Source organism: Periplaneta americana, unplaced genomic scaffold, assembly GCF_040183065.1.
Source record: "Periplaneta americana isolate PAMFEO1 unplaced genomic scaffold, P.americana_PAMFEO1_priV1 scaffold_84, whole genome shotgun sequence".
Taxonomy (NCBI): Eukaryota; Metazoa; Arthropoda; class Insecta; order Blattodea; family Blattidae; genus Periplaneta; species Periplaneta americana.
The window spans coordinates 1255910-1327998 of NW_027185565.1; positions in this window are offsets into that span (position 1 = coordinate 1255910).

Genomic DNA, 72089 nt, shown 5'->3' on the forward strand with positions numbered 1-72089 from the left:
GACCTACGAACTACTCACTACGAAATTTGCTGAGTAGAAAGTGGTGAAAAGTTTAATTTGGAAATGGAACACCGCGAGAAATAAATTGTTGACAATAAAAAATTCTCATTGTTTCTTGTTCACATTAACACCTGCTTATACCTGAAACTATATTAGTTGAAGTGTTATAATTTAAAAAGTTTATATACCTTAGACTAATGGGTCTCCGTCTTTACACATACAAGAATTGACCTACAGAGTATTTCACAAACTTTCACTCCACATACTGTCATTTCGTATACCACCTAATCGCCTACACATTTGGTGTACTCTTTTTCATATAACACTTTGGTAGAATTCACTTCACATACATTTCGTGAACTCTTTTGCATCTTTTTTCACATAAAGTATTATTATTTCTTCACACTGTTTGTTGCAACTCAAATTAAAACAAATGAAGAGCTTGAGGGGAAAAAAACTATGAATGTCACATTTCTATTAAGGATTACATAATGATCTAATTGAGTCTATAACTGCAAGATGTAGTACTGTTTCTAAAGAAAATAAAGGAAAGGATTACTGTATTCGTGGTGATAATTTTCCTTTTTACCATTTTTCATGAGAACACCATTAAATTTCGCAGTGATCCATTGAATTAGATAATGACATCAACCTTAAGAAAACTGTGACACTCATCGTTTTTCCCGTAAACTCGTCGAATGGATACATGAGTTTTCATTTCCATGGTATTGCCGTTCAAATTTCAAATTTTCAGCACTGAAATAAATTTTTCGTGTTGAAAATCTAAACTGTAAAAATGGAAGGAGAATCGCGCGAGAGGAAATGTCTTGCGTACCGAGGACAGTTTTATCATAAGCAAAGCTACAATTGGAATACTGGAAAGACGTAGGCCTAGTAGTTCTATGTCCGCAAGGAAACATGTAGAGGTCGAGCAGTCACGGATGGCTACACGGCAAGAGGATACAAACATCAGAGCATACACATGCAGCTACCCCAAATGAGATGAGTGCAAGGAAGATCACCGCTACAAACGAGTAACTGCATATTCAGAGGAACCAACATTCACAATCCTCACAGAGTAGCTTGCGGAGGTGTCGTCTCTTAGCTCATTTACCGGAAATGTTTGTTTCTATGCGAGCTATGAGTAGAAAGAGGGAAATGATCTTTCTGCAAACCCTAAATCTTTGGATAACCTCGTAAAAATAGGAGAATAATATTCATTTCCCAGTCGAAGAAATAGGTTCGTGCTGTTCTGCAGCTTTGATAACGAAGAGGAAGAAAATGAGATAGTCATTTTAGTACTACCATGAATATAAGATACCTTGCGGCTTCGATACGTGAATGATATGAGGGTCACTCCAAAATAATACACAGTATTTATTTAAAAATTACATTTTTATCCTACAGCTTTGCTATTTTCACAGCTTGTAGACACATTCTTTAGAAATAAAATGTCAATTTTCCACATAATCACCTTTCAACTGCCTTACGCCACCTTTGAACGAAAGCCTGTATACCTGCACGGTAAAAGTTTGGACCTACACATGTGAGCTACTCTTTAGGAGCGTGCACGAAGGAGTCGTCATATTCAATCCTCGTTCCGGGAAGGGATTCCTTCAGTTTACCAAATGGATGATAATCATATGGTGCCAGATCAGGACTGTAAGGCGTTTGTTTCAGTGTTGTCCGTCCAAGTTTTCTGATCTGGTCTGTGGTCTTGTGACTGACATGTGGCCGTGCATTATCGTGTAATATCAGAACATCCTGCTTCTCCCGATGGAGTCCAACACGACTCAGTCGAGCTTGAAATTTGAGAGTTTTAACATACGCGTCATAATTAATGGTGGTTCCGTGTGGCATGATGTCCACAAGCAAGAGTACTTCTGAATCGAAAAACAGAAACCGTAATTTTTCTTGTAGAAGGCGCAGTTTTCTTTGGTGAATTTGCGTGATGCCACTTCATTGTCTGCCTCTTTGTCGCCGGTTCAAAATGGTGGAGCCTTGTTTCATCTCCTGTCACAATTTTTGCAAGAAAGTCATCTACACCATTCTCATACTGGTCCAAAATTTCGCTGCACACTGTTTTTCGGATTTCTTTGTGGGCTTCTGTCAACATCCTCGGAACCACCTGGCACAAATCTCTTTTAACCCTATTTTTTTGAATATTTTGTACGCACTTGCTTATCCTATTCCAACTTGGAGTGACAATTCTTTCACTGTTAGGCGTTTGTCAGCCACAACTATGTTTTTAACGTGCTGCACATTGTCAGGACTTCGTGCAGTGGAGGGTCTGCCGCTGCGAGGAATATCCCGAATATTGGCGTGCCCTCTTTCACCAGATAATCTGCTTGACAAACAAGTAATAGTACTGCGATCGACAGCTGCATCTCCAAACACGTTTTTCAACGTATTGTGAATATTTGCCACTGTCTCGTTCTCATACCACAGGAACCCTATAACAGCACGTTGCTTCTGATAAATGTCAAGTACAGTAGCCAACTTGAAGGAGTTCTATCATGGCAAAATCAAAACTAAAAGGGAATACTCCCCATCGAATAACACTGGAATCGCAATAGGAATATTTGTAAAATATCAATGTTAACAGCCTATACCACTGAAAAATATGTTTTAATATCGTCGTTATTGTAAAACGCATTTTAATTTTCATGAAAAAGGACGAATATCATGACAGGAAATTAATTTTAGGATATATGCTAAAGAACGCAGTTTTTTTTTTTTTTTTTGAGACTGGAAAATGAAACAAAATATCGAAAACAAAAGTCACACTTTCTTTACCAAATACAACAAAAGAAGACGAATATCACATTTCTACTGCAAGTGTCTCTCCATTTGCATCTCCTGCAATTGACATTAAAACAACTTGTTGTGGATGTGTAAAGTTTAATCTGAAAGGTTGTAAGCAAATACTCTATAACAATAATACTGGAAAGCTTGCCTGTTTAGCATTGCAAGCGGCGGCGAGAAGTGACTGTGCTGCTATCTAGCGGTTTGGATTGTTTATACACTCCTTGCGGCGTGCTAGGTTACGTGAGGAAAAACGGAGAGGTGTGCATTTGATATCAATAAAAATGAAAATAAATAGTTTCATTTAGAGTCACAAGGTTCACAACATTTTAAATTAATAAGAAGTTACAAAGTTATTGGAATAGAAATGAAATGAGACAATTCTCGTATTTTCAAGTCATTTAGTTGTGAATGACTTTAGAAACTTTCATACTTCGCGTATTTCGTTCCTTGGCTAATGTTATCCATTTTATTTTTGATGTAACAATTTATTAGCACATTGAAATGTTTGTCAGTGAAGATACTGGCACAGTCGCTGCTTTAGGGATGAAGCCTGTATTTTGTATTTTATTTTTTTACATCAAGCCAGGGGCGGCTTTTTGGGTAGTGCCAGTGTGCCATGGCACCGCCAATGAAACAAACAAAAAATAATATCCTAAAAAGTCGTTGTAATAATTTATTTATACACATTTTATTCGTATTTCATCTGAACGAGCGCGCGCACAGATCGGGACGCACTCTTGCAGCGTTTTTCCGAACTTTGGAGCCACTTCTGTGTGGCACTACCTACGTCCATATAACACTGTACAAAAGGCTACTGATTCTAGTTTATATACGTTTCTTATGGCAGACTTTGAGCCGAATTCAGTTTGACTCAGTAGTTAATATTCCGCCCGCTAGAGCACAGGAATGCAGAAATTTCGCTAGATGGCAGGGTTGTTGGTGACGTAAGGCCTGTAACACACTTGCAGACAGCGTATTCCGAATATCACCGGTCCGGTGGCATCAATGGCGTCACGTTGCAACGAAATAAGGAACTAAACTGCTGGAAGGATCGATGCTGTCATGGCGACTGTGTAAATGGTTATCTGTGCTACGCTAGCAAAATTTTGCGAAATTTCCGTACTGCCATCTCTTTCAGAGGAAAGAGATCATAAACAACTTATTTCTCCAACCGCTAGTAATAACGGGTCCGTTGACATGTTCGCTTATAAGCCATTAACATATTGTTTTTACGTTGTGCTCATTACAAACAATACAGCAGAACACACTGCCATGACACAACAGTGCACGAAGTTATTCGTCTGCTAATTCCCGCCCTATACAAGAACCAATCAGATTCACTGATGGCGGCAGATGGAGACTGCCACCACCTCTGCAAGTTGATGGCACCGGTGCGACACCGGTGGATGATCAATGACGTCATCGGTGGAATTCGGAACACCGTGATGCCATCGGATTGCTCACCGGTGAGATTCGGAATACGCTCAGAGTTTTCGTCAGCGAGAAATGTGTTGCGAGAAAATTAAAAAATTGATAACATGGATTGAAATGGACATCCACACACTGGAAGAGATTCTCGCTCAAGGCAAAAACCTCGCGCGAGTTTCTCGCTGGAATCGGTAGCTCAGCGAATTTTCTTGACACATTTATCAAAGATGTTTGACATTTATACTCTTTATGACGATTGAATGTAGAAAAATATATAACAGGTGGCGATGAATTGTATTGTTTTATTTGAAAATGAGGAAAGATGGCTGATAATAGAAGTCAGAAACTTATCGAACTTGTACGATGTCACCCGTAGGCCTATTTATATGATACACGGGATGATAACTATAAAAAGACGAAACTTAAAGAAGAAACCTGGAGACAAATATTATATTATCTGAAAATAAATAGGGCTACATTTTATTTTGATGAGATTTAATAGTATTGATTAAACATTTGAAATAATGTATCTATATATCTTAACAATTTACGTAATTTTAATCAGAATATAGCAAAGAATTCTCTATCATACCAGAATGGCAAAAAAAATCTGTGGTCCATTGAACATGAAATAACGCCTAAACGTATCAACATTCAAATCGAAACCAGTGTCAAAACTCGCCCTTAATTTCGTAAGATACAATGTGATTTTCGGATATTTCTGGCTTTAATTGTAGGCCTACTTCTTCTTTTCATGAACAAAATATTTTCATGTAAATCCATTTCCTCATCATCTGAATACTCAGATTCAACAACCGCAGACTTGCACGAAAACACAAGTTAAAGTTCCGCGCCAAATGTTAATGTAATGTTGCCAATTCAAAACTAATGCACATAACTTCGATTTGAATGTGTAAAGTATTATCCGTTTAATTATATTGAATGCAGAGATAGTCATGGTTCTTTTTAGAAAGATACCGTAAATATCTTTTTTCATATTATGTAACACTGTTTGTTAACCCTTAACCACTATTGTCCTTTTTTGGAACACAAGTACTATCATCGGGTCAAATCTGACCCGAAAACATTTTTCTATATATTTCGAGACTGAGGAATGTTGTGAACTTTTTATTAACGCACACAGTATTTTGAAGGTTTTGAAGACCATATTCATAACATTTATTGAAATTATCCAATTTACCTTCTCTAATTACATCATGTTTAAATGTTAGTCAAATTTTCATCATACATTTTCAATGATTTGTAAATACATACAAAACATGTATTATTAATAATTTAATCACTCTACATATGCATTATTACTGTTATTGAAGCATTAAACAATAAAACTGTCAAGGAAATTGGTGAAAATTTGATTTCTTTAAACAAAATTGCAAGTAACTAATATACTCGTATAACGAAAACTGTGAATGGAAAAGAAAGAAAATCAGAATTATCATCTTCATTATTTGGCCATTAAACATCAAATGAAAAATGTTCCTACGATAAAAAAATTCACTGAATACATGAAAGGATAGCTAAAAGACATATGAATAATCCATGACCAGTGTCACCAGGTACAATAATATTCATCTTCATTGACACTTTCACTCATCACTGTCAGTGCTATGTATCTCTTCACTGCAAGGATTACAGATGATCTTAACAGTGCAATACTTCTTGCAAAAGTTCTATTGCGTTCACTGCAGACTGGATTGCTTGTTGTCCACAGAAGATGGGCAAACATAACGCGTCTTCTTTTCGTAGGTGGCTCCTCTCTTCTCTCAGGTTTATCATTCTCTCCAAAAATTTTCTTCATGGTTGCTCGTAATGTTCTAGGAAGTCTAGATTCAAGCATCCTTCGTTGAATATGTGGGCTAACTAAAGCTTTCCCTGAATTTACACCGAAGTCCCTACGACTTATGTTTGCATGTAGGTCTTTTGATGTGAAAAGCGTATGAGCATTGACAGAAGAAATATCCAGTAATGCCATGAAAATTGCAAGTGGTCATCTTCTCTTTCTTCTCTGAACAGAGTAGTATGCACACTTTTGGTCCAATGGACCTACCCCTCCTTTAGTTCTGTAATCTTGAATAATTTCTGGCTTTCCATTTTCGGCAATGCTGCTGTCGTGATGCATTGAAGAAGTAAAACAAACAAATTTTCCTTTCTTTGGTACATAGCTTACTAAGGTTTTATCCGTGGTAAAAAAAATTCTTAGTTCGTTCTCCATCCTTTTTCGTTGGGATAATGTTCTCGGGTATCTCTTTTTTTATTGGGTTATTTTACGACGCTGTATCAACATCTAGGTTATTTAGCGTCTGAATGATATGGTGATAATACCGGTGAAATGAATCCGGGGTCCAGCACCGAAAGTTACCCAGTATTTGCTCGTATTGGGTTGAGGGAAAACCCCGGAAAAAACCTCAACCAGGGCCACCTGATTTCGCAGCCGGACGCGCTGACCGTTACTCCACAGGTGTGGACTCGGGTATCTCCCGTTTGTTCTTCCTTACGGTTCCTATGTACGTCAGTCCAACTTTCAATAGTTTGTCGACTAGCTCAACAGAACTAAACCAGTTGTCACCAGTTATGTTTCTGTTTGAGTCTGTATATGGGATGATTAACGAGAGTTCATTTTGTGTTGGAATACTCAACTTTCTTGGATTTGGAAAATTCCATTTGCCATTGTATATGAAAGCATTTACCAGATAGTGCCTTTTAAAATCACACAAACGCATAATCTTCAAACCATATTTCTGTGGCTTGCTCTTTATGTACATACAAAACAGATACAGTCCACGAAATCCAAACAACATTTCATCAACAGTTAAAAATTCAGATGGTGTATAGTTGGCTTTGCAGTTGGCAATACATCATTCAAATATTTCTGAAATAGCGGCTGTTCTATCTCCATTTTCTTTCCTTAGTTCTCTCTCGGCAGGATCATCAAACCTTATTGTAATCAATAGAAACCGAAACTGATCTAAACTCATTGTGACTCTGAAAATATCCCTGTCGGTACCGTCAGCATTCCACAAACCCTTTGCGTCCTCATTGCCAGACTTCAAAACTCCATTCAAGTACAGTAGCCCCAGAAAAGCATTCAGTTCCACAGTATCGACGTGATTAGTGAATGAAGCTGTTTTACCGTAGTTTGTAGAAAGTTGTGTTATTTTTACATCTGTATTAGTAACAATCAAATTCAGAATTTTATCATCAAAAAGTAACTTCCAAAAATCAAATTGGTTCATTAGAATGAATTTTTCTTGCTGTACCTCTGAGTTGACTCAATTTTACCCTAAGTATATTATGTTGTCTGGTCCTCGAAGTGTGGAAAGGTGCAGTAAACTACATGTATCTATTTTATCCATAAACACTTTCTCTATGTCCTGTATATGTTTGAAATATCTCTGGTTCACGACCTCCCACTGCACATACCTCTAGTTCACGTTCTGCCAATATAGATGCCTCTGGTTCTTTAGCTGGTCCTATAGTTATAACTGGTTCCTGTTGTAGAAATGCAGATGAAACCTCTTCACGAGCCACAACTAATCCTGCTTCACGAGACGCCACTGTTAATGTGTATGATTTTTCCTCCCGGCACAGCAAATATCTCTGGTTGATGATCTAGTTCACTTGAATTATCTGTTGAGAATTGTAATATTTCCCTGAGATCATCATCTGAAATTTCTTCCTCACTCTGTGTATCGTGATCACTTACTATAGTTTCTGGATCACTTAAATCATTGTCAGAGACTTAATCTAACAAGCAGTAATTTTCTTCTCATTCACGGTGCAATTATTCGGAAAATAAAATACAATATATAAAAACACTTATCGCAAAGAAAGTTGCGTTAACTACTATTGTCGGGTCACTGCTGACCCGACTTCCTCCTTGTGAGCAAGATACAACTTTTTCTGACTATCAAGCTTTAACTGATACAGAAAACCGCCGTGGAAGAATACAGAAAGCCACAACAATGAATTATTAAAACTCGCACAAATATCTAAGAAATTAAAGTAACTGGGTCATTATTGACCCGACGATAGTAGTTAAGGGTGTTGTGTAATATTTGTTTCATTTTGCGGCAACTAAATATCGCTACACTGTTGCTATAGTATTGATGCTTTTGTTAACGATACATGAGATCTATGCAGGACATGAACATGTGTTATTCAGGCCGCTGCCTTGGATTCATCGGCCTGTTAAATAAAATGGAAACGTGTTCGTTCATTATTTATATCACTGTTTATCTCGTGTGTTTTTGCCAGTAATTTTATTAGTTATAAAATTTATTTGTATTTGACTAACAATACTGTGAAAGTTTTGCATTATCTGTATCTGTAAATTTCGATTAGTTTCGGAAATGTTATTGTAACTGTTACTAGATGCATTATTAACTATACACCTGGTAAAATAGCTGGTTTAATTAATGTCTTTATTTAACATAATGTAAACGTGAGCTGCGATTATCAGTTTCAATAGGGTAATTTGCGTAAAACCTTTTTTCATTTTTGGCACCACCACCAGAATGCCTCACCGGTCGCCACTGCATCAAGCAGATGTGATTTTAAAATCTCTGCAGGCATGGTACCTTTTGATAGAAAATAAATTATACGTAGTTTGCTTTAAAAGTTCGCACATTCCTCGAATAATGAAAACCAGTGCTTGATTTGCAAATGGTACTTCTGAAATTTTTACGTCTGTTGAAGTTTGTTGATTAGGCCTATATATACCTAATTCAACGAGTATCTGAAAGTGTCTGTTTTAGCATTATAAGTTGTTTTCCTTCAAAGACCTTTTATCTTCAACTGTAATAGTTACAACTTTTTCACTCAGTGGTAGAATATCGGATTTTATTTTTAATAATTAATTGTAGAATGGTACGATTTATACCGGGCCTATACCAAAATCCTGAAGTCAATTTTTGAGAGATCTAACTGTTGGTAAACATAATTTCATTCTTAGAAATCTTTAGCCTTGAGGTGAACATTAATGGAATGTTGCGGCAAAACTTTTATCGTAACTGGAATATCGTTTCCCCACTTCCTTTTTTTAAGTACACTTGTGACTAATGAATTCATCATCTTGAACAATTTTAATTAAATCGGCATTTGGACATGCTGAGTTCAGAACTGTCATTTCCACTTCAGCCATTTTTTATTTTTTTTTTTTACGATTTCTTGCATTGTAAAAATGATCTTAATTTAGTGAAATATTAATAATGCCTTTAAAATATAGGACTAGGCAAATTATTTGTCGGAATAACTACCTGAAACACTTATTATGAAAAACCATGGGTCCACTTTCTTTACAAAATCAACAATACACATTTTTGTTACGCATCTCAAGACACTATTTGGTTAAAAAAGTAAAGACTTTCAATTTTTTATACGGAGCAACTATAAAGAAATTGTGTTCTATATGAACAATTTAAAGTAGATTTATGAAGTTTAGTAACTGTTTCAGTTAACACAGAGAATATGCCATTGCTAATGCACTAACTATTTATATGATGGAGGAGTATGGTCTGTCGTTTCTGTCCAATATAAGAAAATCCGTAGCTTCCTCGATGCAAGATCTAATATGTTTATTTGGGACATTCGTGATTCTTTCATTGTGCTTTGATTTTGACTCAATTTTCGGAAGAAGGAGCTGTAAAATTCAGTGAAGGAAAATCTATTATTTTCAGTCACTTATTAAAAATAGAGTATTAAAAATTAACAGCCCTAAGACTGATTTGAAACTTCGGTATACTTTTCCAATTTATTACACTCTATTTTTACTTACTCCTAATGTTTCGAATTATGGTTATTGAAGTCCGATAATCAAAAGTGATCTGAAAATATTTTGTGATTTTTGTACATAATGTATTCTATCTCCTAATTTTAAACGTTTCTTCTAGAACCGTTGACAGCGTTTTTAGTTAGTGCTTGCATTTTGCTTATGATATTGTTTGTGTTTTGTTTTTTAAAGTGTTTTAGATAAGGACACAAATAGCGATAGTAGCTGACGCGCCCTATTAAACCTCATTAAATACCGTCTGTATATACGAGCTTGGCACACCTAAAAGACAAAAGCAGATAACTGTAGTACCGGTAGTAGAAACAGTAATAATAATAATAATAATAATAATAATAATAATAATAATAATAATAATAATAATAATAATAATAATAATATAATCATTATCATCATCTTACAACAGAAAAGTAATATTCTACTGGTGTTTACATGAATATTTCCGATCTCTATCTTTTGGAAATCTGAAGAAAGATCTAACATATTTTGCTAGGCATAGTTTTTACCAAATATAGAACAAACATTTCCACATTTAACTGACATTGGATAGGCTAGAACTATAATGAGAATAATCCTTAGGACATTATGTGTTTGTTGAAGAATAAAGCTCATATCACAGTTCAGCGCGCCATTCGTCACGTCATGCTCGCTGTCTGCAATCCCTGCCCCTAGATAGCACTGGTGAGTCATTCGCCACTTTTACCGTGAACTTTCCGGTATTATCTTCGTAGAGTATTTGTTGTAAGTTGGAAAATAAACAGTTTGCAGTAGTTGATGTATTACCTTCGTTGTATGTTGCTCATAATGTACTGTAGGTTGAGCCGTTATGTTGAAACAGAAGATAGAATATTTGAGTGTGTCAGCAGTTCCTGGCTTAAATCTAGGGAACATCCCCATCACAAACACTGCCGTTTTTAGAAACAGTTCTGATTATTAAAAATCCTGTTTTATCAATATTTCTATTTAATCCTGTGGGATTATTTGAAACCAACTTGACCCTGTTACTGTTTTCAGTTTTTGGTTCAGCATAAAATCCATTTAATGGTCTACCAGGCCGAAATGTAATGGCTTTCTTGAGCATTAATACATCATTCACTTTAGTGATCCCACAATTGACTCTACTGACCAGATACTACAATCCGGCTTAATATTGCCAATAATACATAACGTAACTTAGAGTAAAACAGGTTGCATATTAAACAATTTCAAATTCTGCTAACATTTTAGAGCAGCAACAAGATTCACACCTGCATTCTACATTAAAACCACACAAAATCCTTCAACTGCATTTGGAAATTCAGGTGCCTCAACAAGTGCCTCAACTGTGCGTCAAATTTGTTCAGGCACAGGAAGCACAGGCTGGCATGAGAAAAGTTTTCAGCTTCTGACGAATTTTCTGTTTCTTCGTAGCTGCAAATCCAAAGGGCAAATGAGACTCAATGTTGTAACAAGCAGATGAAAAGAGAAAGATTCGAGAAATGATCTAAAAGTTTTCATCATGGAAAGGAATATCTCAATTCAATACTTACGTGAAAATTAATGGAAGACAGAATGGAATCTGGCCAAAAATTTCACAGGCGACAGACTATTAATAACATAATGTTATTTGACTACATAAAATGGAAATGAAATGATGCATCAGAATTCAAAATTGAAGTGTTATTTTTAATGGACCGTTTGCAATGTATTATAACCAAACAGTATGGAAAAATTTGTTTCAGTTCTCTGTTTCATTTTCAGCCTACAAACCTTAAGGATTTGTTCAACATATGGTGGTTGGAGTTACGTATTCTGCGAGAATGAATTGTATGCCTGTTGGTTGGAGGAACAGCAGATCTCCACTTTCATGTCCCACAAATCAAAGTTTTTGCTTAAAGGCCTCCCCACACCAACGCGAAATATTCGCAGGCGTGGCGGCGACGAATATTTCGCGTATACAGCGGCAACGAAATTCGCACGTTACCCCACACCGACGCGAAATATTCGCAGCGCTGACGGAGACCAAATTTCACGTATGCAGAGGAATATCATATCGTAGCTCCTATGATAGTCAATCAATGGCACTGTTATTTTTATGATTGGCAGGTCAATGTCTGAGGAAAGCATGGAACAAATTTTGAAATCATGATTGTTTTTAATACGCGGGGGGGGGGAAGATACTAATTTGGAAGTGATCTGTTCAAAATAGACATTTAGACCTTCAGAAGTGTTTAGCGGTAAACTTTTTTATTTTTCACGTTAGATGGGGGGTCAATGCGAATGAAATGTTGACATAGAATGGATATTACTTTTAAAAGTTGCCGCTATGCAAAACCTTTACTGGTTTTCAAGTTACGGCGAGATAAAGAAAAGAGTATTTTTTACTTGGCTAAGAACTCAAGACAACCTCTTGTCTGCTAATACAGAAATCGTTGCTTCGATTTCAAATCCGCTTACAACATACTTCCATCGCTTAAAATGGTTTAATTACTCGTATGTGCTTTGAAAAATAATAATAAATATTAAAATAACTGTAATTAAAATATAAATAATGAAATTAAAATAAATGTAATCACAATATTAAAATAAATGTAGTAACAATATTAAAATAAATGTAACTGAAATATTAGAATACATTTAATTAAATTATTAAAAGAAAATAATCAAAATGGCGAACGATGATACCTAGTATTTAGCCTTAGATGTTGTGCTTGCGGTTGCAAACTTTGTCAAAGAACTTAAAGCTCTGGAGGAGAGAACACATAGGAAAAATAAAGAAGTGTGGGTGAGAAAGTGAAGTCCACGTAGAAAAATACAAAAGTGCATTAGAAACAAGAAGTTAAAGATATCTGAAAAAATAAATTACCTATGAAACGAATATTCAGAGAATCCCTCATAACATGAATTACCATCCCAGCACATATAAATAACTGAAAATAGTAAATGAAATGAAAGATCCTTTACTGGTAATATATTTTTTATTCCTACTGAGAGAGATGACATTGGAAGATTCTCGGTCATTTAGCAATTTTCTGGGAATTGATGAGAGTACGTTCAACAAACTCCTAACTCGATATAAATCATTTTAGTGCCGTAAAATGAATACATTCACATTTGGAAACAATTATTATACATTAATTGTCCGCGTTTCTATTATAATGTAATATAATACCTCTAAACCCCGTCAATAACTTACTTTTTATGTTTTTTTTTTCATCATTGGATACAAAAAGAAAACCATACTGACTTTTATTAAACTTTTTAGCAAACTAATACTCCCTACATTCACTAAAATGCGCTCTCAACGCAGAAAGTATAGTACAGTATTTGTAGTTCTAAACATATGATCATGCAAAAATAGTATACAATACACGTGTGTTAAGTGCGTAACAAAATCTCGAAAACAGAAGAGACTGTACTTCGTCTCGTCTTCTCTAACTTTTCTTTGATTCTGTTATAACGCGTCCTTCAAGAGAAGGAAGACAAGAGATGATGCCAAGTCTAAAATCTGGAAGAGGTTTGTCCCACAAGTAGTGATATTCGCGTATAATTAATAAAATTATCCTGTTTATGTAAGTGTAAGTGTGAAGCAGTATCTGCTAGGTGTAGATTTTTGCTAATTTTTTCGGCGATGTATGAAATGGAGGGGGAAAGGAACTGGCCACCCTACTTCATTATCTCCTGGCCTAGTTGCCTGATAAGTGGTGCCTTCTTGGTATCATTTGTGAGGTTCAGACATTTCTTCGGAAAATTGACTAAACAAAAATCCTGTAATATTGTATTTAATATTTAAAAATTAATTGCAAGTCGGTTATTTTAACATTATGTAGACAAATATCGCATAATAAAAAAAATATTAGCTTAAGTCCAAAACATTGATTATTATTGATTGAGCTGTAGTGACACCAAAACGAGTACTAATGTTAGGAGATACAGCGCGAATCCGTAAGGTTTAATGAAAACAATTAATAGGCCTATTTATGTTTATTGAAACAACTCTTCTGTACTATGTAATACAAAAGTTCCTAGAGTATTTCATAGGAATAAAATATGAATGACATTAGTTTTGACAAAACATTGCTATTAAATATAGGCTTATATGTTTGCTTTTAAGAATGAAACCTTTCCTAAACTAAGAAAATTATTAACTTTGAACTATTAAATCTTAGTAAGATGTTAAATGACGCAAAGTTCATAAGTAGGTTCTCTGGAAATATATCTGTACTGAGCAATGCTTTGATATTCTGAAGGACTGATAAAAGTCAACAAAGATGCGAATATGAAATTATTCATTATAGGCTAGAATTTTTCTCCTAAGATATGTTGACGATATGAATAACTTACCACTTTCATTAAATTCCAATTGGATTGCATCTCATATTGCCCTTTTTCCTTACTTACTTGTAATCCTCTAGAATAAATCGTATAATACTGGATATTTCCTTACAATTTCTCACAGTACGTCATCATAAAATTCGCGGCGGAAACGAAAAAAACCGCGCAGGCGGCGAATCTAAATTTCAACGCTGCAGATTCGCAGACGTCCGGCGAGACATTCGCGTCGGTGTGGGCACACTCATATACCGCAATGTACAGTCACGGAAGAAAAAACTGGCCGATGAGCAGCAAAACTCGTAATGTTACTTATGCCGGTTTTGTTCAGAATGTCTAATAGGGGCAATACTGCCTTCCCCTCGTAGCGTTGCGCTACGAGAGACTGTTGTTCGGAACGGTTTTATTTACATCCTACAGTAGCCTATGCAGGGCCGGAGTTAGGTATAGTGCCGCCCCTAGGCAGTGCTAGAATTTGCCGACCCCATCTTCCACAAACAGTTAATGGGCAGTTATTATGCAGGTGACGTTCAGTTAAAGTTATTTTTAAATGAAATGTTACAATTCAGAAAACAATAAATTACTGCAATCAAAATACATGCTTCTTATTTGTGAATTATAAAGATTTCCTCCGGACTTTCTTCACAGAGAAAGCAATGATGGTATTATCACATTCGATCTGAAGGAGCATATCAGACTAGATGCAAAGAAACATAATATTCAAACTTATTCATTATTGAAACAAAATTGATTTTTGAAAGGTAGGCTGTGGTTTATTTGTAAGCATTGCTTTTGTTGGTGGTATAATTATTACGAGTATTTCTTACTTCGATAGCAGTATAAAGTAAATTGAAAAACAAACTCCAACTCTTTGCGGAATAAACCTTTCAAATCAAATTATATAGTGCACATGCTGGAAGTGATTAAATAGTATTTTGATGATATAGGCTATTATATTGTGAATGTAACTGAGAGTTGTGGTTACTATTCATAGCGATAACTAGCTAATAAACACACATGCAATTTGATTTTCAACACTGCATTCTTGTTCATACAAGCAGTTAAATTTAAACTGTTTCATAGTATAATAACGTGATACCGGCATTACAGCAACTATTATACCTATATTACTATGCAGCTGCACACTTTCCTTTCACTCTTGCCACGACCGCGACAACGCGATAACAAAACAATATCTGATTTCCACAAGGTGTTCAAGAAGGAACTTCAGAAAAGATTTACCAACAAGTGTTTTAAAAATAAATTTCATTGTAAAATGAAAATGAAAAAGGAAGAGAAAGAGAGAGAAAATGCCGCCCCTCTGGAAATTGCCGCCCTAGCCAACTGCCTAAATTGCCTAGGCCTAAATCCGACACTGAGGCTATGTATATAATTGCAGCGTTTGTTGTGTTTTAGTCGACATACAGAAAATTGCTTTGCCATTGGTTTTACCATTGCGGGTATGAGGAATGTTGTTAATGTTATTTTCATCCCCCTCTGTTCGTCTCTCTTCACTCTACATGCATACAATTTTATGGTTTATGACTACTGTATATTTCGTGTTCTTTCTAGAATCCTAGGCACGTGACCCTTCCAGTCCGACTAATAGATTTTGTCTATAAATAGCCACAACTACTTCGAAAATCATTATTAGTATTTCAGTTCCATAGATATGGACGTCAAAGCCAAAGTAATTGCACTGATCGAGGGCGGATTTAGCGCGACGCAAGCTGGAGAACGTTATGTATTTGCGACTAGAACAGCGTCCAGGTGGTGGGCGCACATTAAGGGCGGGGATACATAACTCGTAAACCTGGTAGCGGAAGATCCAAGGCATTAACACCACAACAAGATCTTATGTTAATAGAACGTTCGAGGCGTTTTCATTTCATAGTTCTAAAATGCTTGTGGCCGGCACGAAATTTCCTGCTTCCAACAGAACGGCTATGTAAAAGGTTCAATAGTGCCAATATTGTGCCGAGAAGAACAGCGGTGAAGGAATTTCTGAATTGATCGTGTTGCATTTTTCCAAATCCATTACAACTATCCATGGAAAGAGGTCATCTTTTCGGACGACGTGTTTATAAACTACAGCACAGGTCCAGTGCAAGTATATCGACCGAAACAATCCAAGAGATTTGACCCTGAATATGTAGTCCAAAGACAACGCAGTGTTTGTTTGTCCATGTCGGTGTGGTATGGATTTCTGGTTATGGTGGCGGTGCGCTATGGAAGATTCATGGGCATATGAATGAGCATCAGTAGCCTACACCAATATAGTGTACTGGAAAATGTGATGCTACATAGTGTTCGTGTGTTTAAGCCCGAAAAAAATAAAATTCCAATATGACTTGTCTTCGGTACACACATGCGTCGCAGTGCAGCAGTGATTCAACATTCACAGGGACGATGTCGAGAGGTTTAAAGGGTGCCAAAAGTCCTGACTTAAATTCCATAGAAAATGTGTGTACGGAAGTGTAACGCGGTGTTAATGTGTAACTACAGAGTCGGTGTCCTAGAAATGCAGACGAATTGTGGGATATCGTTGCAGATGTTTGGGATGATGTTGCATTGTCAGATAGATACAGTAGGCCTATACCTAAAGCCTTGTTATTTCTGTAAGTAGAAGAATGGATGAAGTGATAAATGCCAATGGTTTATGGACAGGTTATTAAATCCAGAAGAAAACTGTTGTATATCACTGAAGCTACCTAGGTAGAAGAATATTTTAATTTGTGATAAAAATAACATTCAGTATTAATTATTTTACTTCAGGAATGTATATATTTCTTTCCTCTTTTTTAGAACAAAAAGAAACACTGTAGGTTTAAAGATAGCATAAATAAGTTCTACTAATCACTAGAACCACTTATATAATCAAATGTTTTCCTAAATTGCACAAAAATTATTTCTAGCTAACAAATCTATTTGTGTTTCTCTTCCCTCATTATTACTAATTGTTTACCGAAATTAATTTATAGGTATTTATTTATTCCAATTTATCTGAATGTTCACTTATATAATTTGTATTGGATTATCTTAATCAATTTATATTTATTCTACTTCATCTGACTGTTCATTTCTATATCACCTTAGCGCTAAGTTCCTATGTATTGTATCTACCTCAATTTTGTTTACTCTTCGTCGTCGTTTTGCCAGGAAGATATTAAAGTAAAAATAAACTATAAATAAATTAAGTATGTCTGCAGAGTAAAGAGAGGCGAACAGAGGAGTTAATAATGAAATCAGTAACATTCCACATACCCGCAATGGTAAAAACAATAATATAACAAATTTCTGTGTACCGACAAAACACGAGAGTTTCAACCTTATAGAATGTGAACAGAAACAGTACGAAAGCCTTTCTCTCCTAGCCCAGTAACTTCGAGGGGAAGTAAACAGTATCCCTCTTAGACACTCTGTACTGTGATAATCACAACAAAACCGGCATAAGTAACCTTACGAGTTTTGCTGTTCATCGTCCAGTTTTTTCTTCCGTGACTGTACACTGAGACAGTGGCAACTTTGCGAAGCGAAACATTCGCCACCGCTGCGAATATTTCGCGTCGGTGTGGGGAGGCCTTAAACCGGAAACAAAATCGTTATGATGGCAGTTTGCCCATCTCATTTTAGAGTGGAATTCATATCTTGGAGATCTTCACACGAAACTTTCAGGTGTAGTAAATGGTTCCAGCAATGTTTGTATAGCTTTAGCTACATATCTTGAAGATGACTGAGAAATTGTTCCGGAACTATAAAATTCGTCTTCTGAAATGGGGTACACATATCATACTAAATCATTAAATACGCCAGTAATTCAAGGACATTAAGTAGCAGTTTCGACAGATTTTCTAAAGTATTCTCTGCAGTTAACAGAATTTTGAGCGGATAGTTGCAATATAATTATTTGCCGAAGTAACCGAAAAATATTGGCACAACTGTGTGTATGTACATCAAGCAATATTTTAATACCTCGTAAGTGGAGGTTCTATTTATCCAAGAAAACATTTTCTTCGTCATGGTCTAACGAGTCATTAACCTGTCGCTTTTTAAGAAAATAGGATGTTTAGACCTTTAATTTATTGTAAGCAAAGACGTCAACACTGCGGTGGCTGTTGGTCAGATCTCCAGTTAGTCACGTAGGTGCGCTGGTTCGAATCCCGTTCAGGTTTGGGATTATTCATTAATAGATCTATAATGACACTTGTGGCGGACGAGGTCGCAGTAGATGTTTTCTGGGGATTCGCCTGTTCTTTCCCTATAGTAGGCAACTAAATCATTCCATCACCATTTGTCAGTTTCATCATCAATCCATAGCATTCCCTTATCGCCGGTTGGTGACGCACGGATCGAGCTGACGGCCTAGGGACTAGGGGGGGTTCTCTGCTGGAAACCTGTGTATAGAATAAAATAGAATGTTTTATTTTCGCTGGCAGAGTTAAGGCCATAAGGCCTTCTCTTCCAATTAACCAGCCTTAATCAATACATTAGTTACATACATATTTAAATTATGAATATTAACAATATATTTACGGAGCGAACTCCGTTGTATTCAGATGGTGTTGGTTTGGGAATGCGCCTAGATTGAGGATTAGCGCCATACATCATAACAGATCGCAATGCTAGGCCATAGTGTCCTCCTAACGAAAATTCCATTCCAATTCCAAGAAAAGAGGTCGGCCTCATTGAGAAATCAAGTGTTACTGCGGAAAATTGTTCAGAGGAAATTATACATAAAATAGCCGACGGAATATATTTACACAACGATACTGTAAATGTCTGTTCTCAAAGCAAACGCAAACACTTATTCTCTGATTGAGAATGCCTCAAAAAATGTATTTTCTGACAAGATGAAAATGTCTAGTGTCAGGGCTGTTGGAGCAGATTCGAGACGCCATTGTTAGGAACTGCAAAGAGAAAAATATGTGTTCCTTAAAAATGTTACTAATTCAAAAAATCTATCTAGGAATGCAGAATATAAAGAAAAGAAGTGTCAAAAGTGAAGGAGTTACACAGTTAGGGACTGTGAAATTATGTAAGAACGCCTGTATAGAAGATAACATTTAGCCAGTTAAAATAAGTTGCATTAAGAATGTAATACAGATTCGTGTACAGGATTGGAAAATGAACACTCAACTTACCTCGAAAAAGATTGGAAGGCCATATATTTAACAGACAAACGTTTAATCAGCAGATTCCGAAGTTGGAAAGTACACAGTCTGAAACAGCTGATGCATTATATTCCTTCTGATTTTTGATAACGTACAGTAGGTTCAGCCGTTATGTTGAAACTACAGATAAGAACATAAGTGTGTCAGCTATTTCTATCTTAAAGTTAAAAAATAGTTCCTGTCACAAACATCCCGTTCTAGGAACAATGCTCATTAATACAAATTCTGGAAACCAGGTGGACCCTATTATTGTTTTCAGTTTTTGATTCAGCATTGAATAAAGTTAATGGTCTACCTGTCCAGTATGTAATGGCTTCCTCGAGCATTAATATATCAATTCTTTAATGACGGAACACATATCTTCACCGATCAGACGGTACAATCCGGCTTAATAGTGTCAATAGCACACGTCATTTACAATAACACAGGTTACAATTTCAACAGTTTCAACTACTGCTAACATTTTAGAGAAGCAAGATTCACTCCTGCTTTCATTATTAAAACCACACAAAACCCACCAACTGCTTTTGGAGATTCAAGTGCCCAGAAAATGTGTTGAGAGACAGGCTGGCATGAAGAAACAGTTTTCAGTTGCTGATGAAGTTTCTGTTCCTTGGGTAGCTACAAAACCCACAGGGCATGTAAGCCCCTATTTTGTAATTAGCTGTGGAAGACAGAAAGTTTCGAGAAATATCCTTAAATTCGTAGCATGGAAAGAAATATCGTAATGCAATAGTTGCATGAAGATTGATGAGAGAAAATTGAATTTCGTCAGAAGTTTGAGGGGACTGGCCGTTAAAAACATAATATTATGACATAATATGTGAATGGAATGACGCAACAGAATGCAAATCTCTAGTATTTGTTTTAATGCAACGTTTGCAATAAACTATATTAAAACAGAATGAAACAATTTGTTTTTTGTTGTCGGTTTCAGATTCAGCGCACAAGACTTACGGATTTGTTCAACATAATTATGACAGTTGGATTTATGTATTCTTTGAATCTGCATTGTGTACTTTATAGTTGGAGGAACAGGAAATCTCCACTTTGTCGGCCTGTAGATCATTGTTTTAGCTCACTATATGTTCATGATGGCAGTCTCCCTTTCTCATTTTATAGTGAAATTCATATTTTAGAGATATTCACAGGAAACTTTCGAGTTTTGCAGATAGTTCCAGAAATGTTTCCATACCTTATCCCCACTACATGAAGGTGATTGGGAAATTGTGCCAGAATTTTTAAATTCATCTTCTGAAGTGGGGTCCTTATGTAATACTAAATCATGACGTTCAACTGCTGTAATTCACGAACATTAGTTAACAGCTTCGACGGATGTTCCCAAGTATTATATGCAGTTAACAGAATTATGACCAGGCAGTGACAAAATAGTTACTTGCAGAAGATCTCGAAAAGTATTGGTACCACTATAACAGTGGTCGTCAGCCCTCCCAGAAATGTGTAAAGGGTATTCGGTGCAACATCATATGCCCCGTCGTGCAGCAAACAGAAAGGGAGAGAGCCTACCCGCCAGCAGCTCGGATGCAACACATTGCAGTCTCTTATCCACAGGTAAGAGACGCTAGCCCAAGGGTGCTCTGTGCTGATGACCGCTGCACTATAATATGTAGAGTAAGCTATATTCCAAAATCTCCTATGAGGGAGTTCAATTTATCCATTGCCCTCAGTTCGGAATAAAGAGCACAAAAAATCTGTTCGTTTATAGGAATTTAGAATGTGCACAACTTACGATTACTGTAAGGAAATACGTCAAACCTGGGGTGGCGGAGTGGTCAGACCTCCAGCTTGTCACGCAGGCGTACTGGTTCGAGCCTCGTTGAGATTTGGTAATTTTTTATTGAAAAATTTATAGTGATAATTGTACCGGAGATGTACGCAGTAGATGTTTTCTCGGAGTTTACTGTGTTTCATTTCCATATTAGGTATCTGCATCATTCCGTCACCATTTCTCAATTTCGTCAATCCATAGCTATCCCCGATAGCCGGCTCGTGACGCACGGAGGAGACTATCCTAGGGACGATGGAAGTTGCATTCTCGAAACCAGTGTACGTAGCGAACACTAAGTGTATCGAGGCGGTGTGGGTTTGTTAACTCGCCTAGCTTGGACGTTAGCGCAATAAATCGTAACAGATGCCGGTTGTGGGCCACAGTGCTTTCCTCCCGTATATTCCATTCCAATTCCAAGAAGAGGCATCGGCCTCGTTGAGAAATATAGTGTTATTGCGGAAAAATCTGGTGATGAAGTTGTAAATAAAAAAGTCGACAAAATATATTTGCACAACGATACTTTAATCCCTGTCGAAAGAGAACCCGCAAACACTTAACCCTCTGACAGTAATGCATTTTCTGTCATGATAAAAATTCCTACTTTCCGGGAAATTAGAGCAGATAACAGACGCCGTTCTTAAGAATTGTAGGAAAATAATCCTGTGTACCTTGAGAATGTTTCCAATTAAAAAAAATAATCCGCCATTGGAGAATATAAAGATGAGAGAAGCCAAAATTGAAGCAGTTACACAGGTAGAGACTCTGAAATTATCTAACAACGTCTGTACAAATGACAACACTTAGCCAGTTAAAAGTCTGTCTCATTTATGTACAGGCTTAGAAAATGAACACCCATCTGACCTTAGAATAGATTGCAAGACCGTATATTTAACAGACAAACGTTTAACCAGCATGTTCCTAAGTTGGAAAATACACCGCCTGCAGCAATCGATGCTAAATTTTGCTGTATGTTGCTGAAAATGTATTGTAGGTTCAACCGTTATGTTGAACTAGAACATAGCAACTGCGAGTGTGTTACCATTTCCTGGCTTAGATCTAGGAAATGTTCCCGTCACAAACATCAATTCAATTGAATTCAATTCAATTTATTTGGCCATTAGACATACAGTTTTAGGCTTCGTCAGAATACATTGAAAAAACATATAAATACAGTACATCCCCGTTTCTAGACAAGGTTCTGATTATTAGAAATTGTGGAAAACCAGGTGGACCTTACTATTGTTTTCAGTGTTTGATTCAGTATTGAATGCATTTAATGGTGTACATGGCCAGTATGTAATGGTTTCCTCGAATATTAATACATCGGTCCCCTTAGTTTTCAACTGTGGATGAAGTTTCTTTTCCTTCGGTACCTGCAAAGCCCACAGGGTTAGTAAGACCCAATCGTCCAACTAGCTGTGGAAGAGAGAAAGATTCGAGAAATTTCTTAACCTTCGCATTAAATGGGGTCCAGAAATATTATTGAAATCTTGAACCCATAGCTTCTGTTATTTTTCTATGCCTTAATTGCACTAAGTTAAATATATATTGAAAATAATTCGCACTTTCCGCTTACGCAAACACTATTACAAAAAAATGTGAACCAAAATGGACCCAACAACGTAATAACTGTGACGAGACTAGTATTAAAAAATTGACTTTACGCAACTGCAGAACACATTGTTGATAGATCCCAAGCTGTTTATTGCACTTTACAGTTATATTGGCGGCAGTTTTCCCTCTTGACTTACGAGGTTCATCCAGGAAGTAAGATCCAATGGCCGATAAAGAAAACAAAAACGTCAATAAGTAAGAAATATTCATTGCACTGTTTACAGAGATTAACTGCCTACTTTTCAACATAGTCACTATCGTTACTGAGGCATTTATCGTACGGGTGCACCAACGTTTATATGACCGTGTCATAGGAATCTGCCACCAACGTCTAGAGCCATGAAGTCATTGTCGTCTGTACATCAGATTCGTTGTGGAAACGTTTTCCTGCCAGAAAGCGCCTCATGAGACGGAAGGAATGAAAGTCACATGGCGCGAGGTCGGGGCTGTAGGGTGGATGCTGGAAGATCTCCCATCCAAACTGAAGCACATATTCCGTGTGGCGTTTGCTGTATGAAGTCGTGCATTGTCGTGCTAAAGCATAATGCTTTTTGTCAGCATTCCACGTTTCTTGTTCTGGATCGCCCTCAGATTCCGCAATGTCCGACAATACCGCTCAGCATTAACTGTCTCCCCTCGCGATAAAAACTCGCACATGAGGACACCATGTCAATCCCAGAAGACAGTGCATGTGAACTTGTTTGACAGGGATTGTCTGGTTGAATTTGTTCAACACAGTTAAACCACTATGCAGCCAATGCATGGATTGTTATTTTGTTTCTAGTATGGCATGCGACACCCTTGTTTCATCCCCAGTGACAACATTATCGAGAAACTCGTCATATTTCTCTGCGTACCGCTGGAGGAATGTCAATGCTGTGGCGAGAAGTCTCGTTTTATTTTCATCTGTCAGCTACTTTGGCACCCATCTTGCACACACTTTTCGAAAACCAAGCCACCGGGAGACGATTAGGTGTAACATTGAGTGAAACATCTGGGGGAATTGAACAGAGATTTCCGAAAATATAAATGGCCGGTTCTGCAAAACTGCTTGCCGCACACTTTCCATCAGTACTAGCGTCACCAGGGACGGTCGGCCACTACGGTCTTCGTTGTACACATTGGTTCTGCCATCAGTGAATTTCCTGCACCATCGTCTGACCATACTGTCGCTCATAATGTCGGGTCCATACACGTTGCACAATTGGCGGTGGATCTCTGCTGGAGATTGCTTCTGAGCATGAAGAAATCGGATAACTGCACGAATCTCGCAGTTATTGAGAGACAATATCTGTGCAGCCATTTTATATTAGCGCTGTGCAATAACTACTGCCGTCACAAGACTGAAACTGCACTGCATTATTCCCATGTACCAGTTCGTTAATCCTACTTAAATGCATTCCTGTCCAACTTGTAATGCCATCTCTGGACGCGATTGGAATATACTTCCTGAATGAGCTTACTCGTAGATGTTGTCGACAAACTGGCAAGAGAGTAGGCCTACACGATGTATGGAAGAACGTGACTCTGTCCTTCAGACTCTTTTTCAATATGGTGGTCATAAATTGCAAAAATGCACTCATACTTTGGCTCTTGAAGTATCCAGATTAGAAGGATGAGGTGTCCACACCTGTGGACTAATGGTTAGCGCATCTGACCGCGAAAACAGGTGGCTCGGGTTCGAATCCTGGTTGGGGCCAGTTACCTGGGTAATTTTTTTTCGGGGTTTTTCCTCAACACAATATGAGAAAATGCTGGACCCTGGACTCATTTCATTGGCATTATCACTTTCATTTCATTCAGACACTAAATAACCTGAGATGTTAATACAGAGTGGTAAAATAACCCACTAAAAGAAAATTAAAAAAAGATAAGGGTGTTACATCATCGACGGAATTACTTGTTGGAACTTGGAGACCAAGTGGTGCGACCATGTGTTATAGAAAGGGCTTCGAATTCTAGCCTCAAGAAGCCAATTCGTGTAGCAATGGAAGCTATTGAAGTGAAATCAAACACTTTTACAGTAAGCATACCACCCCATCAAGGGGAGAAGTAAATGGGATAGTTGTGTCCCAGAATACCAGACACGAAAACAGAATTTATGTGTGGAATGTCAAATGTGGTCATGCAAAAGTCATTCCATAAATAGAATTCTAATCCTATGAGCTAAGTGCAATGAAGATATGATATGAAATGTCAAATTTGGTAGCACTGAAAAATATTGTATTGCTCATAACGGACCGAAAATTGATATCGTTTAATATAAATAAACCATGTAATGTAAACTGAGTAAATGACTCTCATATAAAATAAATAATCACGGGGACCAAAATAGACCCCAGGCAGTAAATTTGTAAATAATTTTGTTCAGTAATGCGAAGTTTAAGAGGAGATTGAACACCGAATTTGGTCGAAGAATCGGAAATTTTTTTTCTCGTGATTTTTATATTTCATATATCTATAATATGACCATTAAATTTGTTTTGTGTTTACTGTTGTTTTAGTCTTGATTATCACACACTTTCTATCTCCATGGTTACAGTGCCATGCCCCCTTTGTCGTAGAACTTCAGTCATTCCCTTATAACTGTGGAAGAAATAAAACGACATTTGTGAACGACAACTTATGTTTCTCGAGACAGTTCATTTAATTGTTCCTCATACTGCTATACTCCTGAATTTCCTGTTTTTTTTTTTTTGTTTCAATTGCCCTGCAAAGTTGTGATTTTTACATTATTCTCACATTTTCAACAATCAAAATAGGACGAAATATCTTACATTTTGTTGTTTGTGTTCATTTATAGTTCAGTATGTCTAGAATATGGTTATGAAATTAATTTTTGTGTTTACTGTTGTGTGTGCCTTGATTTTCACACATTTTCTATGTCCATGCATAAAATTCCACGCCCCTTTTTACCGTAGAACTTCAGTCATTCCTCGTAACTCAGACAAACAGGCAATAAAATTCAAGAAGACACTCAAACAGGAAGAGAGAAGTTGATGAAGACGAAGAATATGAGACTGGAGCATTTTAGGGCGATTGAACTACCTGCATTCATATGGGTTCACAGATATTTTTCTTCACAAAAATCTTAATTGCATATTGCGTGATAGGGCTAGTGCCATGCTTGGTAGCAACTCGCGTGTTGCGAAACTGGTTAAGGACAGATTGCACCAAGCAAAAATTATTTTAGGATACTGTCTTAATCATCGGTTCGAACCGGCTATTCACGATTATATTGCAAGAAGTGATGTGACGAAAATAAAGACATAGACGGTCGAGTCGGCCTGGTTGGAGAAGTTGGTATAGTGCTGGCCTTCTGTGTTCTAGTTTACGGGTTCGATCCCGGCCCAGGTCGATGGCATTTAAGTGTGCTGAAGTGCGACAGGCTCCTGTCAGTAGATATTCTAGAACGTAAAAGCACTACTTCGGGACAAAATTCCGGCAAACCAGCGACGCTGACATAACCACGACAGTTGCGAGAGTCGTTAAATAAAAGATAACATTTAACATTTAGACTGTTGAATACATGTAGTGGATAAACCGTGTTAAAATAAATCTTCAATTCATCAATGTAGGATGGCAATTTATGTACTGCTTGGTTTTAAAGTGAATGTCAGTTCCCGGTATTGATACCAAAATGGATAGAGAAAGTGTGAACACAAGTGAAGTTCGTGTACCAATGCATTCCGTTGATGATTTCATGTGAGTCACTCAAGTCTTTCCCTGACGAGCATGGAAGATGTTATGATACAGATATCATTCTCTGAACTTAATTCAGTATGATCAGATATCCGAAAGAACTGCAACATAAAGGTAGAATTAATACTTGAAGAACAGTATGCTGATCAGGGAAGTATACTAATTCACAACATCCTCTTCTTAGCAGAGCAATTCAAAAACATTTCGAGACCTTTTGTTTGTGATGATCTAGTTCGTATTATGTTGGCTGTCCAATATTTCTTGTTGAATGACGACATATCTATGAGGATTCAGAAGAAGATAGCATATATTTTGACATTGTGGTGCACAAAGGGCATGTTATCGACATATGTGCTATGTATGAAGATGTTCCACTTTTTACTTAGTGCAGCTGTGCGAAAAAAGACAGTGTTATGAGACATCAAACAACAATGGAAATATTTCTCTTCTATGTGGGAAAAGAACAATTGTTGTAGGAGATGGTACATAGTGAAATTATTTTGAATGTGAAATATGGCTGCAGATTGGTAGCATTCTTTCTTTGTTACGAAGAGAATTTCATTGTGATGTTACAACAGCAAATAAAAACGGCACTCAAGAGTTGGTCCAAGAAGCAAGCTACTGTATATGCTTAGCCATAAGAAGTGCTTCTGCCCAAATAAGACTAGTCATTGGAGATGTCTGTCTGAAAGATCTGATTTTTGATCATCATATAACTCGCGCTGACAAATTAATCAGAGAACGCTTCGACTTGTTGAATAATTGAAAGAAAATCTACAGAAAAAGAAGCGAAAAGGGTTTCGGAGAGCATGACATATGTATTTAGTGCTCTGTTTAATAAAATGATAACAAAATAACTAGTATAAACAGATTGCAGGTCATTACAAGTGTTATCAATAAAAAGTGCTCGTTGCTTCACCACATCGAAGCCAAATTGTGGCGGGTGAGAAAGAAAGTAAAGTGTATAATAATTTATTGACAATCTATTGACAGACTTTGAAGTGTTAAATCCCCAAACATGGCCTCAAGACAAAAATAATGTAAGATATTGTGAAGAATGTAGGGGAGATTGGTCCACTTTGACACAGGAAAATTTGTTAATTTGTTTCACTTTAATTTTTGCAGTGGATATCGACATTTATCGGTGAACATTGTTCGAGCATTATTACATTTTATAATTTATCTTAAAAATTTGTGCTAATGACAATGATTTTCAGATTACAAGCTGATTTGTACAAAGTGGCAAAATGTCTCGTAGTGGACCATGGTGTTCCACCTCGACACAGTGACAGTTCCACAATGAGACACTTTATTTTCTGATGGATTAATATAATTATGACATCAAAGAAGTGACATACATGACTTCTACAAACATCAGATGAGTATATATAGGCTATGTAGTCAGGTTATGTGTCAGGGAGTCAATGAATGTTACCAGCAACTCGATGCTGCCTTTTTGTCTGACCACAAGTTGGTGGCTTTGGCAAAATCACTGTAATTTCAGTTTTATTAACCAATGCTTCGTCTGGAATTTCTGGAAAATTGAAACTGATTCCTATATTGTCAGTTCTCCTTGGAAATGAAACATTTTTATTGTTAGTGCTACGAGAGAGTACTTTTCCAATATGAAATAATTTTTTCTCATTAACTTGAAATTTTACAAGAACAAAGTCATTCGCATCTGCTTCTTCGAGTGATGGTCCATTGGTGACAGAGAATGTTCAACTTCGAAGTCACTTGCAGAAGATGAATGGTCAGAATTTGCTACATCTATCTCTTCAGAGGGATCAGATATCTTCTGTGTAACTTTTTTCCTTCATCATTACATTTTTCTGTTTCTGTTTTAATTCTTTCTCTGCCTCCTTTCCAGCTCTTGTTTTTATGTAAGTCTTCTTAAGATAGCATGCCTGTGTCTGGAATGACAATCACATTTATCTGCTGCCCTATGAATCCTGATGTTTTTTTCTAGAACAAGTTTTATGGCATATTTCATACTGTCAAGGACCCTTTATTTAATTTTAAGATTTTTAGCCATTTCTGAAACATCAAATACGTAATTATACACAATTTATCGTCCACAATGAGACAGCAATTTAGTAGTGTCTCATTCTGCCCCACAATACTTCTTACAATGTAACAAGTCGTAGTTAGGTGATTTTGATTACGGTAATTTGTAGAAAATAAATATGTACTTGACCTGGAATAAATCACATTTTCTTACCTGACTGAACAGACAACTAGACACTTCAACTGCTGAGGCAAAAAATTCATATACACACTGGAAAATGGCGAAATGTTTACTAAGACGAGAATGTCGAAGGTGATCGATTCGATATCTTGAAAACTTACTGCCCAGTAGTTCATGTAGGCTGCCACAATGGTGAGAACATTGTCAGCTAAACCATTCTGACTTTAGAGGGAATGTCTCATTGTGGAACATGTCTCGTTCTCGATCACTCTCCCCTATCGTTAAAATGTGCTCACAATTTCGACTTAAAAATAATAATAGTACTAAACTGTTTCAGTGAGTACTTAGATGAAGGAGGCAAGAAACTTCCTAACACATTAATGCCCTTAATAAATGCAATTAGGTCGATACCGTGTACTAAAGCCAAGTGCGAACGAGGATTCAGTGCTATGAAGATAATCGTTAATAAACTCAGAACAAAATTTTGATAGGTAATGTTTCGTCTATGATGTTTATAAAACTCAATGGATCACCACTTCCTAAATAGAACGCCGCACCATATGTAAGATCATGGTTAAGGGGATCTTGTAGGTAAAAATTCATGAATTTTTTTTCGTTTCTTTTTGCTATGAATTTCTAAATACTTTTCTGTTTAATTTGATATGTACCTATCATTATTCTATCTTCCCTCTAGCCATTTCCAAAACAAGGGTGAATAAGGTCCTGGAATGCAATAATAAGTCTAATGTATATTTTAAAGCTCATTTTTTTAATTCATTGAAATTAATATGGAATTATTACTATTTATGTAATTGTGCATATAACTACATATTAATTTGTTTCAGATTTTAATGTTTTACACATATCATTAAAATGATCACATCAGATTCAAAATTATATTTTGGACTTAAAAGACTAATATAAAAAAAGTGATGAGCAGGTTTTTTTAAATTTAAATAAGTTTTGTAGAAAAATATTTTTTATTGTTATTTCAATATATTTTCATGATATGAATTGATAATTCAACACATTCACATTTAGTAGAGAAACATAAATTAGGTGTCAATATGTAAGAAATACTGCACATATAACAAAACATTTGCAACATTTATGTAACTTTTATCACCTGCGCATACAGCATGTTTCCAATATGATATATATATATATATCGTATTGGAAGCTAGGGCAAAACAGGTATATGGCCACACCTTGCTAGCATACTTGTGGCTGTATTGGACAAGCCCGTGCAAGGCTATAGTTCGAGCTTGAAAGGTTAGCTTCTAACCAGTGACATGGAGTGGATTTGAAACCCCCATTGATTGGTAAGTATGACTAAACGTGCCTGAAATGGACTACATTCGAGATGGGACCTGTACCTTGAAATGCCTTAGTCTATGGATTAGGAATGTGTTCGTCTCTATAGCCACAGGGAGAGGATTTTGAAATAATAATTTGCAACTTCTTTTTTTGTCTACTATTCTCTATTGTTATATGAGGAAATTTTCTGGACTTGCTCCATAAAACATCTTGGAAATGTATTAATTATCACTGATTACTATGCCTATCGAATTAGTTCCGTGGTGAAATTATACAGAGACCTCAGCACTTAAGTATGGTCAGATATCCTAAAGAGCAGCATCATAATTGTTGAATTATTTCTTGGAAAACAGTATCCTGTTCAATTAAGGATTCTCATTCACAACGTCCTCTTCTTAGCAGAGCAATCCATAAACATTTCGAGACCTTTTTTGTGATGATCTAGTTCGTATTATGTTGACTCTCCATAATTTCTTGTTGAATGACGACGAACTTGTGAGAATTATAAAGAAGATAGCACATATTTTGACACTGTTGTGCATAAAGTGCTTGTTACCAACATATGTGCTAATTACTCAGTGCAGCACTGCGAAAATAGACACTGTTACCAAACAACTATGGAAATTTTGGTCTTCTATATGGGACAAGAACTTCTATGTGGGAAAAGAACCATAGCTACTGCAGACGGTAAACGGTGAAAGAATTTTGAATGAGAAATATGGGCGTATATTGGTAGCATTCTTTCTATGTTACGAGGAGTATTTCGTTGTGATGTTACACCAGCAAATCGAAACGGAACTCGCGTTCATGTACCAATGCATTCCGTTGATGTTTTAATGTGAATCACCGAAGTCTTTCCCTGATGAGAAAGGAAGATGATATGATACAAATATCATTGTCTGATCTCAATTCAGTATGGTCAGATATCCGAAAGAACTGCAGCATGAATGTTGAATTAATTCTCGAAGAATAGTATGCTGATCAGGGAAGTACACTAACTCACAACTTCCTCTTCTTAGCAGAACAATCCATAAACTTTTCGAGACCTGTTGTTTTGTGATGATCTAGTTCGTATTATGATGGGTCTCCAGGATTTCTTATAGAATGACGACGTATGTAAGAGGATTCAGAAGGCTGATAGCACATATTTTTACATTGTGGTGCATAAAGAGCTTGTTATCGACATGTGTGCTATGTGTGAAGGTGTTCCACTATTTACTCAGTGCATCCATGTAATGAGACATCCAACAACTATGGAAATTTTGCTCTTGTGTATGTCTAAACAACTTGTTTGTGGAAAAAGATCCATTGTTGTTGAAAATAATACACAGTGGAAGAATTATGAATGTAAATATGACTTCAGTTTTGTAGCATTTTTTTTTTGTTACGAAGAGAATTTCTCTGTGATGTTACACCAGCAAAGAGACAGGGCACTTAAGAGTTGCTTCAAGAAGCAAGCAACTACATATTGAAACGACCTATGCCTCTGTTTAATTTGAATAATTTGTATAAATAATACTTTTACCCTGCCGTCAAACGTACGATAGGGTCGATAGTCTCATGGGTGAGGTGGAACAAGTGAAACGCTCAGCATAAGTAATAAATTATCTATATGCATTTATTAGATAACACTACCGGCAATAAGAAAATAAACAAAATGGATGCAGGGGGAATAAAGTCAACTACGTATAACTCTACTAATCCTTCGTCACTGGCTTGCCAATTACTCGTCACTCAACTGACATTCCCCTTTACACACAATAGTGGCACAATCTGTAATAACAGATTATAAGTATAAGTTAATTGGTTGACAATATTATACTTCTTGAATGCGGTAGGAAGTACCAATATGAAGGTGAACACAACTAATATAAAGTATACAATTGACGAAATGCCAGTGGATACTTTAAACAAAAGTGAATTAAATAATCCCCTGTATGAGGGCAAATATACTTATATTACTTAAAAGAAACATACAATTACTGATGTTGAAAAACCTGTTATGATCGTAGGCAGACCAGCCTCGAAACCAATCAACAATGGTCTCTCTCCAACTATCATACCACCATCATCACACAACTCTAACACTCCACAGCCCGACCACGCTTCCACACGTAGTTAGAGACTACCCCAGATCGAGTCTAGACTACAGCAGATCTTTCATCACAGATCACCGCCAAACAAAAGCCCCAGCTCTCAATGGCTGTCCCACAACCATCCTCTTCGAGCGTCGACCCAAGACTCTACGCGTCCACCGCTCTTCACAGGAAAACGACGCTAATTAATAAATAATGAGAACAGAGCCCATGAAATTCAAAAGCCCATATCACGTGATAACTTAAATTCGCTCCTTATACGTGAGAAGTATCAGACCATGAATGGCAGAAAGAAGAAAAAGCTATCTATAAAAAGGAAGAATGGGACCTAAAATGGCGGATAAGACGCCCTCTATGAGAAATAAGGGTAACTAACAACAGAAAAATGACATGAATAAGGAAGAAAAAAGAAAAGATTGAAATACACACAGAGTGCCGAAAATAGAACAGCACAATATGCTTAGCCATATGAAGTGCCTGTGCCGAAATGAGAGAATTCTTAAGAGATATCTTTCTGGAGAATGTCATATATCATCATGATATAACTCACGCTGGGAAACTAATCAGAAGAACGCTTCGACTTGTTTAACCGTTGAAAGAAAACCCTACAGAAAAAAGCGAGAAAGCCTTCTAAGTTCATGGCATACTTATTGCTCTGTTTATTAAAATAATGACAGTACAACTAGTATAAACAGATTAAAGGTTATTACTAGTGTTATCAATAACAAGTTCAAGTTGCTTCACCATATCGAATCCAAATTGAGGCGGGTGAAGAATAATGTAAAGTGTATAACAATCTCTTATCAATCTATTGACAGACTTTGAAGTGTTAAATCCCGAAATATTGCCTGAAGACAGAAATAATTTGAGATATGGCAAAGAAAGTATACTTATAATTTGCTCACAATTTCGACTTACAGTTCTATGAAAATAATTGTTAATAATCTCAAAACAAAAGTTTTTAGGTAATGTTTCGCCTCTGATATTCATAAAACTCAACGGACCACCACTTTCTATCTAACACGCAACACCATATGTTAGATCATGGTTAAGAGGATCTGGTAGGCAAAAGTTCTTGAGTCTTTTCTTTCGTTTATTTTTTGCTATGAATTCTACATTCATTTAAGTTTAACTTATATAAATAGGCCTATATATATATATATATATATATATATATACATCCCTACTAAACATTTGAAAAAAAGTGTGAATAAGGTATTGAAATGCACAATTAATTTCAGTGTATATTCTAAATCTTGTTATTACAAAGTTATTGCTGTTTTTATAATTATGAATATAATTAGATATTAATTAATTTAAGATTTTATGGTTTTTAATATATATCTTTAAAATTGTCACGTCAGATTTAAAATTTTACTTTGGACTTAAAATACTAATATTAACAAAATGATGAGCAGGTTTTTGTTTATTTTAAATTAGTTCTGTAGAAAAAAATATATTCTACTCTTGTTATTTCACTATATTTTCATCACAAGAATTCATAATTTAACACAGTCCCATTTAGTTCAGACATATATAAATTAGGTGTCAATATGTAACAAATTACTGAACATATAAAAATTTGCAACATTTGTGCAACATTTATCACCTGTGTATACAACTTGTAGGCTAACATTGACTATACATATACACAATTTGCGCGTAATAGAAGCTAGGGCAAAACCGGGAATGGCCAGAATTGGATAACCTACTTGTGGCTGTATTAGACAAGACTGTGCGGAGCTGCAGTTTGCTATTGAAGAATTTGTTTCTAACCAGTGATATGTATTGTGCTTGAAACCCCCCATTGATCGGCAAGCATGATTAGTCGCGCCTGGAGCGGACTACGTTCGAGATCGGACAGACACCTGAAAACGGTTTAGGCTCTGGATTAGGACGCGGTTCGCGTGTATAGCCACAGGGAGCATTTTGAAACAAATTGCAACTACATTTTTCTATATTATTCTAAACGTATTATCAAGAATTTTTCTGGACTTACTTTATAAAATATGTTAGACTTCCACAACTGTGGAAATTTTGGTTTACTGTCTGGGAAAAACTTCTATTTGGGAAAATAATCAGGGATGTGCAAGACGGTACACAATGAAAGAGATTTAATGTGAAATATGGTTGCAGATTGGTAGAATTATTTTTATGTTACGAACAGAATTTAGTTGTGATGAAAAACCAGCAAATCAAAACGCAAACGTGAACATATACCAATGCATTCTGTAGATGTGTTAATGTGAATCACCGAAATCTTTCCCTGATGATCAGGGAAGATGATATGATAGAGATATCATTGTCGGAACTTCATTCAGTATAGTGATGTATCCAAAATAACTGCAAAATGAATGTTGAATTAATTCTTGAAGAATAGTATGCTGATCAAGTAAGTACACTAATTCACAACGTCCTCTTCTTAGCAGAGCAATCCATAAACATTTCGAGACCTTTTTTGTGATGATCTAGTTCGTATTATGTTGACTCTCCATAATTTCTTGTTGAATGACGACGAACTTGTGAGAATTATAAAGAAGATAGCACATATTTTGACACTGTTGTGCATAAAGTGCTTGTTTCCAACATATGTGCTAATTACTCAGTGCAGCACTGCGAAAATAGACACTGTTACCAAACAACTATGGAAATTTTGGTCTTCTATATGGGACAAGAACTTCTATGTGGGAAAAGAACCATAGCTACTGCAGACGGTAAACGGTGAAAGAATTTTGAATGAGAAATATGGGTGTATATTGGTAGCATTCTTTCTATGTTACGAGGAGTATTTCGTTGTGATGTTACACCAGCAAATCGAAACGGAACTCGCGTTCATGTACCAATGCATTCCGTTGATGTTTTAATGTGAATCACCGAAGTCTTCCCCTGATGAGAAAGGAAGATGATATGATACAAATATCATTGTCTGATCTCAATTCAGTATGGTCAGATATCCGAAAGAACTGCAACATGAATGTTGAATTAATTCTCGAAGAATAGTATGCTGATCAGGGAAGTACACTAACTCACAACTTCCTCTTATTAGCAGAACAATCCATAAACTTTTCGAGACCTGTTGTTTTGTGATGATCTAGTTCGTATTATGATGGGTCTCCAGGATTTCTTATAGAATGACGACGTATGTAAGAGGATTCAGAAGGCTGATAGCACATATTTTTACATTGTGGTGCATAAAGAGCTTGTTATCGACATGGGTGCTATGTGTGAAGGTGTTCCACTATTTACTCAGTGCATCCATGTAATGAGACATCCAACAACTATGGAAATTTTGCTCTTGTGTATGTCTAAACAACTTGTTTGTGGAAAAAGATCCATTGTTGAAAATAATACACAGTGGAAGAATTATGAATGTAAATATGACTTCAGTTTTGTAGCATTTTTTTTGTTACGAAGAGAATTTCTCTGTGATGTTACACCAGCAAAGAGACAGGGCACTTAAGAGTTGCTCCAAGAAGCAAGCAACTACATATTGAAACGACCTATGCCTCTGTTTAATTTGAATAATTTGTACATACTCATATTTAACACAATTCTCATATATATATATTCATAGCATCATATTTAAAGATACTTAAAATACTCACTAATCATTTGATATATAAATCATAAATTCATAACATCCATTTTCCACGCAATTTTGTAATAATATACTTCGCATTTCATACACAACATAAATCGCCATATTGTAAACAGTTAACCTCAAATCAACACTTTGGTCACTATTCCCGACCTTTTCTTCTTTTAACTTGAGTAATTCTTAACTCATAAGTTGACTAATTTTAAGGCTCTTTGTTATTTGTAAAGTTGAAATATTTAATTGATACATAAGTAGGCTTAATTGTAACACTAATATAGAACGTGTTTACATATTTTAACAAGGACTAGGCTAAATTATTAATAGCACATTTCAATATAAATACTATTGTTGGTTAAGAAATTGCGTGTGTTAAATAACATAAATAGTGAAGTTGCATCAAGACTGAAATATAAGTGCAGTGAAGTGACGTATCGTGTAGATTAACGTCGACAAGTGTTGTACCGGATAGTGAAGTGATAAAGTGTAGTGTTGGTCCATTGAAATATTGTAGTGTGGTGATACTTCAAAGTAGAAATAATTTAAAACATAAATAGTGAAGTTTCATCTAGACCGAAATATAAGTGCAGTGACGTGTCGTGTAGTTTCAACGTCGAAAAGTGTGGTATAGTGAAGTGATAAAGTGTAGTGTTGGCCTATTGAAATATTATAGTGTGGTGATACTAAAGGGTAGAAATAACCTAAAACTAATATACGTAAGTACATTAAATTGAAAAGTGAGTGAAATTAAATTTGTAAATAAGGTACAGTATATACATAATGTGTGCTATGGCTGCTCTGTCTGGAAACTGTCGTAGTTGTAGAAGGATTGTAGTGAAAGGATTGGTATGTAATAATTGTAATTTCTGTTTTCATTGGAAATGTATAGATATAGATCCTGATAATTTTGTTGACAAAGGTAGTTGGGAATGTAGTGATTGTATATATGATAGAAAGATGCGCGATCAACTGGAGAGAATCAGAGCCCTAGAATTGGAATTAGATGAGGCAAAGTGTGAAATTAATAAATTGAGAGCTTTGAAGGATAGCATTAGTGTTTCGAATAAAGAGAGATCTCACACTTGGATGAAACCGAAGAATTCCAAATCTAGGAGTAGACGTTTCTCTGCGGATGATGCTGCATCAATCAAACTGACCAACAAATTCAGTGCTCTTCAAGCAATGAATGTTGATCAGGAGAACTCAGACCCAGTATCGACACTAGTAAAGGTAAGTCAGAAAACAGATAAGGTTAATGATTGTAGGAGTAAAGTATTGATTTTAGGAAGCAGCCATGCAAGAGGTATTTCCTCACTTTTGAAGTCGAAACTGGGCGATGAGTTTGAAGTATCTAGTGTATGTAAGCCTAATGCTCCTCTCAAGAATGTTGTTGAGGATATGATGAAATTGAGTTCAGAATTTTCTAAGAGGGATCATGTAGTTATAGTGGGTGGGCCAGGTAATAGTATTGATAACGATTGTAACTATTCTATTGAGAAAGATGTCAACAACATAATTGAGATGAGCAGCCATACCAATGTGGGATTTCTCAGTCTTTTCAGCAGGTACGACAAGCCGTATCTTCACAGGAGGGTGCGGAGCGTGAATATGCGGCTTGAGCGGGCTCTGATGAGACCTGGGGCATCACACATTGGTTTGATAGATGTAAGCCCTATAAGAAGGTATGAATATACGTCACATGGCCTGCATCTGAATGGTAGAGGCAAGGAGCACCTTTCGGTTCTTATTGCTAATAGCATCAGAGGCAGCCATGTTAAAAAGCAGAGTTGTAATATTCCTGTGTTAGTTAATGCTAGGGCTTCTCCTTTTTTAGGTTAAACCTCCCACCGGTAAGGTGTTTGAAACAAGTTCAACTAAATTGTAAATGCTCTGATGTTTCTAGTAATGAACACAGTAACTTCACTATTTTACATCAAAATATTTGGGGATTAAAACAAAAAACTGATGAATTGATCACTTCTTTAGCAACTCAAAAGCATAAACCTCAGATATTATGTATAACTGAACATCACATGAAGCAACAGGAAATACTACAACTGTCTTTACATGGATATGTATTAGGTTCCCATTTCTGTAGACATGTCTTCCAAAAAGGGGGTGCCTGTATTTTTATCAGAGAGGATCTATTATTTAGTAAAATTGATATATCTGATTTTTGCCTTGAACAAGATATTGAAATCTGTGGAATACAAATTGGTTATGAGATATCAAATTTAATTATCTTATGTGTTTATAGGGCGCCAATGGGAGATTATAAGAAATTTACAACTAACTTAGATTCATTATTGAAAAGACTTTATAAACCACATACCCAATTTGTAATCTGTGGTGACATAAACATAGATTATCTATCAGAAAGCTCACGTAAAAGAAAATTAAACTCACTTCTTGAAACTTATAATCTTAGTCACACAGTAAGTTTTCCAACCAGAACACAAGCTGGAAGTAGTACTGCCATTGATAATATATTTATAGATAAAAGTAGATTGAATTCCTATTCAACAGTACCATTAGTCAATGGCCTGTCTGATCACGATGCACAAATTCTAAGTGTTTTCAATATGAGTGAAAAATTCCAAAGTGTTAATCTAAAAATAAAAAAAAGGATTATAAATGCTGAATCTCTTCATCATTTAAATACATGTCTACAAAATGAATCTTGGGAAAATGTATATAGTACCGATACCATTGATATTAATACTAAATTTAATGCACTTTTCACTACATTTACGAATTATTTCAATGAATGTTTTCCAGTCAAGGTGGTGAAAAAATGTAAAAGTAAAAACACGTGGATAACTCAGGGAATTAAAATATCATGTGCTAGAAAAAGGAATCAATATTTAATGAGTAGGAATAGTGATGATCCTCATGTTCTTAATTACTACAAGAATTACTGTAAAACTTTGACAAAAGTTATAAAAGATGCAAAGAAAATGTATCTGAATGAAAAAATACAAAATTCAGATAATAAGATTAAAACATATTTTTACACTAACTCACAACTTCCTCTTCTTAGCAGAACAATCCATAAACTTTCGAGACCTGTTGTTTTGTGATGATCTAGTTCGTATTATGATGGGTCTCCAGGATTTCTTATAGAATGACGACGTATGTAAGAGGATTCAGAAGGCTGATAGCACATATTTTTACATTGTGGTGCATAAAGAGCTTGTTATCGACATGTGTGCTATGTGTGAAGGTGTTCCACTATTTACTCAGTGCATCCATGTAATGAGACATCCAACAACTATGGAAATTTTGCTCTTGTGTATGTCTAAACAACTTGTTTGTGGAAAAAGATCCATTGTTGTTGAAAATAATACACAGTGGAAGAATTATGAATGTAAATATGACTTCAGTTTTGTAGCATTTTTTTTGTTACGAAGAGAATTTCTCTGTGATGTTACACCATCAAAGAGACAGGGCACTTAAGAGTTGCTCCAAGAAGCAAGCAACTACATATTGAAACGAACTATGCCTCTGTTTAATTTGAATAATTTGTATAAATAATACTTTTACCCTGCCGTCAAACGTACGATAGGGTCGATAGTCTCATGGGTGAGGTGGAACAAGTGAAACGCTCAGCATATGTAATAAACTATCTATATACATTTATTAGATAACACTTCCGGCAATAAGAAAATAAACAAAATGGATGCAGGGGGAATAAAGTCAACTACGTATAACTCTACTAATCCTTCGTCACTGGCTTGCCAATTACTCGTCACTCAACTGACATTCCCCTTTACACACAATAGTGGCACAATCTGTAATGACAGATTATAAGTATAAGTTAATTGGTTGACAATATTATACTTCTTGAATGCGGTAGGAAGTACCAATATGAAGGTAAACACAACTAATATAAAGTATACAATTGACGAAATGCCAGTGGATACTTTAAACAAAAGTGAATTAAATAATCCCCTGTATGAGGGCAAATATACTTATATTACTTAAAAGAAACATACAATTACTGATGTTGAAAAACCTGTTATGATCGTAGGCAGACCAGCCTCGAAACCAATCAACAATGGTCTCTCTCCAACTATCATACCACCATCATCACACAACTCTAACACTCCACAGCCCGACCACGCTTCCACACGTAGTTAGAGACTACCCCAGATCGAGTCTAGACTACAGCAGATCTTTCATCACAGATCACCGCCAAACAAAAGCCCCAGCTCTCAATGGCTGTTCCACAACCATCCTCTTCGAGCGTCGACCCAAGACTCTACGCGTCCACCGCTCTTCACCGGAAAACGACGCTAATTAATAATAATGAGAACAGAGCCAATGAAATTCAAAAGCCCATATCACGTGATAACTTAAATTCGCTCCTTATACGTGAGAAGTATCAGACCATGAATGGCGGAAAGAAGAAAAAGCTATCTATAAAAAGGAAGAATGGGACCTAAAATGGCGGATAGGACGCACTCTATGAGAAATAAGGGTAACTAACAACAGAAAAATGACATGAATAAGGAAGAAAAAAGAAAAGATTGAAATACACAGAGAGTGCCGAAAATAGAACAGCACAATATGCTTAGCCATATGAAGTGCCTGTGCCGAAATGAGAGAATTCATAAGAGATATCTTTCTGGAGAATGTCATATTTCATCATGATATAACTCACGCTGGGAAACTAATCAGAAGAACGCTTCGACTTGTTTAACCGTTGAAAGAAAACCCTACAGAAAAAAGCGAGAAAGCCTTCTAAATTCATGGCATACTTATTGCTCTGTTTATTAAAATAATGACAGTACAACTAGTATAAACAGACTAAAGGTCATTACAAGTGTTAAGAATAACAAGTTCAAGTTGCTTCACCATATCGAATCCAAATTGAGGCGGGTGAAGAATAATGTAAAGTGTATAACAATCTCTTATCAATCTATTGACAGACTTTGAAGTGTTAAATCCCGAAATATTGCCTGAAGGCAGAAATAATTTGAGATATGGCAAAGAAAGTATACTTATAATTTGCTCACAATTTCGACTTACAGTTCTATGAAAATAATTGTTAATAATCTCAAAACAAAAGTTTTTAGGTAATGTTTCGCCTCTGATATTCATAAAACTCAACGGACCACCACTTTCTATCTAACACGCAGCACCATATGTTAGATCATGGTTAAGAGGATCTGGTAGGCAAAAGTTCTTGAGTCTTTTCTTTCGTTTATTTTTTGCTATGAATTCTACATTCATTTATGTTTAACTTATATATATATATATATATATATATATATATATATATATATATATATATATATATATATATATATATACACACACATCCCTTCTAAACATTTGAAAAAAAGTGTGAATAAGGTATTGAAATGCACAGTTAATTTCAGTGTATATTCTAAATCTTGTTATTACAAAGTTATTGCTCTTTTTATAATTATGAATATAATTAGATATTAATTAATTTAAGATTTTATGGTTTTTAATACATATCATTAAAATTGTCACGTCAGATTTAAAATTTTACTTTGGACTTAAAATAGTAATATTAACAAAATGATGAGCAGGTTTTTGTTAATTTTAAATTAGTTCTGTAGGAAAAAATATATTTGTCTCCACTTGGGCGGCCAATTTCGGACTCGCACTTAATCCAAGTAAGACTCAAGCCATAATTATTGGACATAAGCGTGTAGTTAACTCCCTTAATAACAGTAATCTTTCAGTTGTTACCCTTAACAACACGCTAATCCCTTATTCATCTGTCGTAAAAAATCTTGGCTTCTTTTTTGATAATAATCTATGTTGGAATTTTCAAGTTAAAGAAACGATAAAGAAAATCTGTTCCACCTTTCACTCTTTGAGTCGCTTGAGAAACTTCTTGCCCCAGCAACTACAACTTACCCTAGTACAAACCCTAGTAATGCCGCACTTCGATTATTGTGACGTTTTGTAGAGTGATCTAAGTCCTGAACTGTCAGTCAAGTTACAGCGAGCTCAGAATATGTGCATCAGATACGTGTGCAACATCCGACGATATGATCATATATCACCGTCCTTCGCAAGTCTCTCGTGGCTCCGACTTAAAGTACGCAGAACTTTACACTCTTTGTCTTTACTTTTTCGAATTCTGCACACCTCAACACCAAATTACCTTTCGTCTCGTTCTATTATCTATACTCTAACCACGAAGTAAATACCAGATCACTTATCTGTGGCATGCTAAATATACCTCTTCATAGAACAACTTGTTATTCCTCATCTTTTACAATATCCACCTCGTGTCAATGGAATTCCTTGTCACAAAGTATTAGGGGCTGCAAGACAACAAACACCTTTAAGAACAGCTTAAAAGATAACCTTATTAGCATTTCACTCCAATCATACTGATTTAAAATATTACTGACTACACTGTTGCTTTTTTTCTTTAGACATCATCCTGATTGTGCTGCATTTTCAAAATTGTCTCATTATAATCTCTTTCTATTATCTAATATAATTTGAAATATATTAACATTCTATGTATATTAGTTTAATTCTGCTACACAGTTCATTTCAGTGTTTAATTAATAGTTCATAGTTTTTTGTTGTTTAATTAGTAAATAACTCTTGTATACATGTAACTCTCATCTAAATCAAATTGTTGAATTCTTTGTAAGTTCATGCATATTTATATAAACTTTTTGCTGGTTGTGTGGAAGAGAAGGCCTTACGGCCTTAACTCTGCCAGCTAAAATAAATCATTATTATTATTATTATTATTATTATATTTACATCACATGAATTCATAATTTAACACAGTCCCATTTAGTTCAGACATATATAAATTAGGTGTCAATATGTAACAAATTACTGTACATATAAAAAATTGCAACATTTGTGCAACATTTATCACCTGTGTATACAACTTTTAGGCTCACATTGACTATACATATTCACAATTTGCGCGTAATAGAAGCTAGGGCAAAACCGGGAATGGCCAGAAATGGATAACCTACTTGTGGCTGTATTAGACAAGCCTGTGCGGAGCTGCAGTTTGCTATTGAAGAATTTGTTTCTAACCAGTGATATGTAGTGTGCTTGAAACCCTCCATTGATCGCCAAGCATGATTAGTCGCGCCTGGAGCGGACTACGTTCGAGATCGGACAGACATCTTAAAACGGTTTAGGCTCTGGATTAGGACGCGGTTCGCGTGTATAGCCACAGGGAGTATTTTGAAACAAATTGCAACTACATTTTTCTATATTATTCTAAACGTATTATCAAGAATTTTTCTGGACTTACTTTATAAAATATATTAGATTTCCACAACTGTGGAAATTTTGGTTTACTGTCTGGGAAAAAACTTCTATTTGGGAAAATAACCAGGGATGTGGAAGACGGTACACAGTGAAAGAGTTTTAATGTGAAATATGGTTGCAGATTGGTAGAATTATTTTTATGTTACGAACAGAATTTAGTTGTGAAGAAAAACCAGCAAATCAAAACGCAAACGTGAACATATACCAATGCATTCTGTAGATGTGTTAATGTGAATCACCGAAATCTTTCCCTGATGATCAGGGAAGATGATATGATAGAGATATCATTGTCGGAACTTCATTCAGTATAGTGATGTATCCAAAATAACTGCAAAATGAATGTTGAATTAATTCTTGAAGAATAGTATGCTGATCAAGTAAGTACACTAATTCACAACGTCCTTTTCTTAGCAGAGCAATCCTTAAAACATTTCGAGACCTTTTTTGTAATGATCTAGTTCGTATTATGTTGACTCTCCATAATTTCTTGTTGAATGACGACGAACTTGTGAGAATTATAAAGAAGATAGCACATATTTTGACACTGTGGTGCATAAAGTGCTTGTTATCAACATATGTGCAAATTACTCAGTGCAGCACTGCGAAAATAGACACTTTTACCAAACAACTATGGAAATTTTGGTCTTCTATATGGGACAAGAACTTCTATGTGGGAAAAGAACCATAGCTACTGCAGACGGTAAACGGTGAAAGAATTTTGAATGAGAAATATGGGTGTATATTGGTAGCATTCTTTCTATGTTACGAGGAGTATTTCGTTGTGATGTTACACCAGCAAATCGAAACGGAACTCGCGTTCATGTACCAATGCATTCCGTTGATGTTTTAATGTGAATCACCGAAGTCTTTCCCTGATGAGAAAGGAAGATGATATGATACAAATATCATTGTCTGATCTCAATTCAGTATGGTCAGATATCCGAAAGAACTGCAACATGAATGTTGAATTAATTCTTGAAGAATAGTATGCTGATCAGCGAAGTACACTAACTCACAACTTCCTCTTATTAGCAGAACAATCCATAAACTTTTCGAGACCTGTTGTTTTGTGATGATCTAGTTCGTATTATGATGTGTCTCCAGGATTTCTTATAGAATGACGAAGTATGTAAGAGGATTCAGAAGGCTGATAGCACATATTTTTACATTGTGGTGCATAAAGAGCTTGTTATCGAAATGTGTGCTATGTGTGAAGGTGTTCCACTATTTACTCAGTGCATCCATGTAATGAGACATCCAACAACTATGGAAATTTTGTTCTTGTGTATGTCTAAACAACTTGTTTGTGGAAAAAGATCCATTGTTGTTGAAAATAATACACAGTGGAAGAATTATGAATGTAAATATGACTTCGGTTTTGTAGCATTATTTTTTGTTACGAAGAGAATTTCTCTGTGATGTTACACCAGCAAAGAGACAGGGCACTTAAGAGTTGCTCCAAGAAGCAAGCAACTACATATTGAAACGGACTATGCCTCTATTTAATTTGAATAATTAGTATAAATAATACTTTTACCCTGCCGTCAAACGTACGATAGGGTCGATAGTCTCATGGGTGAGGTTGAACAAGTGAAACGCTAAGCATAAGTAATAAACAATCTATATAAATTTATTAGATAACATTTCCGGCAATAAGAAAATCAACAAAATGGAAGCAGGGGGAATAATGTCAACTACGTATAACTCTACTAATCCTTCGTCACTGGCTTACCAATTACTCGTCACTCAACTGACATTCCCCTTCACACACTAGTGGCACAATCTGTAATGACAGATTATAAGTATAAGTTAATTGGTTGACAATATTATACTTCTTGAATGCGGTAGGAAGTACCAATATGAAGGTAAACACAACTAATATAAAGTATACAATTGACGAAATGCCAGTGGATACTTTAAACAAAAGTGAATTAAATAATCCCCTGTATGAGGGCAAATATACTTATATTACTTAAAAGAAACATGCAATTACTGATGTTGAAAAACCTGTTATGATCGTAGGCAGACCAGCCTCGAAACCAATCAACAATGGTCTCTCTCCAACTATCATACCACCATCATCACACAACTCTAACACTCCACAGCCCGACCACGCTTCCACACGTAGTTAGAGTCTACCCCAGATCGAGTCTAGACTACAGCAGATCTTTCATCACAGATCACCGCCAAACAAAAGCCCCAGCTCTCAATGGCTGTCCCACAACCATCCTCTTCGAGAGTCGACCCAAGACTCTACGCGTCGACCGCTCTTCACCGGAAAACGACGCTAATTAATAAATAATGAGAACAGAGCCAATGAAATTCAAAAGCCCATATCACGTGATAACTTAAATTCGCTCCTTATACGTGAGAAGTATCAGACCATGAATGGCGGAAAGAAGAACAAGCTATCTATAAAAAGGAAGAATGGGACCTAAAATGGCGGATAGGACGCCCTCTATGAGAAATAAGGGTAACTAACAACAGAAAAATGACATGAATAAGGAAGAAAAAAGAGAAGATTGAAATACACACAGAGTGCCGAAAATAGAACAGCACAATATGCTTAGCCATATGAAGTGCCTGTGCCGAAATGAGAGAATTCATAAGAGATATCTTTCTGGAGAATGTCATATTTCATCATGATATAACTCACGCTGGGAAACTAATCAGAAGAACGCTTCGACTTGTTTAACCGTTGAAAGAAAACCCTACAGAAAAAAGCGAGAAAGCCTTCTAAGTTCATGGCATACTTATTGCTCTGTTTATTGAAATAATGACAGTACAACTAGTATAAACAGATTAAAGGTCATTACAAGTGTTAAGAATAACAAGTTCAAGTTGCTTCACCATATCGAATCGAAATTGAGGCGGGTGAAGAATAATGTAAAGTGTATAACAATCTCTTATCAATCTATTGACAGACTTTGAAGTGTTAAATCCCGAAATATTGCCTGAAGACAGAAATAATTTGAGATATGGCAAAGAAAGTATACTTATAATTTGCTCACAATTTCGACTTACAGTTCTATGAAAATAATTCTTAATAATCTCAAAACAAATGTTTTTAGGTAATGTTTCGCCTCTGTTATTCATAAAACTCAACGGACCACCACTTTCTATCTAACACGCAGCACCATATGTTAGATCATGGTTAAGAGGATCTGGTAGGCAAAAGTTCTTGAGTCTTTCCTTTCGTTCCTTTTTTGCTATGAATTCTACATTCATTTATGTTTAACTTATATATATAGGCCTATATATATATATATATATATATATATATATATATATATATCCCTTCTAAACATTAAAAAAAGGGTAAATAAGGTATTGAAATGCACAATTAATTTCAGTGTATATTCTAAATCTTGTTATTACAAAGTTATTTTTTTTTATAATTATGAATATAATTAGATATTAATTAATTTAAGATTTTATGGTTTTTAATACATATCATTAAAATTGTCACGTCAGATTTAAAATTTTACTTTGGACTTAAAATACTAATATTAACAAAATGTTGAGCAGGTTTTTGTTTATTTTAAATTAGTTCTGTAGGAAAAAAATATATTCTACTCTTGTTATTTCACTATATTTTCATCACATGAATTCATAATTTAACACAGTCCCATTTAGTTCAGACATATATAAATTAGGTGTCAATATGTAACAAATTACTGAACATATAAAAAAATTGCAACATTTTTGCAACATTTATCACCTGTGTATATAACTTGTAGACTAATATTGACTATACATATACACAATTTGCGCGTAATAGAAGCTAGGGCAAAACCGAGAATGGCAAGAATTGGATAACCTACTTGTGGCTGTATTAGACAAGCCTGTGCGGAGCTGCAGTTTGCTATTGAAGAATTTGTTTCTAACCAGTGATATGTAGTGTGCTTGAAACCCCCCATTTATCGGCAAGCATGATTAGTCGCGCCTGGAGCGGACAACGTTCGAGATCCGACAGACACCTTAAAACGGTTTAGGCTCTGGATTAGGACGCGGTTCGCGTGTATAGCCACAGGGAGCATTTTGAAACAAATTGCAACTACATTTTTCTATATTATTCTAAACGTATTATCAAGAATTTTTCTGGACTTACTTTATAAAATATATTAGACTTCCACAACTGTGGAAATTTTGGTTTACTGTCTGGGAAAAAACTTCTATTTGGGAAAATAACCAGGGATGTGGAAGACGGTACACAGTGAAAGAGTTTTAATGTGAAATATGGTTGCAGATTGGTAGAATTATTTTTATGTTACGAACAGAATATAGTTGTGATGAAAACCCAGCAAATCCAAACGCAAACGTGAACATATACCAATGCATTCTGTAGATGTGTTAATGTGAATCACCGAAATCTTTCCCTAATGATCAGGGAAGATGATATGATAGAGATATCATTTTCGGAACTTAATTCAGTATAGTGATGTATCCAAAAGAACTGCAAAATGAATTTTGAATTAATTCTTGAAGAATAGTATGCTGATCAAGTAAGTACACTAATTCACAACGTCCTCTTCTTAGCAGAGCAATCCATAAACATTTCGAGACCTTTTTTGTGATGATCTAGTTCGTATTATGTTGACTCTCCATAATTTCTTGTTGAATGACGACGAACTTGTGAGAATTATAAAGAAGATAGCACATATTTTGACACTGTTGTGCATAAAGTGCTTGTTATCAACATATGTGCTAATTACTCAGTGCAGCACTGCGAAAATAGACACTGTTACCAAACAACTATGGAAATTTTGGTCTTCTATATGGGAAAAGAACTTCTATGTGGGAAAAGAACCATAGCTACTGCAGACGGTAAACGGTGAAAGAATTTTGAATGAGAAATATGGGTGTATATTGGTAGCATTCTTTCTATGTTACGAGGAGTATTTCGTTGTGATGTTACACCAGCAAATCGAAACGGAACTCGCGTTCATGTACCAATGCATTCCGTTGATGTTTTAATGTGAATCACCGAAGTCTTTCCCTGATGAGAAAGGAAGATGATATGATACAAATATCATTGTCTGATCTCAATTCAGTATGGTCAGATATCCGAAAGAACTGCAACATGAATGTTGAATTAATTCTTGAAGAATAGTATGCTGATCAGGGAAGTACACTAACTCACAACTTCCTCTTCTTAGCAGAACAATCGAGACCTGTTGTTTTGTGATGATCTAGTTCGTATTATGATGGGTCTCCAGGATTTCTTATAGAATGACGACGTATGTAAGAGGATTCAGAAGGCTGATAGCACATATTTTTACATTGTGGTGCATAAAGAGCTTGTTATCGACATGTGTGCTATGTGTGAAGGTGTTCCACTATTTACTCAGTGCATCCATGTAATGAGACATCCAACAACTATGGAAATTTTGCTCTTGTGTATGTCTAAACAACTTGTTTGTGGAAAAAGATCCATTGTTGTTGAAAATAATACACAGTGGAAGAATTATGAATGTAAATATGACTTCAGTTTTGTAGCATTTTTTTTTGTTACGAAGAGAATTTCTCTGTGATGATACACCAGCAAAGAGACAGGGCACTTAAGAGTTGCTCCAAGAAGCAAGCAACTACATATTGTAACGACCTATGCCTCTGTTTAATTTGAATAATTTGTATAAATAATACTTTTACCCTGCCGTCAAACGTACGATAGGGTCGATAGTCTCATGGGTGAGGTGGAACAAGTGAAACGCTCAGCATAAGTAATAAACTATCTATATACATTTATTAGATAACACTTCCGGCAATAAGAAAATAAACAAAATGGATGCAGGGGGAATAAAGTCAACAACGTATAACTCTACTAATCCTTCGTCACTGGCTTGCCAATTACTCGTCACTCAACTGACATTCCCCTTTACACACAATAGTAGCACAATCTGTAATAACAGATTATAAGTATAAGTTAATTGGTTGACAATATTATACTTCTTGAATGCGGTAGGAAGTACCAATATGAAGGTAAACACAACTAATATAAAGTATACAATTGACGAAATGCCAGTGGATACTTTAAACAAAAGTGAATTAAATAATCCCCTGAATGAGGGCAAATACACTTATATTACTTAAAAGAAACATTCAATTTCTGATGTTGAAAAACCTGTTATGATCGTAGGCAGACCAGCCTCGAAACCAATCAACAATGGTCTCTCTCCAACTATCATACCACCATCATCACACAACTCTAACACTCCACAGCCCGACCACGCTTCCACACGTAGTTAGAGACTACCCCAGATCGAGTCTAGACTACAGCAGATCTTTCATCACAGATCACCGCCAAACAAAAGCCCCAGCTCTCAATGGCTGTCCCACAACCATCCTCTTCGAGCGTCGACCCAAGACTCTACGCGTCCACCGCTCTTCAACGGAAAATGACGCTAATTAATAAATAATGAGAACAGAGCTGATGAAATTCAAAAGCCCATATCACGTGATAACTTAAATTCGCTCCTTATACGTGAGAAGTATCAGACCATGAATGGCGGAAAGAAGAACAAGCTATCTATAAAAAGGAAGAATGGGACCTAAAATGGCGGATAGGACGCCCTCTATGAGAAATAAGGGTAACTAACAACAGAAAAATGACATGAATAAGGAAGAAAAAAGAGAAGATTGAAATACACACAGAGTGCCGAAAATAGAACAGCACAATATGCTTAGCCATATGAAGTGCCTGTGCCGAAATGAGAGAATTCATAAGAGATATCTTTCTGGAGAATGTCATATTTCATCATGATATAACTCACGCTGGGAAACTAATCAGAAGAACGCTTCGACTTGTTTAACCGTTGAAAGAAAACCCTACAGAAAAAAGCGAGAAAGCCTTCTAAATTCATGGCATACTTATTGCTCTGTTTATTAAAATAATTACAGTACAACTAGTATAAACAGACTAAAGGTCATTACAAGTGTTATCAATAACAAGTTCAAGTTGCTTCGCCATATCGAATCCAAATTGAGGCGGGTGAAGAATAATGTAAAGTGTATAACAATCTCTTATCAATCTATTGACAGACTTTGAAGTGTTAAATCCCGAAATATTGCCTGAAGACAGAAATAATTTGAGATATGGCAAAGAAAGTATACTTATAATTTGCTCACAATTTCGACTTACAGTTCTATGAAAATAATTGTTAATAATCTCAAAACAAAAGTTTTTAGGTAATGTTTCGCCTCTGATATTCATAAACTCAACGGACCACCACTTTTTATCTAACACGCAGCACCATATGATAGATCATGGTTAAGAGGATCTGGTAGGCAAAAGTTCTTGAGTCTTTTCTTTCGTTTCTTTTTTGCTATGAATTCTACATTCATTTATGTTTAACTTATATATATAGGCATATATATACATCCCTTCTAAACATTTGAAAAAAAGTGTGAATAAGGTATTGAAATTCACAATTCATTTCTGTGTATATTCTAAATCTTGTTATTACAAAGTTATTGCTCTTTTTATAATTATGAATATAATTAGATATTAATTAATTTAAGATTTTATGGTTTTTAATACATATCATTAAAATTTTCACGTCAGATTTAAAATTTTACTTTGGACTTAAAATACTAATATTAACAAAATGATGAGCAGGTTTTTGTTTATTTTAAATTAGTACTGTAGGAAAAAATATATTTGTCTCCACTTGGGCGGCCAATTTCGGACTCGCACTTAATCCAAGTAAGACTCAAGCCATAATTATTGGACATAAGCGTGTAGTTAACTCCCTTAATAACAGTAATCTTTCAGTTGTTACCCTTAACAACACGCTAATCCCTTATTCATCTGTCGTAAAAAATCTTGGCTTCTTTTTTGATAATAATCTAAGTTGGAATTTTCAAGTTAAAGAAACGATAAAGAAAATCTGTTCCTCCTTTCACTCTTTGAGTCGCTTGAGAAACTTCTTGCCCCAGCAACTAAAACTTACCCTAGTACAAACCCTAGTATTGCCGCACTTCGATTATTGTGACGTTTTGTTGAGTGATCTAAGTTCTGAACTGTCAGTCAAGTTACAGCGAGCTCAGAATATGTGCATCAGATACGTGTGCAACATCCGACGATATGATCATATATCACCGTCCTTCGCAAGTCTCTCGTGGCTCCGACTTAAAGAACGCAGAACTTTACACTCTTTGTCTTTACTTTTTCGAATTCTGCACACCTCAACACCAAATTACCTTCCGTCTCGTTTCTCTTATCTATACTCTAACCACGACGTAAATACCAGATCTCTTATCTGTGGCATGCTAAATATACCTCTTCATAGAACATCTTGTTATTCCTCATCTTTTACAATATCCACCTCGCGTCAATGGAATTCCTTGTCACAAAGTATTAGGGGCTGCAAGACAACAAACACCTTTAAGAACAGCTTAAAAGATAACCTTATTAGCATTTCACTCCAATCATACTGATTTAAAATATTACTGACTACACTGTTGCTTTTTTTTTTAGACATCATCCTGATTGTGCTGCATTTTCAAAATTGTCTCATTATAATCTCTTTCTATTATCTAATATAATTTGAAATATATTAACATTCTATGTATATTACTTTAATTGTGCTACACAGATTATTTCAGTGTTTAATTAATAGTTCATAGTATTTTGTTGTTTAATTCGTAAATAACTCTTGTATACATGTAACTCTCATCTAAATCAAATTGTTGAATTCTTTGTAAGTTCATGCATATGTATATACACTTTTTGCTGGTTGTGTGGAAGAGAAGGCCTTACGGCCTTAACTCTCCCAGCTAAAAGAAATCATTATTATTATTATTATTATTATTATTATTATTATTATTATTATTATTATAATATTTTCATCACATGAATTCATACTTTAACACAGTCCCATTTAGTTCAGACATATATAAATTAGGTGTCAATATGTAACAAATTACTGTACATATAAAAAATTGCAACATTTGTGCAACATTTATCACCTGTGTATACAACTTGTAGGCTAACATTGACTATACATATACACAATTTGCGCGTAATAGAAGCTAGGGCAAAACCGGGAATGGCCAGAATTGGATAACCTACTTGTGGCTGTATTAGACAAGCCTGTGCGGAGCTGCAGTTTGCTATTGAAGAATTTGTTTCTAACCAGTGATATGTAGTGTGCTTGAAACCCCCCATTTATCGGCAAGCATGATTAGTCGCGCCTGGAGCGGACTACGTTCGAGATCGGACAGACACCTTGAAACGGTTTAGGCTCTGGATTAGGACGCGGTTCGCGAGTATAGCCACAGGGAGCATTTTGAAACAAATTGCAACTACATTTTTCTATATTATTCTAAACGTATTATCAAGAATTTTTCTGGACTTACTTTATAAAATATATTAGACTTCCACAACTGTGGAAATTTTGGTTTACTGTCTGGGAAAAAACTTCTATTTGGGAAAATAACCAGGGATGTGGAAGACGGTACACAGTGAAAGAGTTTTAATGTGAAATATGGTTGCAGATTGGTAGAATTATTTTTATGTTACGAACAGAATTTAGTTGTGATGAAAAACCAGCAAATCAAAACGCAAACGTCAACATATACCAATGCATTCTGTAGATGTGTTAATGTGAATCACCGAAATCTTTCCCTGATGATCAGGGAAGATGATATGATAGAGATATCATTGTCGGAACTTCATTCAGTATAGTGATGTATCCAAAATAACTGCAAAATGAATGTTGAATTAATTCTTGAAGAATAGTATGCTGATCAAGTAAGTACACTAATTCACAACGTCCTCTTCTTAGCAGAGCAATCCATAAACATTTCGAGACCTTTTTTTGTGATGATCTAGTTCGTATTATGTTGACTCTCCATAATTTCTTGTTGAATGACGACGAACTTGTGAGAATTATAAAGAAGATAGCACATATTTTGACACTGTTGTGCATAAAGTGCTTGTTATCAACATATGTGCTAATTACTCAGTGCAGCATTGCGAAAATAGACACTGTTACCAAACAACTATGGAAATTTTGGTCTTCTATATGGGAAAAGAACTTCTATGTGGGAAAAGAACCATAGCTACTGTAGACGGTAAACGGTGAAAGAATTTTGAATGAGAAATATGGGTGTATATTGGTAGCATTCTTTCTATGTTACGAGGAGTATTTCGTTGTGATGTTACACCAGCAAATCGAAACGGAACTCGCGTTCATGTACCAATGCATTCCGTTGATGTTTTAATGTGAATCACCGAAGTCTTTCCCTGATGAGAAAGGAAGATGATATGATACAAATATCATTGTCTGATCTCAATTCAGTATGGTCAGATATCCGAAAGAACTGCAACATGAATGTTGAATTAATTCTTGAAGAATAGTATGCTGATCAGGGAAGTACACTAACTCACAACTTCCTCTTCTTAGCAGAACAATCGAGACCTGTTGTTTTGTGATGATCTAGTTCGTATTATGATGGGTCTCCAGGATTTCTTATAGAATGACGACGTATGTAAGAGGATTCAGAAGGCTGATAGCACATATTTTTACATTGTGGTGCATAAAGAGCTTGTTATCGACATGTGTGCTATGTGTGAAGGTGTTCCACTATTTACTCAGTGCATCCATGTAATGAGACATCCAACAACTATGGAAATTTTGCTCTTGTGTATGTCTAAACAACTTGTTTGTGGAAAAAGATCCATTGTTGTTGAAAATAATACACAGTGGAAGAATTATGAATGTAAATATGACTTCAGTTTTGTAGCATTTTTTTTTGTTACGAAGAGAATTTCTCTGTGATGATACACCAGCAAAGAGACAGGGCACTTAAGAGTTGCTCCAAGAAGCAAGCAACTACATATTGTAACGACCTATGCCTCTGTTTAATTTGAATAATTTGTATAAATAATACTTTTACCCTGCCGTCAAACGTACGATAGGGTCGATAGTCTCATGGGTGAGGTGGAACAAGTGAAACGCTCAGCATAAGTAATAAACTATCTATATACATTTCTTAGATAACACTTCCGGCAATAAGAAAATAAACAAAATGGATGCAGGGGGAATAAAGTCAACAACGTATAACTCTACTAATCCTTCGTCACTGGCTTGCCAATTACTCGTCACTCAACTGACATTCCCCTTTACACACAATAGTAGCACAATCTGTAATAACAGATTATAAGTATAAGTTAATTGGTTGACAATATTATACTTCTTGAATGCGGTAGGAAGTACCAATATGAAGGTAAACACAACTAATATAAAGTATACAATTGACGAAATGCCAGTGGATACTTTAAACAAAAGTGAATTAAATAATCCCCTGAATGAGGGCAAATACACTTATATTACTTAAAAGAAACATTCAATTTCTGATGTTGAAAAACCTGTTATGATCGTAGGCAGACCAGCCTCGAAACCAATCAACAATGGTCTCTCTCCAACTATCATACCACCATCATCACACAACTCTAACACTCCACAGCCCGACCACGCTTCCACACGTAGTTAGAGACTACCCCAGATCGAGTCTAGACTACAGCAGATCTTTCATCACAGATCACCGCCAAACAAAAGCCCCAGCTCTCAATGGCTGTCCCACAACCATCCTCTTCGAGCGTCGACCCAAGACTCTACGCGTCCACCGCTCTTCAACGGAAAATGACGCTAATTAATAAATAATGAGAACAGAGCTGATGAAATTCAAAAGCCCATATCACGTGATAACTTAAATTCGCTCCTTATACGTGAGAAGTATCAGACCATGAATGGCGGAAAGAAGAACAAGCTATCTATAAAAAGGAAGAATGGGACCTAAAATGGCGGATAGGACGCCCTCTATGAGAAATAAGGGTAACTAACAACAGAAAAATGACATGAATAAGGAAGAAAAAAGAGAAGATTGAAATACACACAGAGTGCCGAAAATAGAACAGCACAATATGCTTAGCCATATGAAGTGCCTGTGCCGAAATGAGAGAATTCATAAGAGATATCTTTCTGGAGAATATCATATTTCATCATGATATAACTCACGCTGGGAAACTAATCAGAAGAACGCTTCGACTTGTTTAACCGTTGAAAGAAAACCCTACAGAAAAAAGCGAGAAAGCCTTCTAAATTCATGGCATACTTATTGCTCTGTTTATTAAAATAATTACAGTACAACTAGTATAAACAGACTAAAGGTCATTACAAGTGTTATCAATAACAAGTTCAAGTTGCTTCACCATATCGAATCCAAATTGAGGCGGGTGAAGAATAATGTAAAGTGTATAACAATCTCTTATCAATCTATTGACAGACTTTGAAGTGTTAAATCCCGAAATATTGCCTGAAGACAGAAATAATTTGAGATATGGCAAAGAAAGTATACTTATAATTTGCTCACAATTTCGACTTACAGTTCTATGAAAATAATTGTTAATAATCTCAAAACAAAAGTTTTTAGGTAATGTTTCGCCTCTGATATTCATAAACTCAACGGACCACCACTTTTTATCTAACACGCAGCACCATATGATAGATCATGGTTAAGAGGATCTGGTAGGCAAAAGTTCTTGAGTCTTTTCTTTCGTTTCTTTTTTGCTATGAATTCTACATTCATTAATGTTTAACTTATATATATAGGCATATATATACATCCCTTCTAAACATTTGAAAAAAAGTGTGAATAAGGTATTGAAATTCACAATTCATTTCTGTGTATATTCTAAATCTTGTTATTACAAAGTTATTGCTCTTTTTATAATTATGAATATAATTAGATATTAATTAATTTAAGATTTTATGGTTTTTAATACATATCATTAAAATTTTCACGTCAGATTTAAAATTTTACTTTGGACTTAAAATACTAATATTAACAAAATGATGAGCAGGTTTTTGTTTATTTTAAATTAGTACTGTAGGAAAAAATATATTTGTCTCCACTTGGGCGGCCAATTTCGGACTCGCACTTAATCCAAGTAAGACTCAAGCCATAATTATTGGACATAAGCGTGTAGTTAACTCCCTTAATAACAGTAATCTTTCAGTTGTTACCCTTAACAACACGCTAATCCCTTATTCATCTGTCGTAAAAAATCTTGGCTTCTTTTTTGATAATAATCTAAGTTGGAATTTTCAAGTTAAAGAAACGATAAAGAAAATCTGTTCCTCCTTTCACTCTTTGAGTCGCTTGAGAAACTTCTTGCCCCAGCAACTAAAACTTACCCTAGTACAAACCCTAGTATTGCCGCACTTCGATTATTGTGACGTTTTGTTGAGTGATCTAAGTTCTGAACTGTCAGTCAAGTTACAGCGAGCTCAGAATATGTGCATCAGATACGTGTGCAACATCCGACGATATGATCATATATCACCGTCCTTCGCAAGTCTCTCGTGGCTCCGACTTAAAGAACGCAGAACTTTACACTCTTTGTCTTTACTTTTTCGAATTCTGCACACCTCAACACCAAATTACCTTCCGTCTCGTTTCTCTTATCTATACTCTAACCACGACGTAAATACCAGATCTCTTATCTGTGGCATGCTAAATATACCTCTTCATAGAACATCTTGTTATTCCTCATCTTTTACAATATCCACCTCGCGTCAATGGAATTCCTTGTCACAAAGTATTAGGGGCTGCAAGACAACAAACACCTTTAAGAACAGCTTAAAAGATAACCTTATTAGCATTTCACTCCAATCATACTGATTTAAAATATTACTGACTACACTGTTGCTTTTTTTTTTAGACATCATCCTGATTGTGCTGCATTGTCAAAATTGTCTCATTATAATCTCTTTCTATTATCTAATATAATTTGAAATATATTAACATTCTATGTATATTACTTTAATTGTGCTACACAGATTATTTCAGTGTTTAATTAATAGTTCATAGTATTTTGTTGTTTAATTCGTAAATAACTCTTGTATACATGTAACTCTCATCTAAATCAAATTGTTGAATTCTTTGTAAGTTCATGCATATGTATATACACTTTTTGCTGGTTGTGTGGAAGAGAAGGCCTTACGGCCTTAACTCTCCCAGCTAAAAGAAATCATTATTATTATTATTATTATTATTATTATTATTATTATTATTATATTTTCATCACATGAATTCATAATTTAACACAGTCCCATTTAGTTCAGACATATATAAATTAGGTGTCAATATGTAACAAATTACTGTACATATAAAAAATTGCAACATTTGTGCAACATTTATCACCTGTGTATACAACTTGTAGGCTAACATTGACTATACATATACACAATTTGCGCGTAATAGAAGCTAGGGCAAAACCGGGAATGGCCAGAATTGGATAACCTACTTGTGGCTGTATTAGACAAGCCTGTGCGGAGCTGCAGTTTGCTATTGAAGAATTTGTTTCTAACCAGTGATATGTAGTGTGCTTGAAACCCCCCATTTATCGGCAAGCATGATTAGTCGCGCCAGGAGCGGACTACGTTCGAGATCGGACAGACACCTTGAAACGTTTTAGGCTCTGGATTAGGACGCGGTTCGCGTGTATAGCCACAGGGAAAATTTTGAAACAAATTGCAACTACATTTTTCTATATTATTCTAAACGTATTATCAAGAATTTTTCTGGACTTACTTTATAAAATATATTAGACTTCCACAACTGTGGAAATTTTGGTTTACTGTCTGGGAAAAAACTTCTATTTGGGAAAATAACCAGGGATGTGGAAGACGGTACACAGTGAAAGAGTTTTAATGTGAAATATGGTTGCAGATTGGTAGAATTATTTTTATGTTACGAACAGAATTTAGTTGTGATGAAAAACCAGCAAATCAAAACGCAAACGTCAACATATACCAATGCATTCTGTAGATGTGTTAATGTGAATCACCGAAATCTTTCCCTGATGATCAGGGAAGATGATATGATAGAGATATCATTGTCGGAACTTCATTCAGTATAGTGATGTATCCTAAATAACTGCAAAATGAATGTTGAATTAATTCTTGAAGAATAGTATGCTGATCAAGTAAGTACACTAATTCACAACGTCCTCTTCTTAGCAGAGCAATCCATAAACATTTCGAGACCTTTTTTTGTGATGATCTAGTTCGTATTATGTTGACTCTCCATAATTTCTTGTTGAATGACGACGAACTTGTGAGAATTATAAAGAAGATAGCACATATTTTGACACTGTTGTGCATAAAGTGCTTGTTATCAACATATGTGCTAATTACTCAGTGCAGCATTGCGAAAATAGACACTGTTACCAAACAACTATGGAAATTTTGGTCTTCTATATGGGAAAAGAACTTCTATGTGGGAAAAGAACCATAGCTACTGTAGACGGTAAACGGTGAAAGAATTTTGAATGAGAAATATGGGTGTATATTGGTAGCATTCTTTCTATGTTACGAGGAGTATTTCGTTGTGATGTTACACCAGCAAATCGAAACGGAACTCGCGTTCATGTACCAATGCATTCCGTTGATGTTTTAATGTGAATCACCGAAGTCTTTCCCTGATGAGAAAGGAAGATGATATGATACAAATATCATTGTCTGATCTCAATTCAGTATGGTCAGATATCCGAAAGAACTGCAACATGAATGTTGAATTAATTCTTGAAGAATAGTATGCTGATCAGGGAAGTACACTAACTCACAACTTCCTCTTCTTAGCAGAACAATCGAGACCTGTTGTTTTGTGATGATCTAGTTCGTATTATGATGGGTCTCCAGGATTTCTTATAGAATGACGACGTATGTAAGAGGATTCAGAAGGCTGATAGCACATATTTTTACATTGTGGTGCATAAAGAGCTTGTTATCGACATGTGTGCTATGTGTGAAGGTGTTCCACTATTTACTCAGTGCATCCATGTAATGAGACATCCAACAACTATGGAAATTTTGCTCTTGTGTATGTCTAAACAACTTGTTTGTGGAAAAAGATCCATTGTTGTTGAAAATAATACACAGTGGAAGAATTATGAATGTAAATATGACTTCAGTTTTGTAGCATTTTTTTTTGTTACGAAGAGAATTTCTCTGTGATGATACACCAGCAAAGAGACAGGGCACTTAAGAGTTGCTCCAAGAAGCAAGCAACTACATATTGAAACGAACTATGCCTCTATTTAATTTGAATAATTAGTATAAATAATACTTTTACCCTGCCGTCAAACGTACGATAGGGTCGATAGTCTCATGGGTGAGGTTGAACAAGTGAAACGCTAAGCATAAGTAATAAACAATCTATATAAATTTATTAGATAACATTTCCGGCAATAAGAAAATCAACAAAATGGAAGCAGGGGGAATAATGTCAACTACGTATAACTCTACTAATCCTTCGTCACTGGCTTACCACTTACTCGTCACTCAACTGACATTCCCCTTCACACACTAGTGGCACAATCTGTAATGACAGATTATAAGTATAAGTTAATTGGTTGACAATATTATACTTCTTGAATGCGGTAGGAAGTACCAATATGAAGGTAAACACAACTAATATAAAGTATACAATTGACGAAATGCCAGTGGATACTTTAAACAAAAGTGAATTAAATAATCCCCTGTATGAGGGCAAATATACTTATATTACTTAAAAGAAACATTCAATTTCTGATGTTGAAAAACCTGTTATGATCGTAGGCAGACCAGCCTCGAAACCAATCAACAATGGTCTCTCTCCAACTATCATACCACCATCATCACACAACTCTAACACTCCACAGCCCGACCACGCTTCCACACGTAGTTAGAGTCTACCCCAGATCGAGTCTAGACTACAGCAGATCTTTCATCACAGATCACCGCCAAACAAAAGCCCCAGCTCTCAATGGCTGTCCCACAACCATCCTCTTCGAGAGTCGACCCAAGACTCTACGCGTCGACCGCTCTTCACCGGAAAACGACGCTAATTAATAAATAATGAGAACAGAGCCAATGAAATTCAAAAGCCCATATCACGTGATAACTTAAATTCGCTCCTTATACGTGAGAAGTATCAGACCATGAATGGCGGAAAGAAGAACAAGCTATCTATAAAAAGGAAGAATGGGACCTAAAATGGCGGATAGGACGCCCTCTATGAGAAATAAGGGTAACTAACAACAGAAAAATGACATGAATAAGGAAGAAAAAAGAGAAGATTGAAATACACACAGAGTGCCGAAAATAGAACAGCACAATATGCTTAGCCATATGAAGTGCCTGTGCCGAAATGAGAGAATTCATAAGAGATATCTTTCTGGAGAATGTCATATTTCATCATGATATAACTCACGCTGGGAAACTAATCAGAAGAACGCTTCGACTTGTTTAACCGTTGAAAGAAAACCCTACAGAAAAAAGCGAGAAAGCCTTCTAAGTTCATGGCATACTTATTGCTCTGTTTATTGAAATAATGACAGTACAACTAGTATAAACAGATTAAAGGTCATTACAAGTGTTAAGAATAACAAGTTCAAGTTGCTTCACCATATCGAATCGAAATTGAGGCGGGTGAAGAATAATGTAAAGTGTATAACAATCTCTTATCAATCTATTGACAGACTTTGAAGTGTTAAATCCCGAAATATTGCCTGAAGACAGAAATAATTTGAGATATGGCAAAGAAAGTATACTTATAATTTGCTCACAATTTCGACTTACAGTTCTATGAAAATAATTCTTAATAATCTCAAAACAAATGTTTTTAGGTAATGTTTCGCCTCTGTTATTCATAAAACTCAACGGACCACCACTTTCTATCTAACACGCAGCACCATATGTTAGATCATGGTTAAGAGGATCTGGTAGGCAAAAGTTCTTGAGTCTTTCCTTTTGTTCCTTTTTTGCTATGAATTCTACATTCATTTATGTTTAACTTATATATATAGGCCTATATATATATATATATATATATATATATATATATATATATATATATATATATATATATCCCTTCTAAACATTAAAAAAAGGGTAAATAAGGTATTGAAATGCACAATTAATTTCAGTGTATATTCTAAATCTTGTTATTACAAAGTTATTTTTTTTTATAATTATGAATATAATTAGATATTAATTAATTTAAGATTTTATGGTTTTTAATACATATCATTAAAATTGTCACGTCAGATTTAAAATTTTACTTTGGACTTAAAATACTAATATTAACAAAATGATGAGCAGGTTTTTGTTTATTTTAAATTAGTTCTGTAGGAAAAAAATATATTCTACTCTTGTTATTTCACTATATTTTCATCACATGAATTCATAATTTAACACAGTCCCATTTAGTTCAGACATATATAAATTAGGTGTCAATATGTAACAAATTACTGAACATATAAAAAAATTGCAACATTTTTGCAACATTTATCACCTGTGTATATAACTTGTAGACTAATATTGACTATACATATACACAATTTGCGCGTAATAGAAGCTAGGGCAAAACCGAGAATGGCAAGAATTGGATAACCTACTTGTGGTTGTATTAGACAAGCCTGTGCGGAGCTGCAGTTTGCTATTGAAGAATTTGTTTCTAACCAGTGATATGTAGTGTGCTTGAAACCCCCCATTTATCGGCAAGCATGATTAGTCGCGCCTGGAGCGGACAACGTTCGAGATCCGACAGACACCTTAAAACGGTTTAGGCTCTGGATTAGGACGCGGTTCGCGTGTATAGCCACAGGGAGCATTTTGAAACAAATTGCAACTACATTTTTCTATATTATTCTAAACGTATTATCAAGAATTTTTCTGGACTTACTTTATAAAATATATTAGACTTCCACAACTGTGGAAATTTTGGTTTACTGTCTGGGAAAAAACTTCTATTTGGGAAAATAACCAGGGATGTGGAAGACGGTACACAGTGAAAGAGTTTTAATGTGAAATATGGTTGCAGATTGGTAGAATTATTTTTATGTTACGAACAGAATATAGTTGTGATGAAAACCCAGCAAATCCAAACGCAAACGTGAACATATACCAATGCATTCTGTAGATGTGTTAATGTGAATCACCGAAATCTTTCCCTAATGATCAGGGAAGATGATATGATAGAGATATCATTTTCGGAACTTAATTCAGTATAGTGATGTATCCAAAAGAACTGCAAAATGAATTTTGAATCAATTCTTGAAGAATAGTATGCTGATCAAGTAAGTACACTAATTCACAACGTCCTCTTCTTAGCAGAGCAATCCATAAACATTTCGAGACCTTTTTTGTGATGATCTAGTTCGTATTATGTTGACTCTCCATAATTTCTTGTTGAATGACGACGAACTTGTGAGAATTATAAAGAAGATAGCACATATTTTGACACTGTTGTGCATAAAGTGCTTGTTATCAACATATGTGCTAATTACTCAGTGCAGCACTGCGAAAATAGACACTGTTACCAAACAACTATGGAAATTTTGGTCTTCTATATGGGAAAAGAACTTCTATGTGGGAAAAGAACCATAGCTACTGCAGACGGTAAACGGTGAAAGAATTTTGAATGAGAAATATGGGTGTATATTGGTAGCATTCTTTCTATGTTACGAGGAGTATTTCGTTGTGATGTTACACCAGCAAATCGAAACGGAACTCGCGTTCATGTACCAATGCATTCCGTTGATGTTTTAATGTGAATCACCGAAGTCTTTCCCTGATGAGAAAGGAAGATGATATGATACAAATATCATTGTCTGATCTCAATTCAGTATGGTCAGATATCCGAAAGAACTGCAACATGAATGTTGAATTAATTCTTGAAGAATAGTATGCTGATCAGGGAAGTACACTAACTCACAACTTCCTCTTCTTAGCAGAACAATCGAGACCTGTTGTTTTGTGATGATCTAGTTCGTATTATGATGGGTCTCCAGGATTTCATATAGAATGACGACGTATGTAAGAGGATTCAGAAGGCTGATAGCACATATTTTTACATTGTGGTGCATAAAGAGCTTGTTATCGACATGTGTGCTATGTGTGAAGGTGTTCCACTATTTACTCAGTGCATCCATGTAATGAGACATCCAACAACTATGGAAATTTTGCTCTTGTGTATGTCTAAACAACTTGTTTGTGGAAAAAGATCCATTGTTGTTGAAAATAATACACAGTGGAAGAATTATGAATGTAAATATGACTTCAGTTTTGTAGCATTTTTTTTGTTACGAAGAGAATTTCTCTGTGATGATACACCAGCAAAGAGACAGGGCACTTAAGAGTTGCTCCAAGAAGCAAGCAACTACATATTGTAACGACCTATGCCTCTGTTTAATTTGAATAATTTGTATAAATAATACTTTTACCCTGCCGTCAAACGTACGATAGGGTCGATAGTCTCATGGGTGAGGTGGAACAAGTGAAACGCTCAGCATAAGTAATAAACTATCTATATACATTTATTAGATAACACTTCCGGCAATAAGAAAATAAACAAAATGGATGCAGGGGGAATAAAGTCAACAACGTATAACTCTACTAATCCTTCGTCACTGGCTTGCCAATTACTCGTCACTCAACTGACATTCCCCTTTACACACAATAGTAGCACAATCTGTAATAACAGATTATAAGTATAAGTTAATTGGTTGACAATATTATACTTCTTGAATGCGGTAGGAAGTACCAATATGAAGGTAAACACAACTAATATAAAGTATACAATTGACGAAATGCCAGTGGATACTTTAAACAAAAGTGAATTAAATAATCCCCTGAATGAGGGCAAATACACTTATATTACTTAAAAGAAACATTCAATTTCTGATGTTGAAAAACCTGTTATGATCGTAGGCAGACCAGCCTCGAAACCAATCAACAATGGTCTCTCTCCAACTATCATACCACCATCATCACACAACTCTAACACTCCACAGCCCGACCACGCTTCCACACGTAGTTAGAGACTACCCCAGATCGAGTCTAGACTACAGCAGATCTTTCATCACAGATCACCGCCAAACAAAAGCCCCAGCTCTCAATGGCTGTCCCACAACCATCCTCTTCGAGCGTCGACCCAAGACTCTACGCGTCCACCGCTCTTCAACGGAAAATGACGCTAATTAATAAATAATGAGAACAGAGCTGATGAAATTCAAAAGCCCATATCACGTGATAACTTAAATTCGCTCCTTATACGTGAGAAGTATCAGACCATGAATGGCGGAAAGAAGAACAAGCTATCTATAAAAAGGAAGAATGGGACCTAGAATGGCGGATAGGACGCCCTCTATGAGAAATAAGGGTAACTAACAACAGAAAAATGACATGAATAAGGAAGAAAAAAGAGAAGATTGAAATACACACAGAGTGCCGAAAATAGAACAGCACAATATGCTTAGCCATATGAAGTGCCTGTGCCGAAATGAGAGAATTCATAAGAGATATCTTTCTGGAGAATGTCATATTTCATCATGATATAACTCACGCTGGGAAACTAATCAGAAGAACGCTTCGACTTGTTTAACCGTTGAAAGAAAACCCTACAGAAAAAAGCGAGAAAGCCTTCTAAATTCATGGCATACTTATTGCTCTGTTTATTAAAATAATTACAGTACAACTAGTATAAACAGACTAAAGGTCATTACAAGTGTTATCAATAACAAGTTCAAGTTGCTTCACCATATCGAATCCAAATTGAGGCGGGTGAAGAATAATGTAAAGTGTATAACAATCTCTTATCAATCTATTGACAGACTTTGAAGTGTTAAATCCCGAAATATTGCCTGAAGACAGAAATAATTTGAGATATGGCAAAGAAAGTATACTTATAATTTGCTCACAATTTCGACTTACAGTTCTATGAAAATAATTGTTAATAATCTCAAAACAAAAGTTTTTAGGTAATGTTTCGCCTCTGATATTCATAAACTCAACGGACCACCACTTTTTATCTAACACGCAGCACCATATGATAGATCATGGTTAAGAGGATCTGGTAGGCAAAAGTTCTTGAGTCTTTTCTTTCGTTTCTTTTTTGCTATGAATTCTACATTCATTTATGTTTAACTTATATATATAGGCATATATATACATCCCTTCTAAACATTTGAAAAAAAGTGTGAATAAGGTATTGAAATTCACAATTCATTTCTGTGTATATTCTAAATCTTGTTATTACAAAGTTATTGCTCTTTTTATAATTATGAATATAATTAGATATTAATTAATTTAAGATTTTATGGTTTTTAATACATATCATTAAAATTTTCACGTCAGATTTAAAATTTTACTTTGGACTTAAAATACTAATATTAACAAAATGATGAGCAGGTTTTTGTTTATTTTAAATTAGTACTGTAGGAAAAAATATATTTGTCTCCACTTGGGCGGCCAATTTCGGACTCGCACTTAATCCAAGTAAGACTCAAGCCATAATTATTGGACATAAGCGTGTAGTTAACTCCCTTAATAACAGTAATCTTTCAGTTGTTACCCTTAACAACACGCTAATCCCTTATTCATCTGTCGTAAAAAATCTTGGCTTCTTTTTTGATAATAATCTAAGTTGGAATTTTCAAGTTAAAGAAACGATAAAGAAAATCTGTTCCTCCTTTCACTCTTTGAGTCGCTTGAGAAACTTCTTGCCCCAGCAACTAAAACTTACCCTAGTACAAACCCTAGTATTGCCGCACTTCGATTATTGTGACGTTTTGTTGAGTGATCTAAGTTCTGAACTGTCAGTCAAGTTACAGCGAGCTCAGAATATGTGCATCAGATACGTGTGCAACATCCGACGATATGATCATATATCACCGTCCTTCGCAAGTCTCTCGTGGCTCCGACTTAAAGAACGCAGAACTTTACACTCTTTGTCTTTACTTTTTCGAATTCTGCACACCTCAACACCAAATTACCTTCCGTCTCGTTTCTCTTATCTATACTCTAACCACGACGTAAATACCAGATCTCTTATCTGTGGCATGCTAAATATACCTCTTCATAGAACATCTTGTTATTCCTCATCTTTTACAATATCCACCTCGCGTCAATGGAATTCCTTGTCACAAAGTATTAGGGGCTGCAAGACAACAAACACCTTTAAGAACAGCTTAAAAGATAACCTTATTAGCATTTCACTCCAATCATACTGATTTAAAATATTACTGACTACACTGTTGCTTTTTTTTTTAGACATCATCCTGATTGTGCTGCATTTTCAAAATTGTCTCATTATAATCTCTTTCTATTATGTAATATAATTTGAAATATATTAACATTCTATGTATATTACTTTAATTGTGCTACACAGATTATTTCAGTGTTTAATTAATAGTTCATAGTATTTTGTTGTTTAATTCGTAAATAACTCTTGTATACATGTAACTCTCATCTAAATCAAATTGTTGAATTCTTTGTAAGTTCATGCATATGTATATACACTTTTTGCTGGTTGTGTGGAAGAGAAGGCCTTACGGCCTTAACTCTCCCAGCTAAAAGAAATCATTATTATTATTATTATTATTATTATTATTATTATTATTATAATATTTTCATCACATGAATTCATAATTTAACACAGTCCCATTTAGTTCAGACATATATAAATTAGGTGTCAATATGTAACAAATTACTGTACATATAAAAAATTGCAACATTTGTGCAACATTTATCACCTGTGTATACAACTTGTAGGCTAACATTGACTATACATATACACAATTTGCGCGTAATAGAAGCTAGGGCAAAACCGGGAATGGCCAGAATTGGATAACCTACTTGTGGCTGTATTAGACAAGCCTGTGCGGAGCTGCAGTTTGCTATTGAAGAATTTGTTTCTAACCAGTGATATGTAGTGTGCTTGAAACCCCCCATTTATCGGCAAGCATGATTAGTCGCGCCTGGAGCGGACTACGTTCGAGATCGGACAGACACCTTGAAACGGTTTAGGCTCTGGATTAGGACGCGGTTCGCGTGTAGAGCCACAGGGAGCATTTTGAAACAAATTGCAACTACATTTTTCTATATTATTCTAAACGTATTATCAAGAATTTTTCTGGACTTACTTTATAAAATATATTAGACTTCCACAACTGTGGAAATTTTGGTTTACTGTCTGGGAAAAAACTTCTATTTGGGAAAATAACCAGGGATGTGGAAGACGGTACACAGTGAAAGAGTTTTAATGTGAAATATGGTTGCAGATTGGTAGAATTATTTTTATGTTACGAACAGAATTTAGTTGTGATGAAAAACCAGCAAATCAAAACGCAAACGTCAACATATACCAATGCATTCTGTAGATGTGTTAATGTGAATCACCGAAATCTTTCCCTGATGATCAGGGAAGATGATATGATAGAGATATCATTGTCGGAACTTCATTCAGTATAGTGATGTATCCAAAATAACTGCAAAATGAATGTTGAATTAATTCTTGAAGAATAGTATGCTGATCAAGTAAGTACACTAATTCACAACGTCCTCTTCTTAGCAGAGCAATCCATAAACATTTCGAGACCTTTTTTTGTGATGATCTAGTTCGTATTATGTTGACTCTCCATAATTTCTTGTTGAATGACGACGAACTTGTGAGAATTATAAAGAAGATAGCACATATTTTGACACTGTTGTGCATAAAGTGCTTGTTATCAACATATGTGCTAATTACTCAGTGCAGCATTGCGAAAATAGACACTGTTACCAAAAAACTATGGAAATTTTGGTCTTCTATATGGGAAAAGAACTTCTATGTGGGAAAAGAACCATAGCTACTGTAGACGGTAAACGGTGAAAGAATTTTGAATGAGAAATATGGGTGTATATTGGTAGCATTCTTTCTATGTTACGAGGAGTATTTCGTTGTGATGTTACACCAGCAAATCGAAACGGAACTCGCGTTCATGTACCAATGCATTCCGTTGATGTTTTAATGTGAATCACCGAAGTCTTTCCCTGATGAGAAAGGAAGATGATATGATACAAATATCATTGTCTGATCTCAATTCAGTATGGTCAGATATCCGAAAGAACTGCAACATGAATGTTGAATTAATTCTTGAAGAATAGTATGCTGATCAGGGAAGTACACTAACTCACAACTTCCTCTTCTTAGCAGAACAATCGAGACCTGTTGTTTTGTGATGATCTAGTTCGTATTATGATGGGTCTCCAGGATTTCTTATAGAATGACGACGTATGTAAGAGGATTCAGAAGGCTGATAGCACATATTTTTACATTGTGGTGCATAAAGAGCTTGTTATCGACATGTGTGCTATGTGTGAAGGTGTTCCACTATTTACTCAGTGCATCCATGTAATGAGACATCCAACAACTATGGAAATTTTGCTCTTGTGTATGTCTAAACAACTTGTTTGTGGAAAAAGATCCATTGTTGTTGAAAATAATACACAGTGGAAGAATTATGAATGTAAATATGACTTCAGTTTTGTAGCATTTTTTTTGTTACGAAGAGAATTTCTCTGTGATGATACACCAGCAAAGAGACAGGGCACTTAAGAGTTGCTCCAAGAAGCAAGCAACTACATATTGTAACGACCTATGCCTCTGTTTAATTTGAATAATTTGTATAAATAATACTTTTACCCTGCCGTCAAACGTACGATAGGGTCGATAGTCTCATGGGTGAGGTGGAACAAGTGAAACGCTCAGCATAAGTAATAAACTATCTATATACATTTATTAGATAACACTTCCGGCAATAAGAAAATAAACAAAATGGATGCAGGGGGAATAAAGTCAACAACGTATAACTCTACTAATCCTTCGTCACTGGCTTGCCAATTACTCGTCACTCAACTGACATTCCCCTTTACACACAATAGTAGCACAATCTGTAATAACAGATTATAAGTATAAGTTAATTGGTTGACAATATTATACTTCTTGAATGCGGTAGGAAGTACCAATATGAAGGTAAACACAACTAATATAAAGTATACAATTGACGAAATGCCAGTGGATACTTTAAACAAAAGTGAATTAAATAATCCCCTGAATGAGGGCAAATACACTTATATTACTTAAAAGAAACATTCAATTTCTGATGTTGAAAAACCTGTTATGATCGTAGGCAGACCAGCCTCGAAACCAATCAACAATGGTCTCTCTCCAACTATCATACCACCATCATCACACAACTCTAACACTCCACAGCCCGACCACGCTTCCACACGTAGTTAGAGACTACCCCAGATCGAGTCTAGACTACAGCAGATCTTTCATCACAGATCACCGCCAAACAAAAGCCCCAGCTCTCAATGGCTGTCCCACAACCATCCTCTTCGAGCGTCGACCCAAGACTCTACGCGTCCACCGCTCTTCAACGGAAAATGACGCTAATTAATAAATAATGAGAACAGAGCTGATGAAATTCAAAAGCCCATATCACGTGATAACTTAAATTCGCTCCTTATACGTGAGAAGTATCAGACCATGAATGGCGGAAAGAAGAACAAGCTATCTATAAAAAGGAAGAATGGGACCTAGAATGGCGGATAGGACGCCCTCTATGAGAAATAAGGGTAACTAACAACAGAAAAATGACATGAATAAGGAAGAAAAAAGAGAAGATTGAAATACACACAGAGTGCCGAAAATAGAACAGCACAATATGCTTAGCCATATGAAGTGCCTGTGCCGAAATGAGAGAATTCATAAGAGATATCTTTCTGGAGAATGTCATATTTCATCATGATATAACTCACGCTGGGAAACTAATCAGAAGAACGCTTCGACTTGTTTAACCGTTGAAAGAAAACCCTACAGAAAAAAGCGAGAAAGCCTTCTAAATTCATGGCATACTTATTGCTCTGTTTATTAAAATAATTACAGTACAACTAGTATAAACAGACTAAAGGTCATTACAAGTGTTATCAATAACAAGTTCAAGTTGCTTCACCATATCGAATCCAAATTGAGGCGGGTGAAGAATAATGTAAAGTGTATAACAATCTCTTATCAATCTATTGACAGACTTTGAAGTGTTAAATCCCGAAATATTGCCTGAAGACAGAAATAATTTGAGATATGGCAAAGAAAGTATACTTATAATTTGCTCACAATTTCGACTTACAGTTCTATGAAAATAATTGTTAATAATCTCAAAACAAAAGTTTTTAGGTAATGTTTCGCCTCTGATATTCATAAACTCAACGGACCACCACTTTTTATCTAACACGCAGCACCATATGATAGATCATGGTTAAGAGGATCTGGTAGGCAAAAGTTCTTGAGTCTTTTCTTTCGTTTCTTTTTTTGCTATGAATTCTACATTCATTAATGTTTAACTTATATATATAGGCATATATATACATCCCTTCTAAACATTTGAAAAAAAGTGTGAATAAGGTATTGAAATTCACAATTCATTTCTGTGTATATTCTAAATCTTGTTATTACAAAGTTATTGCTCTTTTTATAATTATGAATATAATTAGATATTAATTAATTTAAGATTTTATGGTTTTTAATACATATCATTAAAATTTTCACGTCAGATTTAAAATTTTACTTTGGACTTAAAATACTAATATTAACAAAATGATGAGCAGGTTTTTGTTTATTTTAAATTAGTACTGTAGGAAAAAATATATTTGTCTCCACTTGGGCGGCCAATTTCGGACTCGCACTTAATCCAAGTAAGACTCAAGCCATAATTATTGGACATAAGCGTGTAGTTAACTCCCTTAATAACAGTAATCTTTCAGTTGTTACCCTTAACAACACGCTAATCCCTTATTCATCTGTCGTAAAAAATCTTGGCTTCTTTTTTGATAATAATCTAAGTTGGAATTTTCAAGTTAAAGAAACGATAAAGAAAATCTGTTCCTCCTTTCACTCTTTGAGTCGCTTGAGAAACTTCTTGCCCCAGCAACTAAAACTTACCCTAGTACAAACCCTAGTATTGCCGCACTTCGATTATTGTGACGTTTTGTTGAGTGATCTAAGTTCTGAACTGTCAGTCAAGTTACAGCGAGCTCAGAATATGTGCATCAGATACGTGTGCAACATCCGACGATATGATCATATATCACCGTCCTTCGCAAGTCTCTCGTGGCTCCGACTTAAAGAACGCAGAACTTTACACTCTTTGTCTTTACTTTTTCGAATTCTGCACACCTCAACACCAAATTACCTTCCGTCTCGTTTCTCTTATCTATACTCTAACCACGACGTAAATACCAGATCTCTTATCTGTGGCATGCTAAATATACCTCTTCATAGAACATCTTGTTATTCCTCATCTTTTACAATATCCACCTCGCGTCAATGGAATTCCTTGTCACAAAGTATTAGGGGCTGCAAGACAACAAACACCTTTAAGAACAGCTTAAAAGATAACCTTATTAGCATTTCACTCCAATCATACTGATTTAAAATATTACTGACTACACTGTTGCTTTTTTTTTTTAGACATCATCCTGATTGTGCTGCATTGTCAAAATTGTCTCATTATAATCTCTTTCTATTATCTAATATAATTTGAAATATATTAACATTCTATGTATATTACTTTAATTGTGCTACACAGATTATTTCAGTGTTTAATTAATAGTTCATAGTATTTTGTTGTTTAATTCGTAAATAACTCTTGTATACATGTAACTCTCATCTAAATCAAATTGTTGAATTCTTTGTAAGTTCATGCATATGTATATACACTTTTTGCTGGTTGTGTGGAAGAGAAGGCCTTACGGCCTTAACTCTCCCAGCTAAAAGAAATCATTATTATTATTATTATTATTATTATTATTATTATTATTATAATATTTTCATCACATGAATTCATAATTTAACACAGTCCCATTTAGTTCAGACATATATAAATTAGGTGTCAATATGTAACAAATTACTGTACATATAAAAAATTGCAACATTTGTGCAACATTTATCACCTGTGTATACAACTTGTAGGCTAACATTGACTATACATATACACAATTTGCGCGTAATAGAAGCTAGGGCAAAACCGGGAATGGCCAGAATTGGATAACCTACTTGTGGCTGTATTAGACAAGCCTGTGCGGAGCTGCAGTTTGC